The sequence below is a fragment of the Hevea brasiliensis genome, chromosome 7, assembly GCF_030052815.1.
Source record: "Hevea brasiliensis isolate MT/VB/25A 57/8 chromosome 7, ASM3005281v1, whole genome shotgun sequence".
Classification (NCBI taxonomy): Eukaryota; Viridiplantae; Streptophyta; class Magnoliopsida; order Malpighiales; family Euphorbiaceae; genus Hevea; species Hevea brasiliensis.
Window position 1 is genome coordinate 26602113 of NC_079499.1, and position 72089 is coordinate 26674201.

Here is a 72089-nt window from a genome sequence, read left to right on the forward strand (position 1 = left end):
TCATCACTAATTGGCAATGAGACATGATATCAACTCTTAATATCATCAGAACTCTTTCTTACCATAAATGATTTCTCTAAATCATTTTATGAACCTCATAGACCATGGTTAACACCTAGCATAGCATGCCATGGCCACCCAATTAGTAATAAGATTTACCTTAAATGAACCTATAATCATATGTTACCATGCACTAGAATCTCTCAAAATCCCAACTCAAGCCGAGTCATGGTTTATGTCAAACTCCATTTGTTATGAATATTATGTTCTCTTTTAATTCCAGTTCTTGATTAAAAGATTTTTCTCATCGAAACTCTTTTCAATAAATCTATCTGTCTGGCCAGAACTGGAAACAGCACGAACAATTAAATGAACATAGGATTTTATCTCTATTTAATTAGAGGAACAGATTCCATCTTGATCTAAACCTTCCTTCATATATAAGTAGAAGGAGCCAACACATGCCCATATACCCATACATAGTACTAGTATGAAAGCAGTATCAAACTCAAACTACCTATATACAAGATAACCGTGCTATCTCAGGTCTAAAGATTATATGCACTGATATGATTTATGACAAAACATTGACAAGAGTAAACTCCATGTGCTTGTCATAAGTGTCACTGGTTCGGCCTACTTATCATTTATAAGTGCCTATCATGTTTGTTATATGGCATGAGACTCACCATTCCATCTTATTTATATCTCATATAAATAACTTGGGAACAAACATGAATACAATCTTTCTGGATAAGTCATGTCCTTATTATGAAGTATCCTCGATTGTGAACCTATTTATGATACTTTGTGCTAGAAATATTGTCACTCATATTCTTAACAACTTAAGAATAATATTTCTAACAAAATATCAATGGACCTTTTCTATTACACATAAATATATTATGTAAACGGAAAAGTGGAAATGCCTTTTATTATTAAAATATGTACAAGATACATACTAAATGATATGCTCTAGGGCATATTACTAACAATCTCCCACTAGCACTAGAGCCATTCATTACAATACCATAGACCCATCTTCTCAAGATGTCAGTCTAACTGAGCTTGTGATAAAGGCTTAGTGAATGGATCAAATGAATTTTTCTGATGTTATTTTTCTCGCATGGCTATATCGCCTTTGCCCAACTATATGTCCGATAATGTGGTAGTGCCTTTCTATGTGTTTGGATTTTGGTGAGACCTTAGTTCCTTAGCTCAGATGATCGCTCCATTATTGTCACGGTGTAGTGGAACCGACTCAATGGAAGGAACTACACTGTAAGTTCTGTCACGAACTTCTTTATCCAAATAGCCTTCTTTTGCAAAGATCTCGATGCAAAGAATATACTCACTCAGAGTGGAATCTGCAATCGTGCTCGCTTGGAACTCTTCCAACCGATCGCACCTCCATTACAAATGAACACATATCTAGAGGTAGACTTTCTATCATCGATATCTGATTGGAAATCGTAATCGTGATAACCATCCAATTGCAAGTCTCCACCTCCATAAATCAAGAATAAATCCTTAGTTCTTCTTAAGTACTTAAGAATATTCTCGACAGACTATCCAAAGGTTCCAAACTCGATTGGATTGATACCGCTAGTCAAACTAACAAAGATATGCGATATCCGCCTAGTACACAACATTGCATACATTAAACTTCCAATAGCCAAGCATATGGAATCCGCCATCTTATCTCTTTCTTGGTGTCTTTGGAGACATCTCTTTAGAAAGGTGGATACCATGTCTCACTGTAACAATCCTCTCTTGGAATCAAGCATGTTAAACCTCTTTAACACCTTTTCCAAGTATAGACTTTGGGATAAACCAATTATTCTTTTCGCTCTATCTCTATAGATGCGAATCCCAAGAATATAGGTTGCCTCCCCTAAGTCTTTCATGGAGAATGTATTTGACAACCATACCTTTATAGTCGTCAACATACCTGTGTCATTACCCAGCAACAAAGATGTCATCCACATATAAGACAAGGAAAGTGATAACTCTGCCACTAACCTTCTTATATACACATGGCTCATCCTCATTTTTGATAAAACCAAAGGATTTAATGGCTTCATCAAAACGGATGTTCCAACTCCTCGAAGCTTATTTCTACCCATAAATGGATCGCTTTAGCTTGCATACCTTGGAACCATCTTGGGATTCAAATCCCCTAGGTTGTTCCATGAAAATGTTTTCTTCAATGTATCCATTGAGAAAAGTTATTTTGACATCCATATGCCAAATCTCATAATCATAGTATGTAGCTATTGCTAATAAAATCCTAATTTATTTAAGAATGGCAACAGGAGAGAAAGTCTCCTGATAGTCTAATCCTTGCCTTTAGCGAAACCCTTTCGCTACTAGCCTTGCCTTATAGGTCTCTACCTTTCCATCAGAACCAATTTTCTTCTTGAAAACCCATTTGTTCCCTATAGGTACAATACCTTCAGGTGGGTCAACAAGATCCCAAACTTGATTCTTATACATGGAATCAATCTCGGATTTCATAGCATCAATCCATTTTAAAGAGTCTATATCTGATATAGCTTCTTCATAGGTAAGTGGATCATCTCCATGATCTACTTCTTCATGAGTAGACAACTCTTGTTCTTCTTCATGAAGAAAACCATATCTCACTGGTGGGTGAGATACCCTGTTGTTCTACGAGGAACAAATTAGATGTTTCATCAATGGGTATAGGTTGACTAGATGGATCTATATCCATCTGATCTGTTGGTTGGTCAGAATTCTCCAATTCTAACTCTATTTGCCTTCCTTTGCCTCCTTCTTGAACAAACTGTTGTTCAAGAAATGTGGCATCTCTACTTATCACAACCTATTGTGAAGTAGGCAAATAAAAATAATATCAAAACTATCTTTTGGATATCCAACAAATCAACCTCTTTACGATCGGTCTCCAATTTATCGTTGTTCACTTTTTGATATAAGTGGACAACCCCAAATCTTAACATGCTTAAGACTTGGTTTTCTACCATGCCATATCTCATAAGGTGTGGAAGAAACTGATTTTGATGGAATCCTATTCGAATATATAAAGTGATTCTAATGCAAATCCTCAAAAAGGAGATTGGCATATCAAGATAGCTCATCATACTACGCACTATATCCAATAAGGTACGATTTCTCCTTCAGATACACCATTCAAATTGCATGTTCTGAGGAGTCGGTGAGAAACAATGCCATGCTCTCTCAAGTATTCATCAAATTCAAGATCAAATATTCACCTCCACGATCCGATCAAGAGCTTTAATATTTTTTCCTTTTGATTTTCTACTTCAGATTTAAATTCCTTAAACTTTTCAAAGGATTCATGTTTGTATTTCATCAAATACAAATACCCAAACCTTGATTTATCATCAGTAAAGGTAATAAAATAATGAAAACCCCTTCTAGTCATTTCTTTAAACGAACCACATACATCACTATGTATTAGTTCCAAAATATTTTCAGCTCTTAGCCCCTGTCCAACAAAGGGTGATCTAGTCATTTTGCCCTGAAGGCAAGATTCACAAGTTGAGTAGTTTCAGAGCCCAATGAGGATAAAATCCCCATTTTCTCCAGTTTTGCAATCCTATCTTCTGCAACATGACATAACCTTAAGTGCCAAATATATTTTGAACTTGAGTTGATTTTCACCATGGCATTGCATTCATTTAGATTACTATACTCTGGCCAGTGGAAACACTTTCTTACTGGCAATGGAAACACTTTCTTACTGGCAATGGAAACACTTTCTCATGGCGGTGGAAACACTTTCCTTTACCTCCATCGCCTTTGGTCTTCCTTTTCTGCTTGGCTATCTTCTTGAAAGGTCTAGGAACTTGAGATTTCTTTTTCTTACTACCCTTCTTCTTGTTGGACTTTCCAGAAGAAGATGCAATCAAAGCTACCTATTTTCCTTTATTGCCCGTCATATTCTTTTGGGCAATAACCAGCATGTTAAGTAAACCAGCCAAGGTGAATTCCTGCTTAGTCATATGAAAATTTGTCACAAAATTCTCAAATGACTCAGGAAGGGACTGAAGGATCAAATTCGTTTGCAGTTGAAAATCCATGTTAAAGTCAAGATGTTCCAACTTCTATATAAGCCGAATCATCTTGTGGACATGATCTCCAACATTCTGTCCCTTAGACATCCTCATTCAAAATAGCTACCTAGATATCTCATACCTAGCATTCCTACTATGCTCACCATACAACTCTTGTAGATGGAGGAGGATCTCACTTACACTATGTATGTTCTCATGTTGATTATTTTACTCATTAATCATAGAATAAAGCATGTAACACGTGGCTCTCATATCATGCTCCTTCCACTTATCCAAAGTCTCATGTTTCTCTTGAGTGGCCTTGAACGTAAGGGCTAGGAACCTTTGAGTCTAGAACATATCCAATATGTTCTAAGTTCAGGATAAGTTTTAAATTTCTTAGCCAATCAGAAAGATTAGGTTCTGTCAACCTATTGTGATCAAGTATGCTCACAAGGATATTGGATGGTAGTGGTTGTTGTGTACTCATTATTATCGGAAGAATAACTACAGAAAATAACTAGATTAATTAGTAAATGTATCATGTAATTAACCAAAATGATTATGGTCTTTTAATCAAATTGGTCCTCCCACTAACTTAGCGAATCCTACACTTCCAAAGTAGGAAACGAAAATCCTAGTTTGATGGATTTCTAATGGGTGACTGAGTTCTTATAGTCTTATTGATCATCCTCAGGCACATTTATTATTGGAATTACAATAAACTGTAACTGAGCAACTCCTTGCCCATCACATCTCATGTGAGGTTTAATCATTTACCTAACCCCTAATGCTCAAAATCTCAGGCACATCCATTATTAACTTATCTTGCATTAGTTAAGTTGATCCCATTGAGCCAGTAAACATGCAAATAATTTTAATGTCCTCAAGCACATCCATTATTGGCCACCAAACCATTTACATATTTACAATATCTCATGCTTAACAATTATTCTTAAGAAAATCTCTTAAATTAATTGCATCATATGCAAGTATTTAAAATTTCTTAAAATAATTGCCTCAATAGAGGGCCCATGATATAATTATCTTAATTATACCATTTCCAACTTAATCATTTGTTTGGAAGATTTTTTGGTCATTCTAATTACTATTATGGTCTCACTTTGCACATTATCCAATTAGCATGCATATATCATATACTTGCATACATTCCCATACATCTCATGCATACATGGATAAACATATAATATGGTATGATCATGGACTTTCTAAGGGATTCAATTTTGAGCCACCAAGAATTGAATCAGGGCATTCCTAGGTGCATTTCATTCATTCATATTACAAGAGTTGCTGAAGGAGTACATAATCAACACTTGATCTTGAATTCCTCCCACTGGTCCCACCAATGCTCTTGACCTCCTTGATCTTCTTGCAATTCACTTACATTGTAATCCACTTACATTGTAATCCTTGGCATACCAAGGTGAATTTACAAGAACATGGACTTTAAAGTCCTTAAATAAATGAAATTACAATTCAAAATTATTACAACACTTATAATACATGCCACCAAAATAAATTAATTAATTTATAATCCAAAGAAAAATAAAAGAAATAAATCCAATCACATTGGTCTTTTATTATCCATGATCATCCATCATGCATATTAAAATTTAACAACTAAGTAAAATATACATCCTAAGAAATTAAATTGAATATCTTATATTCAACTAAAAAATTCATATTTGAATCTCATTCAAAAAAATTTGAAAATTCAGATTTGTATCTCATTCAAACAATTGAATCAAAATTTAATTGTGTGATCAAAACAACTAATTAAACAATTTAATTAAGCATGGGCCTAATTATGGGCCTTAAATCATATACAACAATTGTATAATGAATCAACAAACCATGAATCACCCATTGAGGTAACCAAACCATGCGCACCCATGGTGCATACACACATGTCGTCACCTTTGTTGGTCTAACCAGCAATTAATCAATCAACTTTTGATAAAATCACAAAATTAAATCTCATATTAAACAATCTAAATGGCAAATATAGTGGCTCTGATACCAATTGAAGGAGCAGAAGCATGTAAATTGTTAGATTAGAGCATTGAATTTCAAAAATTTCTTCTAGGGTTTCATGCATCATGTCACATCAATTATATGCCTAATTAATTTTAATGCCCAATTGCATATTAAAACACTTTGAATATATATTAGGATCTATGTTTGCCATTTAAGATTTTTAAATTAACAAATTAATTCAATTGAACCCTAGTTTGAAAAAAGAAAATGTGCACTAACATTTTGATACACTAGTGATGTAATTGCCACCTTTAGGAAGCACCTAGGACTCCAAATGTTGTCCCTCTAGCTTGTCTACACTAAGATCACCAATGGGCAGCCCCCAATCTTGCTTCCCAAGCCTTGCCAACCAATTATAAATTGGGTTTTGCCTTTTAAGAGGTTGTAGATGTGTATAGGATACTAGAAATAATTTCTAGCAATTTTAATTCAAAGAAAGTTAGGCAATTCTCTTTGAATTGATGAGAAAAGATGAAGAGAAAGAGAGGGCTAAAGGTGGTGGCACCTATGAAAAATAAGAGAGTGTGTTTTATTTTTCTTTCTGTTTCCTTTTATAATTAGGTAATCACTTAAAACCCTTACAACATGTCATCATCATATAGCATCTTAATTTTAATTGACATAATCACATTAATCTAAGTGTCAAAGCTAGACTTAATCTTGACTTAGATCATCTTACATGATTAGAATACAAATGACAAGCTTATATAATACCATATGTTACCATCTCATGGTGCCACATGTCACCACGTGAAATGATCAAATTACCCTTATGTTTTAATTTTGAGTTCTCAATCCAAAATCATTATTTCTCCTCTTCTAATCAATTTATATCAAATATAAATTAATTAATTAATCTCTATTAATTAATTTCTCATAATTAAATTCATATTTAAACACTTTAAATATAAATTTAACTTGTACTATACATCCAATAACCTAGATTTGGTTTCAAGCCATGCTAGGGACTTTGCAATCTTATTGCAAACCAAACCTATTTAATTAATCAATTAAACTCTTTAATTAATCAATTAAAACACATTTAACTTGGAGATTAACTTGTGTATGTGTGTGACTCATTAGGCTCATCACTAATTGGCAATGAGATATGATATCAACTCTTAATATCATCAGAACTCTTTCTTACCATAAATGATTTCTCTAAATCATTTTAGGCACCTCATAGACCATGGTTAACACCTAGCATAGCATGCCATTGCCACCCAATCAGTAATAAGGAATGCCTTAAATGAACCTATAATCATATGTTACCATGCACTAGAATCTCTTTGCTACAAAATCCCAATTTGAGCTGAAATCATGGTTTATGTCAAACCCCATTTGCTATGAATGTTATTTTCTCTTTTAATTCCAGTTTTTGATTAATTAGATTTTCTTGTCAGAAACTCTTTTCTAACTAAATCTATCTATCCTGACTAGGAACTTGAAACATCGAGAACAATTAAATGAACATAGGATTTTATCCCTATTTACTTAGGGTAACAGATTCCATCTTGATCAACACCTACCTCCATATATAACTAGTAGGAGCTAACACATGCCCATATATCCATACACAGTACAAATATGAAAGTAGTATCAAACTCAAACCATCTATATACAAGATAACTGTGTTATCTCAGGTCTAAAGATTATATGCACTGATATGATATATGACAATGCATTAACAAGAGTAAACTCCATGTGCTTGTCATATGCGTCACTGGTTCAGCCTACTTATCATGTATAAGTGCCTATCATGTTTGTTATACGGCATGAGACTCACCATTCCATATTATTTATATCTCATATAAATACCTTGGGAATAAACATGATTACAATCTTTCTAGATAAGTCATGTTCTTATTGTGAAGTATCCTCGATTGTGAACCAATTTATGATACTTTGTGCTAGAAATACCATCACTCATATTCTTAACTTAAGAATATAATTTCTAACAAAATATCAATGGACCTTTTCTATTACACATAAATACATTATGTAAAAGGAAAAGTGAAATTGCCTTTTATTAATAAAATATATAAAAGATACATACTAAATGATATGCTCTAGGGCATACTACTAACACTATTCTCCTTCCTCCTTAAAAGGAAAACCTATTTTCTTTTACTTCTCTCTCTTACTTTTTTGCGTGCAACTTCTTCTTGTTCTCACCTCCTTTTTTTTCCTTTTTGATTATTGACAATTATTTTTAGCAAATCTCTTTTCTTTTCTTAAAATCACCATTATCCTATTTAGTTGCTTTTTTGGTAGAGAAGACACAGGAGGTTGAACAGGAGGATTTGAGTGTGGCATTGGTGGGTGGACTGGTGCATGGGCTAGAGAGTGAAGCAAAGCCACTTTAGCATAAGAGCTTTAGCTAAATCAACTCTTATGAAGATCATGATGCTAAATTATGATTATAACCTACCTAAATTTGCTTGACAAAGTGAGTCCAAAATTCTACCTAGATTCTGAAACTAACCTGAAACCTGAGAATTTATCACTTGAACAATTTTGGTAAAATGACCATAATTCAAGCTACACAAATGCAAATTAAATAATTCTAAAGCCAAAATAAACCTAAGACATAGACCTACAATTTCTAAGTTTTGATCCAGACCTAATTCTTAGGGCAAAGTGGTTGAAATTTTAGAGTAAGTCAAAATTTCAAAACTGAAATTCTTACAACTAAGCAATTTTGCCCAGTGACCTTCGTGTAGTAAATAGGGCATATCTTCCTTTGTACATCTCTAATTAAGGTGATACAAGATGATTTGAAAACTTAATTCAAAGGCCTAAAACTTTACTTTAGAGACCTGGTGCAAATTCTGAATATAAAGTGCTTGGATATTGATTACAATTTCAGGTAAAAATCTAGAAAACCTAAAAATCTCAGGATAAGGCTCCCTAGAATAGTACTTGGTATTTTGGCTATAACTAAAAACCTAAGCCTCCAAATTAAATGATTCAAAATGATAATTAAAGCTAAGATATAGAGGAACAACTTTCGTGAAGACCAATTTGATAAATTATGACTAAATTTAGACTGAAATTGAGTTTTAAGGACATGTTCAAATTTTGCTGTAACACTCTCACATTTAGCAATTTCGTGCATTCTACTGTTCCGATGACTAATGTCTGTTCAGACAGCTAGAATGTTTGGAACCATACATAAATCACATAGAAAAGCCATAAATTGAATTAATAAATATCAAATGAGGTTGGATGAAAATAAGAGAAATGAAGCACAAATAGGTTAAATGAGCCTAGGTCCCAGCAATGAGTGACCTACACGGGAAGCGACTATAGGTTCAGTTGCTACCCTCAATTCGTGTGGGATCCTATGGAGACCTTAATGAAAGAACTATTTAGAAATTATTGGAAATTTGAAAATCATGGAAACAAAAAGGGGACAAGCACAAATAAGTGAATTACAACCTAAAGACTCATCGAGTATTATGGAAAAAGATGAACTATAACCCGATGAGGGGCATTTTAGTCAATTTGCTCTAAGAGTTGATTTTTGACCTAAATGTCCACTAAAAGGAGTAAGAGTAAAACATTAGAATGTAATTATTTTAAGTGATATGTGTATGGAAATTAAGAAAGGGATAAGGAGGGAATTAAGGAAATTATATAAAAAAATAATAATTATAATTATAATTTAAATAAATTGAATTAGATATTTATCTACATATTATAAAAAGACAAAAATTAATTAATGAAGAATTATCATCTTCTTCTTCTCTCCGTCTTGGCCGGCTATACTCCATTGCTCTCTCCCTCCATTTTCTTCATTTCAAGCTTATAAATCTTAAATTTGGTCTTGATAAGAAGCTTTGAAGCAAAGTATTGAAGAAATTTGGAAGATTAGAAGTTGTCAATTAAGGTAAGTGATCTTCCAAGCTTGATTTTCCTTTATATTCATTTAATTAAGTATAGTTATGGAGAAATAACATGAGAAATTGATGAAAACCATACTTGAAATTGAATAGAGAATTTCGGCTAGCCTAAGTAAATTAGGGTTTGTGGTGTTTTATGAGATTATACTTAAATTCTTAGTTAGAGGGATGATATATATGTGATTGTGTATTGACATTTCATGAAATTGCATTAATTACATGAATTGGGAAGATGTGAATTAATGGTTTTGAAGAAATTACGGCTTTTGTGCCATGAAGTGTAATTGATGTTCTTAATATTGAATTATGACCAATTGATGTGAGATTAATGGGAAATGAAGTTGGTTAGTGGAAGTAATTAAGGGAAGTGACCATTGAACTTTGGTGTGGAATCTGGATAGCTTGTGTCCAGGGTACTTAAATGCTCATAAGTTGAGCTACTTAACTCCAATTGGTGTGAAACTAATTGGAGATAAAAGCTAAGACATAATGCTAGAATTTTTATGAAGACACCCTGCCCATAAAATAACCATAGGATACCTCAAATTAGACTTGAATCCAGATTACCAATTCTGGGTCTGGAGAAAATGACTATATGAATAGTACTTAGTAAATTATGCATAACACACTCTAGAAAACTCCAATTTAGGTGATTCTTGAACCAATGGAAACCTGAGACATAGGAGAAAAATTCTTATGAAGACTATAGAGCCAAATTATGACCCTAATCTGATCAAATTACTAGACAAAATTAGTCTAGCAAATCTGCCTTAGTGCTAAACTGAACCTGGAAAATGTGAAGGATTAGGTTTCTGACTAGTTTTGGCAAAATTGGCATAACTTGGGCTAAAAAACTACAAATGTAGTAATTCTAAAGCCAAAATTCTTATAAGACATAGAACTAAAAACTTCATATTTTGACTAGAACCCAGTTCTTAGGGCAAAGTAAAGGAATTGTTAGGGTAAGTTAGGAATGCCAAATCTAGAATTTCTGCACCTTGGCTAATTGGCCTTATGACCTTCGAATGGTTATCAGGCCATAACTTCCTCTACAAAATTCTAATTGGACTGATTCAAAATGATTTGGAAACCTAAGACAAAGATCTAAAATATTATTTCAGGGACTAGGGCCAAATTATGACCTTAAGATGCTCGGATATAGAAAGTAAAGTTAGGATACAAATCTGGAAAACCTGGAAAACCTGAAATTTCAGGATGTGGTACCTGGAATAATGTTTAGTAATTTGGCCATAACTTGAGATTCAGAACTCCAAATTGAGTGATTCAAAAAGGAAAATAAACTAAGAAATAGAGGAATAACTTTTATGGAGATCACCTTCCCAAATTATGATTGGAACAAGGTTAAAATTGGGTTCAAAGGTCAGGGTACAAAATTGTCCAGAACCCAAAACTCATTGAAATTGCAAAGTTAACTTAGGGGTTCATTAAACATTTAATTGATTATTTATTGGCAATAGTTGGGATAAGTATTGAGACATTCTATTTTTGTGTTTTCAGTAGAAAAAGAGGCTTTGAAGAACAAGGAGAAGTAAGTAAAGAAAAAGAAAATTCATTGAAGTTTTGTGCACAATTTACTTTTTCCTATGTTTTTAAATTTGTAATTGATTTGAGTGAGCTTTATATGAATGAGTTATAATTTTCCTTTGCATTCGAGAACTTTAAATTGTGAAATGAATTTATGATTATGGAAAGGTAGATGTTGGCTATCCATTTTATTGTAGCAAGGGGGTGAGCTGGTTTTGAATGATTTTAGAAGTGTTTTGAGAAATTGTGTGTTGCCAACCCCATAAGGGGAATTTGATGAATGAAATGTGATTTATTTGAATTGCAATGTGATTCTTGAATGGAAATATTTGAATTTGTTTTGAAACCATAGTTGGCATGGCAATTTGAATTGTGTCCCTCATTATATGAGGTGAAATTGATATTGTGTTCCTCAATCTCAACTCTCTGGCTTGCCAATTGAGATTGAGTTTGGATGAGTACTCATATTGCTAGTTAGTCACCTCCCTTATTAATTGAGATTAGTGAGGTTGTAGATTGCTTTGTCATGGTGTATAACGTGACATTAATCGTAAAATTTTGTGTCATAGCCTTAACTATGTGAATTGTTGGCAATATAATTATTTGCAATTGCTTGATAAAATGTTATTGAAATAATTGATTTATATGATTGAAAATGTTGATATTGGTTTTATAAATTATGAAAATTTGGATGTTTCAAATTCTTGGTTATACCTTGCATGAACATGTTTTATATTAAGTTTTAAACTCTTAGTTGTGCACCACTGAGTGTCATTACGCAGCGATAACTTTTTATGCTGTCGCAGGTAGGAAAAAGGAGAAGACCACGGAGTGAGCTACTTGGAGCAGTAGTTTGGGGCTATGGTTTGATTTAGCTGTGGGTATATCATAAGTATACCCTTTGTAAATTCTTTTTGATGCATTTTGTAGCTATATGTATGTTTGTACAGACATTGAGCAGTTGTATAAAAAGCATTGTAATAAAATTTTGAGATTGTAATTATTGTAATATTATTTTGAGATTTTATTTACATGTAAATTTTTATAATATTAACTCCTTTATTTCAATAAATGCAAATGTTTAAGATTTCCTTTGGATTGTAAATAAATTTATATCATTTCCTAATGTTGGATGGGAAAGAAAAGACTTCTTGATTATGAGGTGATCTTAAATTTAAAAATAATAATTGTTACAGGTGAATTTTTAACTGGTTTGAAGAACTGTTTTATTGCATTTTTAGCCGTTATCACGCAAAATTTTCACAAAATTTTCAAAATGCTAAATTAATTCTAAATAAATTTTATGGTACATACCTAACTTAAAGGCACTTTAATAACTATTTTATCATTGTTTTAAACTCTAAAATGAATTAGATTTGTTTAAAATCCCTTGTAGTATATTTAATAGATTATCGGTAGACGAAGTTCAGTAATTTATTAGGTATACTATGGGATCATATTATATCTTACAAAAGGATAAGGTGTGACATCTGCCCTGTATTTGGAATAGTTAGAATGTGTAGCATCTTAGGAATATTGCTAGGAATTTAATTGGTTACCTATTAGTAGAAGTTAGAATAAGTATTGAAGCTTTTGAAATTGTGTATTTCAGTAGAGAAGAGGACTTAAAAATAAAGGGAGAATTAAATCAAAGAAAGGAGACTAAAATAATGTTTGTGTACAACTCAAATTTTCTCACATTTTAAATTTGTAAATGACAAGGAAAGATTTTTTACTAGCCAAATGTGAATTTCCTTTATATTTGAGAATTGTTTATATTGTTTTGAGAATATTTTTAATGTTGAAAGGAATTTGTAATTGTGTTAAAAAGGTGGACATTTGGCCATTGATTTTATTGTAGTAAGGGGGTGACCAGATGTATGTGATTTAGAAGTGTTTGTGAAATTGATGTGTTGCCAATCACATATGATGATTTGTAATGATTTGAAATATCTGTTGTCTAATTAGAAATTGTTTTAACATTGTTTTAAAACTATAGTTGGTGTGACAGACTTTGATTGCTTCTCCCATTTTATGAGGTTGAGATTGGATATGTTCCCCCACCACTTGTGGGGTTGAGGTTGATTATGTTACCTTCCCTCTCTGGTTTACCAGTTAAGGTTGAGATAGGATGGGTGCACTCATTTTTGCTAGCTAGCTTTGATCCTCTCATTACTAACGGCTAGTGGGGTTGAGATAGCTTTGTCATGGTGTACAACATGGTATTGATCGGAAATTTTGTGTCATTGCTTAAACTATGAGATGTTGGCAACACTAATGAATTTAAATGTTATAATCAATGTGTTATTGAAAATAAATGATTTGTTGATGATTGAGAATATTAATGTTGTTTTCATGTTTCATGGAAATTGAACATATTAAATACTTTGTTATGATTTAACAATTTTTGTTTTGTGATAGTTTTATAAATTGACAGTTGTGCACCACTTAGTCTTTGTACTCAGCGATAACTATTTTTATGCTGTCGCAGGTAGAGGAAAAGAAAAGATAGCCAAGTGAAAGAAATAGAAGTAGTATTCATTTTGCAAGTAGGGGTAAAATTCTAGGTTTACCCCTTTGTATTTCATTTTAAATGTAAATAATGACTATATGTATGTGAGAATTAATTGAGCAGTTATAACAAAGTGATGTAATATTATTTTATTGATATCAAATGAATATAAATTTGTAAGAATTTATTTTTTTTTTATTGTGAATGAGAAAAACAATTGTGGAAATGTTGATTTGATGAGTTTATGATATCCCTTTATTTCTATAGGTTTTATTTAACAGGTTTTAAATTTTTGGATACGCAGATTTTTGGCTGTTACCACGCCAAAATTTCATCAAAATTCTTTAAGTTTTGAAAACACTTATTTCTTTCTTAATTAATTTTCATGGAATTTTTCTTAAACCATTGAAATACTATTAAACCTTTTATCTTTAAATTTTTAATTTGGAAATGAATTTGAAATCGTTAAATCCCTTGTAATATGTTTAATGGATTATCGGTAGAGGATTTTCGGCAATTTATTAGACATATTATGGGAGCATGTCATATCTTATGAAAGGATAAGGTGTGACATTTTATATCAATAATGATGTTGTTCTTGGATTTTTTCTACGCGTATGGACCTATAAGTCAAGAGAGAACACTGAGTGGGTTGGCTTGGGTAATCTTTCTGATGCTTAAGTTAGTATGGGTACTGTGTAAAATATATAATTGACTGAAGAGAATAACATACTTAATTGTGGATGCTTGAGCTCCTTATATAGGCATCGAGAAGACTCCTATTTAGAATAGGATTTAGTATATGAGATCGGATTCCTATTTTGGAGGAATTCTAATTAGAGGGGGATTCATAATCCCTAATAAGGTGGGATACTTGTCCTTAGTAGATAATGTTTATATTGTATTAGTACTCAGGTATTTTAGAGTGGTATTGTATCAAACAATATTTTCAAAATAATTTTAATCTTTTTGAAGACTTTCTCAATGGAAAAATCCATCCTAGAAGCTTTGTTTAAGCCCTGAGTGCATTTGGTTGCCTTAAGCTAAAATAGCACATCATTTTAACAAAAAGATGTTAAAGAGAGGAACAACTGAGCTAGGTGCTAGGCTAGGCCTGGCCTAGGTACACTATGTGCTAGGCTAGGCCTAACTATATGTTGTGTGCTATGCCAAGCCTAGCTGTGCTATGCACTAAGCCAGGTCCAATTATCCCGGTTACCTAAACGTCCCTTGCACATGTGGGTGTGTTCATGTGTCATTCTACCGTTGTCATTTGGACTCTAGACTTTTTCATTGGGGGGTTTTGGGCACCTATAAGGCTACTAGTGCAGCCAATTTACAAAAGGAAGGCTTATTTGGTGGTGTTTCAGCTCACCCTCACCAAGACATGAATGGATAGATTTCCAGAGGTCATCTTTAATCTTTGAAGTTAGAGTTTCCAACCTGATTTTCATGATTATTTTTCCCAACTTTGACGCTAGTTATCTCACTCAATACTTATAAAAAAAATGCAAATAAAATACAATTAGAATGTGACACCCCTTACCCGACTACAGTGTAGCCGAGCAAGTTATGCCACTCAGTGTGCCGGAGCACTCTATTTTATCTGATTTCATTACAGTCCTTGATTTATTTATTCAAAAACTTTATTGAAGATTTAGGCTATTTTTACTTTTATCGAAATCTAACTAAGTTGGAAATTTCAAAAATTTTAACGATAATCCGACAAAGTGTCGGCTGTAATTTGGACTAACAGTTCTTCTGAACCTGCCAAAGACAATTTCAATATATACTCAATTTCTCAAACTTAATAGTCTCAAAAATTTTCAAACATAATGTATCTCAATGCGATCAGATTTCTCAGAAATCTCATTAGATTTTCAATATCTCAATATTCACAAGTATAATCTCATTATAACTCAAATTCAATTCACATACTAAAATACTTACTTTGAATAGCTTCCATAATTCATAGGTTAATTACATGAGTTTATTTTGTACAAGATATACAAATAATTTACAATGTGCTAGGAATGAACAATATACATAACATGTATAAAATGAGCCCTATCTACATGCATTGCTGAGGAGGTGACAATCTTGAACTCTTCTGACACTTCTGCAGATCCGACTCCAAAAATCTCGATCGACCATCTTGATTTTACCTTCAGTACCTGCGTGAGGAAGCAATTCCATCGCGCTAAGCATTTCTGCTTAGTGGTGCAATAATATAACCAGAAATAATATATACAAGTAAAGAAAGAAATAAATGATAATTCAGATACTCAAGAATCAATTTAATTTGGTATGGTATTTCTATTATCAACGATCTTACATACTAGTTTGTTCCTTTTTGGAAGTCCTTAGTTTATAACTTTTCAGTAATACTAGCAGGTATATAATTTATTCTATCTGTATTGTATTTCAAGTCCATGCATTTACGCAATTTATATTTTTGTTATGTTTCTTTTGCTAATCTCTTTTGCTTATTCATTCAATACTTAATTTAATTGTACTGGATTTTCATTATACTTAACTTAACTTAGCTGCCTGAATTGAATAATACTTTAATTGACTGCCCAAGTAACTTATACTAGACGACTGGACTGGATAACGGGTCGTTGGCACTGGACACCGCGTTGCCTCGGGCCGTCATACCATGGGACTCAGAACGTCAACCATGTATGCAGTCAGTATGGCTAAAAAGCCATGATATCACATAATCGGGCATAAAAGCCATGCATACGGGCATAAAAGCCATGAATACGGGCATAAAGCCATGAATACAGGCATAAAGCCTTTCGCAGTACTACTAAAACAATACCCTATTGGCATGCCAAACTATCCAAACCAATCTTGTTAGGTATACTAGGGCATTTGATACTTTAAAATATTAATATATTGTGCTTTATGACTTCATTATTTCATGATAAATTTCGATCATAATTCATACATTCATTTGATCATTTATATAATCACAATTCACATCAATTATCCTTTTATACCATTGTACTCAAAATACTTCTCCTCTTTATAATAATGAGAACTAATGTCTCATTCATACATTAATATGGTTTATTTATCCATTCATTATGTTATTCATATTGATCCCAATTCTAAACAATGGTTCACATGTACCATTGTATTCAAAACATTTTTCCTTTCTCATTTATACATTCAAGAGTCTACTTATGTAATTACAAATTTTATATTTCAAGTTGAGTTACTAATATTTTATGAATTCCATTTGTGATGGGCATATATGCCCTAACTATCTATTCACATCAATTAGGTGACTTATTTTTCATGTTTCAAGTAATCCATGAATATTTCATGGATTTCAAATTTATGGCCTAAATTTCTTTTTAACAATTTTGACTAGGATGCATAGTCCATATTTGTCATACAATTCTAAGCATTTAAGCTTAGAATTGGTTCTAGGTCTTCATCTTAATTCACTAATCATTTTGATTACTATTCACCATACTAGTCAACCAAAATATTGACCTTTTTATACTTAATGGATATATTAATTCTAATTACACTAAGATCCCACATTTTGAGTTTTACATTTACTAGTATTAATTGCCAATTGCAATTTAAAGTCCCCTAGATGCATTTCTAATTTCAAATTTTGAATTTCTAATTTTGAATTTCAAGTTTTGGTGTCACCATTCACCTCATTGGTCAACAAAAATGTTGACTTTTGCTTAGACAATAGGTACATTGGTTTTAACACTTCCGATGTACCACATTTTGCATTTAAAACTTGTTGGAATCAATTACCAAATCCATTTCCAAGCTTATTTCAAGTTTTCATGTCACTATTCACTTCATTAGTCAACTAAAATGTTGACTTTTGCATAGAAAATATGTACATTGACTTTGGCACTTCAAACATGCTACATTTTTCATTTAAAACTTGTTGGTTTTGGTCACTTTCTCAAAGCTTAGGTCATTTTGGCAAAATTGCCAATTTTCGGTTTTGGTGCTCCGAAGTTGCACTGTTTCATTGGTCGATTTACTGTTAGAATTTGACAAAACTTCCTTCATAGAAAATGTTCCTTATTTTGTCTAGTTGAATTTCTTTTTTTGAATCACTCCATTTGGAGTTTTTTAGCTCAAGTTATGGCCAAAATAAGTTTACTGTTCACGTGCACTGTTCATGCTGCTATCATGGGTTCTGGCAGATTTTGATCCAACTTTGGTCAATAATTTGATCAAGTTAAGTTCCTAATTTGGTCTAACTTTCTTCATATGAAATGTTCTACTATACCTTAGGTTTCTATCGATTCAAGAATCGCCTAAATCCGAGTTTTCTAGAGAGAGTTATAGTCCTCCAAACATTGCTGCTCAAATGAAAATTCTGGAAATCTCAGTACAGTAAACTTCACTTTGCTCAAAGATTTGATTAGGTTCTGGTCATAATTTGGGGTAGTTTTCTTCATGAAAGTTGTTTGTATATGTCTTAACTTATTTCTGTAAATATTTCAGGTCAATTGACCAAATCTACAGTGAGTTATAGCCAAATGAACATTTACTGTTCATTTGGTCATTTCTGCAGGTGCTGTTGCAGGGTGTCCGGATTGGGGCCAACTTTTGGTCCTCTTGCTTTGGTCTTTTGGGCATAGTTTCTTCAGCAAAAATGTGCCATTATAAGCCTAGTTTCATGTCCAATTGGCCAAACACCAATTGGACCAACACAACCAAAGATATGGCAGTCCAAGTGGACTGAAATTTCAGTCACCCTGCTGCACTCATTGGGCAGCCTTCCATTTCAGTTTTGCCATGCATTAACTCACTTCAAATTATGATTAACTTGCCTTAAATGGTCACTAATTGACCACTAGAATTTCCATTAATCATTTCATAAGCCAAGTCAAATTTTCACTCCCAAAACCCTAGCTTCCAATCCATGAATCATGCAACACATCCCAATTAAGGTCATCAATCATTCATATGTCGTTATCTAAGCTTGTATTTAGGTTTTAGCCCAATAAAACTCATCAATTCCTCATCATATAAGTGCTGGGCAAAATTTGCTTCTCAATTTCACACATGATTTTCTTCAATTTCTTAATTATTTATTCATATTCAAACTAAATTTCAATAAGTAAACAAGATTAGGAAGTTAATATGCACTAACCTTATTTGATAAAATTCCCAACTTGTTAAACCTTCACTTTCTTTCCTATTCTTGGCTGCCAAAAGCTTCCTTAGGGTGTGTGGATTAATTTTAGTGAAGATAACTTAGGGTTTTGAGGTGAGAAAAGGTGTGGATTCAAGCTTTGTAAGCATGAAAATGGAGAAGGGAAAAGAGAAGCATGAAACGTTTTATTGGGGAAGAAGAGTAGCTGCAGAAAATTCTCTAAAATGGTCTTCTTTTTCTGCCCATTTAGGTATTATAAATGTCTTCCTTTAATTTGATTGGCTAAGGGGTTCTAATTACATCAAGCTTATGTCATTAATGCCTTTTTATTTGATTTTTCTTTCTTCTTTCTTTAACTCATTTCTAATTAAATTTTTACTAATATTTATTCATATTTTAGATCATAATAATTATTTACTCAACTGGACAAGTCGGCCAAAAATCGTCTCTGAAGGCGAAATGACCAAAATGCCCTCCGTTTGGCTTAACGGGTCAAAATTGTCTGTACCGATTGAAAAATTTTTCTAAATATTTTCTTGGCATTCTAATGCCATAGGAACCTCAGTGACCCTTCTCTGGAGTCCCAAAAATTATTTTATGAATTTTTCCCCGGGTCTAGGGCTCCTCATTGTGAGGATCGCAACTTCCCTCTGGTTACCCATTGCTTGGGCACCGGCTCGTTTAACTTGGTTGTATTTTATTTCAAAAATTTTTCCTAAATTTTTCTTATTAATATTTGAGTTAATTATGATTCCTGACTTTAGTTTAAATATTTTTTCGGACGTTCTAGCTGTCCGGACCGACACCGATCACCGGAACAGTAGAATGTACGGAGTTGCTACCGAGAGGGTGTTACATAGAAAGTATAACATGTCTACTTTCATTTTGAAGTAAAATTATAAACTTCCAACACATGGATTTAAATATATATGGGTTCTAACCTACATTCATGCAACTCTATGATCTCTACCATATTTGTTTCACTAGTATATCATATAATCACATGAATAACATGAACCTTATATAGATTAATCACAACCTAGATGTAATACCCCACTTGAGAGAGTCTAGTACATTATACTATTCTGGTGACTAACGTCTGTCCGAAAGGCTGGGATGTTTGAAACTACCCTAAAATTTAGGTAAGGAGTCATAATTTAAATTAATAAAGATTAGGTAAGGTTGAAGAAAAAATAAAAGAAGTGGAGTATAAATCAGTTAAATTTGCACAAGTCACGGTGATGGGTGACTCCAGTGGGAAGTGACTATGGATCTAGTTCCTACTCTAATTCATGTAAAACCTTGTAAGATTTTTAATTAAGGCATAATTGAAGCATTATTATGAATTAATAAGTTAAAGAAATGAAACGAAATAAGTTTAAATAAGCAGAGTAAAAACCAAAGTGAAAAACAAAGTTAGGGACTTATCGGGCATTAGGGAAAATATGAGCAGAAACTCAGTAAGAGAAAAATTTGATCAATTAAATTGAAAAGTCAAATATTGACAAAAAATGAGACTAATTAAGTTAATGAAGTTGGATTAGCTTAATTAATTATGATTAAGATAGTTAAACATAATCAAATTAATTAGTCAAACTTAATGATTATAAATTTCCAAATAATTACAAGTTTGCTATTATGGATTAAAATAACATAAATACCAATTGAAAGATGACAAACATCATTTTCATCTTCTTCTTCCATCTCTGCCATCCACTCTCTCTCATCTCCTCCATTGAAGCTTCATCTTCCAAGCTTCAAACCCATAAATTCCTCCATAATTTTTATAGCAAATTGATAGAAACCTTGTATCAAGCCCTAATTTGAAGAAAGCAAGCAAGGAGTATAAGAAATTTGGAAGATTAGTTAAGCAGAGTCAAGGTTCTTGATGAATTAAAGTTGATTGAGGTAGATTAGGCTTTGTAATCAAGGTTAGTGCTAAGAAATCCCTTGAATTTTCAAAGTTTTTGCTATCATGTTAGGGTCTTAGACAAGTAGGTTTTTTATTATATGAAGCCTATTTAATGCTATTATACTTGTATTATGACTATTTGATGTATATTTATTAAGAAACATTAATGATATGGTGAAGAAAATTAAAAGAATTAATGTTGTGCATTAAGTGAGAATTCTAGACAGCTTGAGTCCAGTGGAGTTAAATTCCTATAACTTGAGCTATATAACTCTAATTGATGTAAAACCAATGGAAAATTAAAGATAAGACAATATACTAAAATTTTCATGAAGACAAGTTGCCCTAATTCTGTGTGTAAATACTTGAAATAATTGCTAGAAATTGAGTTACAACACTTAGAACCTAGGAGCAAGACACCTTGAACAGTCCAGATTAAAATGAGTATAACTCACTCTAGAAAACTTCAAATTAGGTAATTCTTGATTTGTTGGAAAGCTAAGATATAAAGAAATAACTTTCCTGAAGAACCAAATGATAAATTCTAATTGCAACTTGTACAAATTCAGACTCCAAAACTGCCTAGAACCTATCTTGCGATTAGTAAAGAATGTATTTGAACATGTCCTGCTTGTTTGGATATAACTCACTATGTAAAATTCCAAATGATGTGAATCTTACTTTGTTGGAAAGCTAAGACATAGAGGAACAACTTTCATGAGGGTTAATTTGATAAATTACGACTGAAACTTGACTAAAATTGAGTTTTAAAAACATTTCCAAATTCTGCTCTGTAATCTAGAATAGTTAGAACGTGTAGTTATCTTAGAAATTTCACTAGGAATTTAATTGGTTAGCTACTAGTGAAAGTTAGAATAAGTATTGAAACTTTTGAAATTGTGTGTTTCAGTGGAGAAGAGAACTTGGAAGTAAAGAGAGCAATAGGTTAAAGAAAGAAGACTAAGATAAGGTTTGTGCACAACTCTAATCTTCTTGTATTCTAGATTGGCAAATGCAAAGAATAAATTTTCTGCAAGTGCAAATGTGAATTTTTTTTTTGTTTAAACAAAATGTATGATTGATTGAGAATTTATTATTGTGATGAAAAGGTGGACATTTAGCCATTTATTATATTGTAGCACGGAGGTAGCCGGATGTATGTGATTTAGAAGTGTTTATGAAATTTATGTGTTGCCATCCATATATGATGATTTGTGACGATTTGAAATATTTGTTTATTTAAATGGAAATTGTTTTAAAACCACAATTGGCATGACAGACTTTGATTTCCTCCCTTACTTTATGAGGTTGAGATTGTATATGTTCCTCCTCAACTTGTGGGGTTGAAATTGGATATATTATCCTCCCTCTCTGGCTTACCAGTTGAGGTTGAGATTGGATGGGTGCACTCATATTTGCTAGCTAGTTTTGCCTCCCTAATTAGTTTCGGTTAGTTAGGGTTGAGATAGCTTTATCGTAGTGTACAACATGGCATTGATAAGAAATTTTGTGTCATTGCTTAAACTGTGAGATGTTGACTGCCACACCCTACTCCCCTGTAAGATGTAACATGATCCCGTAGTACACCTAATGAATTATCGTACTTCGCCTACCGATAATCCATTAAATATACTACAAGGAAATTTAAAACAATTTTCATGAAATTTAAATGATCGATTAAAATCTGGTGTTATAAAATTTTTTCAAAATTTCGGCAAAGTGCCGATTGTATTTTGAGAAAACAGTTCTTTAAAACCTGCAAAGAACACACTCCCAATATGTTTTCTCAAATACAACTTCAATAACTTCATTTGAACCCATAATTCAAATCTCAATAATCAAATCAATCTCCTCATAAAAGAAACATTTCATTGATTATAAGACTCAAAATTAATATTACAAAACTATTCAGAAAAATGAAATCCCAAATTTACATTTACAATAATTTACATTTAATTACATACCAAAATATTTTACAAGATTTTTTATACAACTGGTCAAATAATTTACATACATATTATTACATGCATACATCAAAACTTATGTACATGGGTATACCTATGATATACCTGGAGCTGATTTGAATGTGTCTTCAAAGAAACTTACTCACTGCTCTATGCTCTTCTTACCTGCGACAGCATACAAAGCTATCGCTGAGTGGCGAACTCAGTGGTGCACAACTATAATTTAAAACATAGTACAATATACATTGACAAAATTTACAGCAAATAATTTGGAAATCTGAATACTCATCAAATTCCAAAACTCAAAATATTGATTGCCAATAATGTAAATCATTTGTATGAAATGACTTTGATCACGAAATTCAATTTATCAAATCATGACTAACCATTTAAGGTAGTTCCAATAAAATCAATTATACATAAATCATAACTGAAATCACAATTCTTTACTATTCAAAAACATTCTCTGTCTCAAAAACCATGTTGTATCTCAAAAATCATGCTGTATCTCAAAAATCATTCTTTATCTCAAAAATCATGATGCATCTAAAAAATCATGCTGTATCTCAAAAATCATTCTTTATCTCACTAACAATGCAAGATTAATCCGAAAGGGCCATATTCGAAGTGATTCTAACTCCCTATGGTCGGGGAGATCGAATCAGATTCTAACTCCCTATGGTCGGGGAGGTCGAATCATCGTGCACAGTACACATCACAATAATGAATCTTCCGTAAGGGCCATAACGATAAAAAAAAAAAAAACTTAGATCTAACCTCAAATCAGAGGAAAATCTAAGCCTGTGCACGTACCATGGTAATCAAAACACAACTAACTCCATTGTCTTCTCAACAAATGAGAGAGACGGGTAATAACCTAGTCAAGCATCTATAGTGAGATATAAAACAATATCACAATCCTTTTAGTGAGCATAAATCACAATATAATTTGATTCAAATTCAATTCCAATATCCAATAATTTTTATGCTCATCACAATTCAAATCATAAATTTGCATTTTTCTATAAAAATTACCATCACAATTCAAAACATGTTCTATCACAATTTTCCAAAACATAATTTATTCAATCCATAACAATGCTTAATACTTGTGGAAATACCATTTCTCAAAGCTAAATTCATACATACTATAAAAATTTCAATAATAATTGAATCAAATCCAATGCTTGTTAAACATAATACATAAGAAAAATATGTCATTTAATCATATGAAATATTCAAAACAAAATCAGTTAAAAACTAGCTGTGCACAAACCTCTGATAATTGTCTCTTGGCTCTGACTCAGTGTTTCCTTCCCCTTCCCTGAGTCTTTGCTAACTGAAACACACAATTTGAAGTGTTTCAGTACTCATTTAAACTGTCTCTGAGAATAAAGCTTAATAATTAACCTATTGAATTCTATTATTTTCTTGGTCAACCTAAGATGTCAACCCTCGATGCAGTCTAGGTGAATTAGATTTTAATGTTACTACTATGTCACATTTGTAGCCTTTTAGGGTTGGTACATGTTATCCAATTCATTTCCATGTATTTTGCATTTTATTGCAATTTGCTGGATTCCGGGATACTAGTTTGACCTAGCCGGATGACCTAGTTCGCTCCGTTTTCGGGTTTCAGTCAAAACTACAAACTTGTAGATCTATGTATTATTGCATGCGGGGAAAAATTTCAGGTCATTCTGAGTTATGTAGACCATGTTATGGTCATTTTACTATTTCTGGTCAGAATAAACCAAAATTGGTCACTTTAGGTCATTTCAGGTCATTTTAGGTTCGATCAGTTTTTGGACCCAAACTTGTGCAAGCTGTTTGACTTGCTTATGGTCATTTCTGGGCTTTGGTGTCTTCATAAGACTTGTAGATATATGTCTTAACCATTCATGGTCAAAATTTCAGGTCAATTGGACCTGTTTTGAGTGAGTTATGGCCAAAAAACTAACTCCTGCCCAAATGGTCAATTTTCAGGCCTTAAATGCACAAATCCGGATTTGGTCACTTTTCAAGTTACCTTACAAGTCGAATTTTGGTAAGCTTTCTTCATGAAAGTTGGCACATTTTGTGTCTAGTTTCACCTCCAATTGGTCTCATACCAATTGGAGCCACACACTTAAGGTTCTAGGCCCATAACATAAACTGCCCTATTGCATTTTATTCATTACTCATCAAAGGACACTTTTAACATTTCCCAAACTAAACATTCATGCCAATTCTGGTTTGTACCATAACCTAAACACAATTCACAACATATTGTTGGTCATTTTGGCAGCTTACAATCACCTTCAATATGCACCATTTAGTACAGAATTTTTCAAGCTCAAATTACAACAATTCAATCACCTAACCTAGCTCATTTACATGTCCAACCTCACACCATCATACATATACCCAAGCTGCCATAACAACTATCACAATTCAACATTAATATTCCATAAACCAAACATGAAATAATATCTTTATGGTTCACCAAACCAAGCTGCCGATTCTTACAATACAGTCCATTAGTTTCCAAGCTTCCAAATTCAAGTACACATTCACATAGACTAAGTATACATCATCCAAATTAATTCCTACACACATAAACATTTAATCAACCCTTTAATATACCATTTACAAGCAAGAATAAACTGCCCTCAAGGAGTTTCCATGGCTGCCAAAAATACACATCCCCCTTTAAACATCAAACCTCAAAAATCTCTCCATAATTCAAGTACCCATAACATCCTTACAAACTTTAATGAAACAATAATAAAAAACACAAACTTATCACTTTGGAAACTCTTCAAAATCTCTCCAAAACTTGGTCTTCTTGCTGCCTATCTACTGCCCAAGTGGTGTAGAATAGTTTTTGTGAAGGAAGCTAGTGAAAAATATGGCTAAATCATGGTTGCATGGAGCTTGGCCATGGATGGCCATGGAGGTTCTTCAATGGAGCAATTCGGCTGGTTCTTGGAGAAGTGAGGAAGAAGATGATCTGCTATGCAAATGAAGTGGTAGTGGTCCACTTAAATGAGTTAGTGGAGAACTATGTCAAAATTAACTATTAGTTTAATATAAGATTTCATTTTCCCACATTAAGCTTCCCATTTTTGCTATTTACATTAGGTACTACTAATTTATTTTTTCATGACATTTTCCAAGTGTAATATCATTTATTTTTAATGGACATTTAGGTCAAAAGACAACTCGGAATGTCAAATGACCACAATGCCCCTGTCCGGGTTGCATTCCCGATTTTTCAATAACACCGGGTTTTGTCCATTTTTCGTTTTCTCACTTTTTTTTGTACTAATTAATTAATTTTTCTTTGATATTTCTAATGGTATTTATACTTCAATAGGTGTCTATTTAAGTCCTTAAAATATTTTCGTGGTTCTCATGGTCAGGGCTAGTCAACGATCCATCTTTGTGACTTCCGGTCTGATCACCCATCGCTAGGGTTTTCGGCTCGCTTAACTTGGTTACATTTCTTTGCTATTATTTTTCCTTTGTTTTTCTTGTATTTTCTTTTTTTGTATTTCATTATTTTATGTCTCCTCACTCATATCGAAGTGTAGTTCTAGGCATCCTAGCTATCTGGGCAACACTGGTAACTGGAACAGTAGAACGCGCTACCGAACTTAGGGGTGTTACAATTCTCCCCCCCTTAAAATAAATTTCGTCTCGAAGTTTTACCTGGCATTAGTCTCTGAACAGCTGTGGGTGCTGTCTCCTCATATCCTCTTCACGTTCCCAAGTAGCTTTCTGGCCTGAATGATGGTTCCACAGCACTTTAACTAGGTGTATCTGTTTGTTTCTCAGCTGCTTCACCTCATAAGTCAGAATTTCTATGGGTTCTTCATTATATGAGAGGTCTGGATTTATCTCAATCTCTTCAACTGATAGTACATGAAATGGGTCAGATCTGTACCTCCTTAACATGGACACATGAAAGACACTGTGTATCCTTGCTAACTCCAGAGTTAATGCAAACCGATATGCCAATGGACCCACTCTTTCCAGAACCTCGTATGGTCTGATGAAATGAGGACTCAGTTTCCCCTTTCTGCCAAATCTTATAATCCTCTTCCAAGGAGAAACTTTGAGGAATACCTTATCACCCACTGCATATTCAATATCTCTTCTCTTCAGACCAACATAGGACTTCGGATGGTCTAATGCAGCCTTGAGTTTATCTCTGATCAATCTGATCTTTTCCTCTGTCTGCTGAACAATTTCTGGCCCAATCATCTTCCTTTCACCTACTTCATCCCAACATAGGGGAGTTCTATACTGCCTGCCATACAAAGCTTCATATGGAGGCATTCCAATGCTTGATTGGTAGCTGTTGTTATAAGCAAACTCAATCAAAGGCAATTGTGTATCCCAACTACCTTCAAACTCAATCACACAAGCCCATAGCATATTCTCCAATAACTGAATTACCCTCTCAGACTGGCCATCTATCTGTGGGTGAAATGCCGTGCTGAAGTTCAATCTAGTTTCTAGGGCTCTATCAAGACTACCCCAGAATCTAGAAGTGAACCTAGGATCTCTGCCTAATACAATCAATGCTGGCACTCCATGCAGTTTTACAATCTCATTTATGTACAATCTGGCTAATCTTCCCAAGCTATAGTCCATCCGGACTGGCAAAAAGTGAGCAGACTTGGTTAGTCTATCAACTATAACCCATACTACATCATGACTATTCTGTGTCCTCGGAAGTCTCATCACAAAATCTATAGTTATCTATTCCCTTACAATGTTTCATAGGGTGCCACTTGTATGCTAGCTTGATACTTATTAATGTATACAAATTCTGTTAGTGGGATGTATCTGTCCCATCTCTTCTCGGATTCAATGACACAAGTTCTCAGTATATTCTTGAGGGCTTATCACATTTTACAAGTTATTATTATCATTTAATTTCATTATTTATAGAAACTCAATGAGTTTCAAAATTTACCTGAATCACTTGTTTCGACTGTCCATCCGTCTAAGGATGACAAGTCGTACTGATATCTCTAAGCCTATAGCAATTACTATGGTACAGGTAATTCACATTAATGTAACCGAGTCACTGACTTTAGCTACCTTACAAGTGTAGTCGTTTGATAGGCTAGTTCTAAAGTTTTAAATTTCTGATTAAATTTTCACATTTATTTCCAGTAAGAGTACTTTATTCGGACGTAACTATATCAATTTATAGATTATTTACAAATATTCTTAATTTATTATATCACGAGAAAGCACGTAGCTCTACACAATAATCTCTTGTCGATACTATAATCTGCAGCTTACAATACAATACAAACATCGAGAACATTACATAGTCACTACGTTATAACCTCATGGACTAGGTTTTCTAACATCTTATCTTTCTTAAATCCACTAATATCCTAAACCGATTATGATTACAATATCCATTAATAATTACTAATAGTAACATCTTTGCCCTCGTCTAGAGCAATTCTATTACTGTAAGTTACTTTTAGGTCCTCTTGCCTTACATTAAGTAGGCTCGCCAATTAGCTTTATAATTTATGGTATGTTAGAAAATATTTTTAGCTAACAATTCTTCCAAAATTAATGTCAATCATACTTGTTATTGTAGTTTTGATCCTAAAAGACTAGTCACTAACGCATCCAAATTTATTCCCCTGTAAAGGAATAGCAACAAAACATAGAATTCTAACACTAACATATAAATAAGTATTGCTGGGATCAAATAATAACTCATTGTTTCTTTTAAAAATTAAAGACTTACCAGTAGCTACATCCAAAGTTTATGCTCTTTCTCCTTGGCGCTTAGTGGACTCTCTAACTGGTGCGCTACTATATTCGGATTGATTCACTGTGTTATAGTGGTGAGGAGTACCAACTCTATTTCTGTCTTAACTCTGACTGACGGTCTGTGGACTCCGGAGAGCAGATCGAGGTGCTCTAGTACAATCTTTAGCAAAGTGTCCAAGTTTTCCACAATTGTAGCAGGCTGCAGAGGCCTTACGACAAATACCTCCATGTAGCTTATCACAAACATGGCAGAAACGGGCAGAATAGGAACTTCTGGTTGTTCGACGATTAGATCTTGGTGTTCTCTGCCCTAATGATCCGCCTCTGTCATATCTCTAAGCTCGGGTTCCTCAAATTCTTTTCTCTTCCCCAAATTACTGCTCGAGTTCTGACCCGTAGATTTCCCCCTCTTTTCTATTTCACACTGCCCTTGTGGGGGTTGGGTCTATACTTGGGCTTGGGCTGACAGATTATCAGCCATTTGTTGGAAGCAAGTGGCCATTTGCTGGGCCATTTGTGCAGTAATTTGTACTGGTAAAGCGAGTGATCGGGCCTTCGACACTTTGTGGAGTTGGGGCCTCAACTTGTACTTCTGCCATCACGGACTGTTCTATTGTCTCATTCTTCTCTTCCATATCTTTTCACAAGATTTTCTATTCCTGCACAACCAACATAAGGAGATTTCTCTCCATTAGTTCATATTTATGATGTAAATATACTATATGTATCAAACATTTGAGCAGTTGTAGTTACCGACAAAAAGATTTCAAATTCACAGTTCAAAATTTACTTTAAAACCATTGCTCTGATACCACAAAACATGTCACACCCTACTCCCCTGTAAGATGTAACATGATCCCGTAGTACACCTAATGAATTATCGTACTTCGCCTACTGATAATCCATTAAATATACTACAAGGGATTTTAAAACAATTTTTATGAAATTTAAATCATCGATTAAAATCTGATGTTATAAAATTTTTTCAAAATTTCGGCAAAGTGCCGGTTGTATTTTGAGAAAACAGTTCTTCAAAACCTGAAAAGAACACACTCCCAATATGTTTTCTCAAATACAACTTCAATAACTTCATTTTAACCCATAATTCAAATCTCAATAATCAAATCAATCTCCTCATAAAAGAAACATTTCATTGATTACAAGACTCAAAATTAATATTACAAAACTATTCAGATAAATGAAATCCCAAATTTACATTTACAATAATTTATATTTAATTACATACCAAACTATTTTACAAGAGTTTTTATACAGGTGCTCAAATAATTTACATATATATTATTACATGCATACATCAAAACTTATTTACATGGGTATACCTATGATATACCTGGAGCTGATTTGAATGTGTCTTCAAAGAAACTTACTCACTGCTCTATGCTCTTCTTACCTACGACAGCATACAAAGCTATCACTGAGTGGTGAACTCAGTGGTATACAACTATAATTTAAAACATAGTACAATATACATTGACAAAATTTACAGCAAATAATTTGGAAATCTGAATACTCATCAAATTCCAAAACTCAAAATATTCACTGCCAATAATGTAAATCATTTGTATGAAATGACTTTGATCACGAAATTCAATTTATCAAATCATGACTAACCATTTAAGGTAGTTCCAACAAAATCAATTATACATAAATTATAACTGAAATCACAATTCTTTACTATTCAAAAACATTATGTGTCTCAAAAATCATGTTGTATCTCAAAAATCATGCTGTATATCAAAAATCATTCTTTATCTCAAAAATCATGATGTATCTCAAAAATCATGCTGTATCTCAAAAATCATTCTTTATCTCACTAACAATGCAAGACTAATACGAAAGGGCCATATTCGAAGTGATTCTAACTCCTTATGGTCAGGGAGGTCGAATCAGATTCTAACTCCCTTTGGTCGGGGAGGTCGAATCATCGTGCACAGTATACACCACAATAATGAATCTTCCACAAGGGCCATAACGATAAAAAAAAACTTAGATATAACCTCAAATCAGAGGAAAATCTAAGCTTGTGCACGTACCATGGTAATCAAAACACAACTAACTCCATTGTCTTCTCAACAAATGAGAGAGATGGGTAATAACCTTGTCAAGCATCTATAGTGAGATATAAAACAATATCACAATCCTTTTAGTGAGCATAAATCACAATATAATTCGATTCAAATTCAATTCCAATGTCCAATAATTTTTATGCTCATCACAATTCAAATCATAAATTTGCATTTTTCTATGAAAATTACCATCACAATACAAAACATGTTCTATCACAATTTTCCAAAACATAATTTATTCAATCCATAACAATGCTTAATACTTGTGGAAATACCATTTCTCAAAGCTAAATTCATACATACTATAACAATTTCAATTATCATTGAATTAAATCCAATGCTTGTTAAACATAATACATAAGAAAAATATGTCATTTAATCATATGAAATATTCAAAACAAAATCAGTTAAAAACTAGCTGTGCACAAACCTCTGATAACTGTCTCTTGGCTCTGACTCAGTGTTTCCTTCCCCTTCCCTGAGTCTTTGCTAACTGAAACACACAATTTGAAGTGTTTCAGTACTCATTTAAACTGTCTCTGAGAATAAAGCTTAATAATTAACTTATTGAATTCTATTATTTCCTTGGTCAACCTAAGATGTCAACCCTCGATGCAGTCTAGGTGAATTAGATATTAATATTACTACTATGTCACATTTGTAGCCTTTTAGGGTTGGTACATGTTATCCAATTCAGTTCCATGTATTTTGCATTTTATTGCAATTTGCTGGATTCCGGGATACTAGTTTGACCTAGCCGGATGACCTAGTTCCCTCGGTTTTTGGGTTTCGGTCAAAACTACAAACTTGTAGATCTATGTCTTATTGCACGTGGGGAAAAATTTCAAGTCATTCTGAGTTATGTAGACCATGTTATGGTCATTTTACTATTTCTGGTCAGAATATACCAAAATTGGTCACTTTAGGTCATTTTAGGTCATTTTAGGTTCAGCCAGTTTTTGGACCCAAACTTGTACAAGCTGTTTGACTTGCTTATGGTCATATCTGGGCTTTGGTGTCTTCATAAGACTTGTAGATATATGTCTTAACTATTCATGGTCAAAATTTCAAGTCAATTGGACTTGTTTTGAGTGAGTTATGGCGAAAATACTAACTCCTGCCCAAATGGTCAATTTTCTGGCCTTAAATGCACTAATCCGGACTTGGTCACTTTTCAAGTTACCTTACAAGCAGAATTTTGGTAAGCTTTCTTCATGAAAGTTGGCAAATTTTGTGCCTAGTTTCACTTCCAATTGGTCTCATACCAATTGGAGCCACACACTTAAGGTTCTAGGCCCATAACATAAACTGCCCTATTGCATTTTATTCATTACTCATCAAAGAACACTTTTAACATTTGCCAAACTAAACATTCATGCCAATTCTAGTTTGTACCATAACCTAAACACAATTCACAACATATTTTTGGTCATTTTGGTAGCTTACAATCACCCTCAATATGCACCATTTAGTACAGAATTTTTCAAGCTTAAATTATAACAATTCAATCACCTAACCTAGCTCATTTACATGTCCAACCTCACACCATCATACATATACCCAAGCTGCCATAACAACTATCACAATTCAACATTAATATTCCATAAACCAAACATGAAATAACATCTTTATGTTTCACCAAACTAAGCTGCCGATTCTTACATTACAGTCCATTAATTTCCAAGCTTCCAAATTCAAGTACACATTCACATATACTAAGTATACATCACCCAAATTAATTCCTACACACATAAACATTTAATCAACCCTTTAATCTACCATTTACAAGCAAGAATAAACTGCCCTCAAGGAGTTTCCATGGCTGCCAAAAATACACATCCCCCTTTAAACATCAAACCTCAAAAATCTCTCTATAATTCAAGTACCCATAACATCCTTACAAACTTTAATGAAACAATAATAAAAAACACAAAATTACCACTTTGGAAACTCTTTAAAATCTCTCCAAAACTTGGTCTTCTTGCTGCCTATCTACTGCCCAAGTGGTGTAGAACAATTTTTGTGAAGGAAGCTAGTGAAAAATATGGCTAAATCATGGTTGCATGGAGCTTGGCCATGGATGGCCATGGAGGTTCTTCAATGGAGCAATTCGGCTGGTTCTTGGAGAAGTGAGGAAGAAGATGATCTGGTGTCCAAATGAAGTGGTAGTGGTCCACTTAAATGAGTTAGTGGAGCACTATGTCAAAATTAACTATTAGTTTAATATAAGATTTCATTTTCCCACATTAAGCTTCCCATTTTTGCTATTTACATTAGGTACCACTAATTTATTTTTTCATGACATTTTCCACGTGTAATATCATTTATTTTTAATGGACATTTAGGTCAAAAGACAACTCGGAATGTCAAATGACCACAATGCCCCTGTTCGGGTTACATTCCCGATTTTTCAGTAACACCGGGTTTTGGCCATTTTTCAATTTCTCACTTTTCTTTGTACTAATTAATTAATTTTTCTTTGATATTTCTAATGGTATTTATACTTCAATAGGTGTCTATTTAAGTCCTAAAAATATTTTTCAGGGTTCCCTGCGGTCCAGGGCTAGTCAACGGTCCACGCTATGATTTTCCGTTGCGGTCACCCATCGCTAGAGTTCTCGGCTCGCTTAACTTGGTTACATTTCTTTGCTATTATTTTTCCTTTGTTTTTCTTGTATTTTCTTTTCTTGTATTTCATTATTTTATGTCTCCTCACTCATATCGAAGTGTAGTTCTAGGCATCCTAGCTGTCTGGACAATACTGGTCGCTGGAATAGTAGAACGCACTACCGAACTTAGGGGTGTTACATTGACAACACTAATTATTTTTAAATGTTACAATAAATGTGTTGTTGGAAATAAATGATTTGTTGATGATTGAGAATATTATTATTATTTTCATGTTTCATGGAAATCTGAACATAGTAAATGCTTTGTTATGGTCTAACATCTTATGTTTTATGTTGGTTTTATAAATTGATAGTTGTGCACCACTGAGTCCTTGTACTCAGCGATGACTATTTTATGCTGTCGCAGGTAGGAAATGAAAAGATAGCTGAGTGAGCATTAGAGGACCTTACATTATTTTTGGGGAGCAGGGTATAGTTCTAAATTTTTTTTCTTTTTTAGATTTTAATGTGCATAATGACTATATGTATATAAAGAATATTTGAGCAGTTATATGAAAGTCATGTAATATTATTTTGTTGATGTATTTATGAAATAAAGTATGTTACATGTACATGATAATTGAAATCTAGTATACAATTCAGATCTAGAAATGGGAATGTGGACATGATTCCACCATGTAAATGAATGTGTGATTTGTAAGGAAAATTATTTTTGGTTGTGAATGATGGAAGAAATTATTTGGAAGTGTTGATTTGATGGATTTTTGTTCTGTAAACATATTGTTACAGGTTTTTAACAGGTTTTAAAATTTTTGGATAGTTGAATTTTTAGCCGTCGCCATGTCGGATTTTTATTTAAATTTTTTAAGCTTAAAAGTACTTATTTAGAACAATTAAATTCATGGCGACTATAATTTATTTTAAATGATATTTTTCTTAAATCTTAAAATAATCATTAAAATTTTTATTGACAAGTTGGTTTACAAATTAATTTGAAATCGTTTAAATTCCCTTGTAATATGTTTAATGGATTATCGGTGGAGGGTGTTTCGGTAATTCATTAAACATATCATGGGAGCATGTCATATCTTATGAAGGGGTAATGTGTGACACAAGATATGCACCTCATTTGCAGAATAACCATTGCTCCACGAATGAATCAAGTGAGAGTCATTTAAAGATGCCAAGAACAAACACACTGCACACTTTCGTTTTTCTTTTTTTTTCTTCTTCTTCTCATACTAATGAAGACAAAAACTTGGCTATTTATAAGTTATGGTACCTTTTTGCTAATAATTGTATCGCTTTATGTATACAACTATTAAGAAGAGTTGCATCTCTTCATGTAATTACATCTTTTGACCAATGTACATGACTTTTGAATTTTGTCACTTTCTGACAATATACATAACTTTTAGATTTTGACACATTTTTGCAATGTACATGACTTTTCATGCAATTGTTCTTCATTCTGATTTTAAGTCTAATAGATCTGGATTAATCTATATGGATAACCCATATCATATTTGAACACATTTGGTACTAGCATCCTAAACTATCACTACGGATGAAAGTATAACGCACAAAGTAGGCATCGTGATCATATTTCAAAGTTCTAGCTAGTTAGAAATTGAAATCTTTCATGGCAGAGGCTATATTAGTTATTTCAGCACGTTGTAAACATCATATAAACTAGGAAAACAAGCATGAAAACTATCATATCAATGTTGAGTGTAAATTGTGGATCAAATGCTCTAACGTGAAAAAACCCTAGCACCATATCTTGTATCACTAGCCTCTAGTCATGATCAATGTAGAATGAAACAAGCCATTGTCTAATCATAGTGTAAATGTCACCTTTTTCATAGTGTTCCTCCGAGAAATATTGAAAGAGAGAATATGCACAAAATGCACCACCCTTTGCATCACCAAGGATATGAACTTGCTTGCTAGGGGAAATGAGATTCCGCCAAAAGAGGAAAGACCATGATAAAACCGTTTTCTCTTTCAAAAAGATGGCCATATTCTTCATTTGGCACTCTTAATACAAATCCCCCCAAATCCTCATCATTTAATGGTGTGATGAACTCCTCCATTATGTGCCATTAACATGCAACTAAAGCCTCTACTGCTATAGAGGGAATTCAAAAGTTCGCTCGATCTTGCTTCTACCATGGAAGCTTGCAAGACAAAGCATGGACTATCACGGATGGACCTGGACCTTGGCCCATCATGGATGGACCCAGGCCCCCAATCCTTGAAGGCAAAGTCAAATGCCTCCATTAATGACAAAAAAGTACTGGTTTGCAGCTGATGTTGATTATTATGTCCTCCATAATGAGGTGTGTCGCTGTCTAAGGGATTGGAGGCGAATATATTTTGAAGAAATTAGAGGGATTCGCGTGAATTGTGAAGAATTGAAATTGATAAGTGAATAGATTTTGTGGAACATCAAATTATTAGGGAAAGGAGGAGAATGAAAAGGAAAAAGATTCTATGCTAAACATCGAATAATATTATATAGGTTGAGGTAGTAGATGAGCAGGAGAGATTCATGTAGCAACAGATTATTTAGGATAACATGTATGAGTTCGTGCCCCAAATGGGTGAGATAAAAAATGGATTTGAGAGATGAAGAGGAAGATGCAGAAGGAAATCCACAAACGGCTCCATTCACTATCGTCTCCCAACATATAGGGGCTAAAATGAGCTGAAATTAGGACTTAAGGGGCTTAATTGACCCAACTTAAATATGATAAGCCTAAATAGCTTTTGGCCCAAATATGAGGGGCACTTTTTGACCCTCATCCCCCTTATCATATGATGCCAGTAAATATGATTTTGAAAGAAATTAGTACTCACTTGAACTTCTAAAGAGAGAAAAGAAATGACAAAACTAAGTCCTTCTAAATATTGAACAACTTTAACAAAGAAACTAAAGAAATGGGTTAATCGATGGGTGCACATGAGACATTTGGTAGTCTTCGAAGAAAACCTCCCATCCCATGCAAGTTCTTTCTTGATTAGTAATTCTCATGGCTGCACCATTGCTTATGTCTAGGAACCCACTTGGGACATTTCGGGCTGAAGTAATTTGACACGACACTGGAGCTGAGAAGCTCGATAATGGGTGCATATTTCACACACCTTGGAGTCTTGTACTGGTTAATTGATGCTCCCTGGCTTAAAGCATAGTCCATGAGCTTGTCAAATGTACCAGTCTCCACTATTCTTATCTCCAGAGGGCCAATGGACTTATCTGAGACTCTTCCTTGACGATATACACTGTTGAGTGATTCTTCAACAGCCAGGCAACAGTCCTCGAAAATTGCAGGAGGAATCAAAGTTTCTCCACAATGGCTAATCTCCCAGAATAGCACATAGTGGCCAGGTATGTTTGATGTATCAGCATAACTCGTATGTTCTATGAGAGACGCACCAAATTGCAGAAGATGGTTCGCTGCATTCTTCACCGCATTTTGCAGCTCAACTTCGTCAGTTTTATCAGAGTCAATGCTTAGAACAACATTCTTTCTGCATACGAAGTTGAATTGAGGAGCCTTATTCTTGAATCCCGCCACCCGAAGTACATCTCCAACTCGATAGCGATAGAGACCTGTTTACAGAAAAAATGATGAAGTATTGAAGAAGAAGAAGAAGAAGAAGAAGAAGAAGAAAGAAGCTATGAACTCTTCATTTCTTTGTCGTTTTGAGCTAGCCTTACCTGCATAAGTGGTGACGAAAAGCTCATATTCATGTCCCAGTTTGACATCAGCAAGATCAACTAATTCTTGATCACTAAGAAAGGTTGGTGATGAAGAGAGGGCCTGGGTGCCCAATCGATTCTCTTGGTTCACAGGCAAGAATTCGAAATAGGCCATGGTGGGGATGAGGGTGTAGGAAACTTCACTTGGCTTACATAAAGGACTCAGGTTGATGCCGAAGTAACATTCTGAAGAAGCATACATGGTGCAAACAAGGGGAAGACCATTGCTATAATAGTCTAGAGTAGGAATGTACTGGGACATAGTCCCTGTGACAATAACATCAACATACTTGGTCTTAGGCCATAACCTAGTTATGATTCCTTTCCACGACATTTTGCTACACTCATCCTCAATGAAATCAGCTAATTTGGGGTCTGGTTTGAGAATTTTCAAGACAGCTTCTCTTACTGAAAGATCTGTTATTTTGGTGTCTATGCTTCCATTTCTAATATCCTCGCAAAGAAGAACCCAGTGGTTCTCGAGGAACTTGATGGCTCTTATGAAGCCAGAAGCAAACACTGCACCCACCCGAACAACTTCATTGTTCTGGCAGAGACCACAAAGCAATTGGGAGTACATGCTTTGATAAGAATCAGGGCAGAGAATGGTTTCGTTTGGGCTGGTGTAGTTGGTGTATGGATCATGAGTCCTGTCCTTGAAGTGTGAACTTTTGTAAAAGCTGGTTAGAACTGGACGAGCAACCAGTCCACCAGGAGTCTTAGCTTCTGATTTTACGAAGAGGAAATACATTCCTTTTCCTTTATCCAAACCTGGAACAAATTCGTTCATCACTGGCATTAACAGGCTATATAGCAATGATCTCCTCTCAAGCTCTTCCTCAATTGTGGGCATCAGTTTCCTCTCTCCACCAGAGGTTCCAGAGCTGCACACAAATCAAATAGTCAATTTCAAGAAAATAATGTAACAAAAAAATCCTTCTATCCTCTGCCACAATTTTTCACTTAGCGTGTTGCACCTAGGTTGGGCTATACAGGGAAGCCTACTAGCTGGGGCGTAGTATTCTGTACCATTCTGCTTATAAAAAATAAAAATAAATAATACATCAGTTCAAGAAACCCAGAAAAGATAACTTGATAGGATTTATATACCTAGTCAAGAACTCTGATATGGGTTGCGAACATAGAATTTGACGAGTATCACCATTAGCAATACGGTCAATATCTGGCTTTAGATCCTCATAAGTGACAACAGGGATAATCTTCTTGAAAGTTTCTTTGTCAGTTTTTCCATTAAGGCCATGTCTTTGCAAGTACTCAGAATTTGCACTTCGAGAGAGGATTTCAGCGAGAACCCGTTTCTGCATATCATCGGCATTCTCTGTAACATCTTCAATATATTTCAATGCCTTCCTGTTCTTATCGCTAATGAAACTGTCATCAGCATAGCCCAACTCCTCAGATAAGATTTTGGGAGCTTCTGGCATGGTTTTGAAATGAAGAATAAAGTGCAAGTGTGAAGCTACGGGAAACAAAGAGGCGTAGCAAGTAGCTAGATCTAATTGTGCAAGGAGATGAAGGGAAGACTATGGATATTTATAGATCCATCTGGTGGAAAAATTTTAAAATACAACTATGTAAAAATGGTTGTATCATGACCATTCATAGGATCTTATGTCAGGTCATCATAATCAATCATCAAAATGTATCCGATTTATGTACGATGATTGCACTAAATAAATTTTCTGATTGTGGGATATTATAATTTACTATACCTACAAAATGTGTTAAACTATTTCTATAAGTAGTTAATTTGTATCAATTTTAGTCTCGGAATTTTAGATATTATTATTGTATTGCAAACACTATGCCCTATTTCCCTGTGAAAAATAATTTTTTTATTTTTTATTTTTTATTTTCTAAAAAATATATTTTAATTTTTGTAAAAAATAAAGAAAAATATAAAAAGCATATTCACCTATAATAATAAAAAATAAATTATTAATTCAAAAATTAAAAAAATCGTATCTTTTATAATTAAAAAAATTATTATAAACTATATTAAAAAAAACTTATTTTACTTTTATAATTTTTAATATGTGTTAATAATTTTTTTATCATTGTAAATAAATATTTTGTTAAATAATTATTCAATTTTAATTGTGAAAAAGTTATAATATAAATTTAATTATATATCACTGTTGTCAAATCAAATAGTTGAAAACAGTATCTTAGTTATTTTTTAAAATTAAAGAAAAGTTTAGTTTTTTAGTTCTTTATTTGAATAATTAACATATATAAATATAAAATTTTATTTTCTAATTTTATTTTATTTTTTTTCAAAAAATTGACTCAGTTTTCCACAAGAATAAACACTACTTTAGCTTAGCTTTTATAATGGTGTTAATTGTAATATTATTTTTCATTTTTTTATGATAATAAATTATTGTGTAGAATTAGTTCTCTAAACAATTAATGAATCTTTACATGTAAGTTCCGTAAAATTTGATTAATTATAATGATATAACTTAACATATTAATCAACATGTTCTAGGACTCTCGTATTAGGCATGTTAAATTATTATAAAACCACACTAGCATTTGGCTTTAATTATTCTCATTTCTATAATTTAATATTATGCGTAATTTAAAATTTTTTGAATATGTCAACCAAAATATATTCTATTTAGATCAATATAACCCCAACTGAAGTTTATAGTTATAAACAAGTAACCTTTTGGGGCTAATTATAAAAATAATTTAAATATTTTTTTATGTTTTGGTGATTGGTTAAATTTTCAAAATTTATGAGATTATATCCAAATTCTTCGAAATTGCAAAAGATTATTATAATTTTTTAACTGATTTTTTTTTTCCTTCAGTTTTGGTTGATCCAACCTTATTACTACCATCGATTACTTTCAAACTTCATTTTTGATATTAGAAGTATATCAAAATTCTTAATTATTTGATCAAATTGGATAATTCTAGTCATGTACTCTCTCATTATTATTATGGTCAAACCTATCAAAATAAAATTATGAAAGTGTTGATGATTATGGCAAAGTTAAATTTTCAATGGTAGCTAAAGACAATTTGAAAAAAAAAAAAAGAAAAAAAGAGTTTAGGATTTAATTAATAAAAATTGAATAAAATCTTAACAATTTTTAAAAATCTGATCAGTTATGTAAAGATTTTAACGCTAGAATTAAATTGTCAAAACACAAAATCATTTTTAGAATTACACTATTTTTTCTTTTAAAAAATGCAAATTTAGAAAATAGAGGAAAAACTAATAACCATCATTGTGCAACATTTTGGGATTAAGATGTTAATCAAATATCTCTCTAGCGGACAAAATGAAAAATCATGCTTGTCTCAGCTTATAAGTTGATACTTTTTTTTTTAGAATTATAAGCCAAAAAAAAAAAAATTGAGAAAAATTAGTTCTTCATTTTTGACGCTTATAAGTCATGTGTTTATAAACTAGTTTGACTAAATATTTTTATTACATTATCTTCATTTAATTTTTTTAAATTTATCATAAATCTTTTTTAATATTTTTTTTAGTCATTTTAATAATAAATGTACTTATAAGTTATTTTTTATTAAATATATTAACTATATATTAATCTTTTATAAATATTTTAACTAAACACGTAATTTTTTAAAATTTTAAATATTTATAAATTTAAATTAATTTATAAATATTAAATATTTATAAATTAATTTTTATAAGTTAAATAAAATATCTCAAGCGTAAAAAAACAAACGCTGTCAACAACTTAAAATTGAGATAATTAACCACTGAAAGATGAGATTAAAATCGACGCAATAAGACATTAACTTCTCGTATTTTTGTGTCTATTTATATATATACAATTGATAAAATCAAAGGCCATTTCCGTTGACTAATAAATAATTAATCGTGCGATCATTGACTTTTCTACTAGACTTAGCAACAAAAAAAACCCATTTTAATTTTTTTTTTTTTTTTTTTTAATGCACGATGGTCTTCGTCTCCAAAAAGGGAAGTACGATAATCTTGCATGGTGTGCTTGGCTTGCCAGGAAAACCCGGAAACCATTTGGAACGGTTCACATGAAAGATGATTTCAATAGGAAGAGCAAGTGCGTTGATGGATACCACAGTTGGGAGCTGTGGGAAAGTGCGAGCATGTACCTCGATGTGTCGTTGAGAAAACCGGCAGCGGCTTCCGTAATCTATTTAAAGCTTTTACGTATTTTTTGGAGACCAATTGCAAGAAATGGCTCTCAACTTAATATTTTTTCTCTCCTATATGCAGAAAATAGGGAGATTTTGAATTGAAATATCCTATAAATTTATTATAGAATTATTTACATTTATAATAAAAAAAAATATATTTTACTATATAATTCATCAGTTATACATAGCTTATAATATCTCTATTGAATTAAGAAAAAATTGCATAAATAGACTATTTGTAGACAAGATAAGAAATATTACGTAATTTACATTTGCAAAAATTGCACTTTTATCAGGTCAATACTTAAAATATTTTTGTGAATACAATTAATTGAATGTAAATATATACCATCACAATGAAAAACTGATGACAAAATTTCAATTTGAGAACTCTCATAATATGCCATCAAACTGAATGAGCTATATTTTTTTGAGTTAATTGTAAGAAAAAATATCTTAAACTTAGGTTTTTCTTTTTCTATTCTTATATGAAGTTTTAATTTTAAAAATTAAGTATTTTATTTTATTATTTTTTAATAATATCACATTGAGATATCCTGATTTTATTAATAAAAATTAATTCGATTGTTTAGTTTCAATCAATTGATCATAGTACTAAAAGCTTATATATATATATATATATATATATATATATATATATATATATATATATATATATATATATATATGTTTTTGTTAATTGCAAGAAAAAAAAATCTTGAACTTAGGTTTATTTTTTTTCCAGAAATTTTAATTTTATCAATAATTAAGTATTTTAACTATATATATATTTTTTAATTCTATCACCGAGAGATATCTTTGCTATATTGCTAAAAGTTAATTTAATTTTCTATACAAATAAAAGTATATTATTGTCAAAAGTTTATTAGCGATAATCACAAACTCAACCAAATTGCCATTTGAATTAAGAAAAATTATTCTTACATAGACTCAAATCCATGAAAAATTAAATTTAAATAAAATTTTGACTCTTTCCCATCAGTCTCCTTTGTTCAACAATTATAATGGTCACCGTCAGTTAAAAAAAACTGCTATTGTGATGAATTTAAAAGTACCTCCCATTATTTTCACCGTTGTCATAAATGAAAAACTTTTACTCAAAATCAAAATTTCTTTTAATCAACCCAAAATCAAATTCAAAACTAATTCGGTAATAAACTATAAATCAAGTGATTTTATATTATGAATTGAATGTATGTCAGATTCGAGTATTCAATTTTTCAATCTTTTTATCGAAAAAGTAAAATATTATATTAGAGTTGAAAATTAATTAAAGAGAGTTAAAAAGTGGAATGTAAATAGTGATTAATCTATTAAGTTATTTTAGAATATAAATAAAAGTTGATAAAGATTAAATATTTATATCTATTAACTTCTGAATACTAATTTTCTTATTTCTGAAATTGGAGTTAATGTGCAAAATATAAAAATTTTACATTTATTAACTTTTTATTAAAAAAAAAAAAATTAATTTACCTCCTTTTTTGCATTTAATTTTATGATCTCTTATTAACTCTTCATTGAATCCTTTTAAAACTCCTAAATAGTGCATTAGGAAACAAATATGGGATGGTATTGGACGAGAAAATAAGGGAAGGTGTCGGTGGGCGAGAGACAAAGAAAACTTTTAGCCATATGATCTGACAAAGAGCTCTAATGTTATATTATATCAACACCGTTGACCTGTGGTCCCATTCCCGGACTCTTCTCCGGCTGTCTCCCTCGGCGGTGCACAGTCACTTTCACCGGCCATGTGTTTCACAATCAATTGGTTGTGTGTTTCTATCATTTCTCTGTTCATCAGCATGAAAAATGACCCATTGCTTTGGCAGGAGAAACGCAAGCGAAATTAAAATGCCCCCCCACCAAGACAGGGAGGGCTGCCTCGTGCTTGATGAGACTCTTATGATATACTTGTAGATTTTGAAGAATGTTTATTTGGGATTATTGTCTCTTTGAGAGTTTTGTTAAAAAAAAAAGTTGGGGGTGGGTTTATATGTGGTCGTATTTTATAGAAAGATGGAATAAAAATGCGAGTGAAAAATTAAATATGTAGTATATAATAAAGAATAAAGATAGATAATTATGATTTTTTTTTTCTTTTGACTATGTTCTAGTTAAATATTAATTTTAGTGTAAAATTATAGAAAATTTTTTTGAATATGCTAGAAACTTATAATTTTAAGTTTTATCACTTAATAATTTAATTTAATTTTTTTGGAATAATTAAGTGTTTTTAATTTAATAATATTTGAGTCAACTCTTTATTTAAATATTTTGAGACTTTCCATATGCCATATACTATTTTCATAAATTCTACAATATTTTTTTTATTTAAATAAGAGGTTGGGAGAGTAAGAATTTAAATCTGACTCTACTAGATGAATAATATACATTTAGCTATTGATATTAAGCCAGACTAAGCATATATACTTTTCTTATATTTAAAATATGAAAGTTAATTAAATAAATTATGTTTAGTTTATATTAATTTCTGTATAATAAGGGAAGGAGAGAAAAATTAACAGAAAAAGGGAGGTGTGTTTACTCGCCTTTGACTAGCCCATTTTTTCTGTTTCACTACCTCCCTTTGCTTGTTTTGAGCACAGATCTAATCACTTGTGTACCCTAATGCCATGGCAACATTAACTATCTTGGAATTTGAGTTTTAGCAGCTAGAAAATTATGTTTTCATCAATATGTTCACTCAAATATCAATGGGATATGGGATCTCGTGTACGGTCAACAATAACTAAATAAAAGTTCTTGATAATATATATATATATGTATATATCTCGGTACATTATATTATCAATTCAATCTTCACAATCCCTATTGCATTCAAATGCTAAAGCTTCATATAATAATAATAATAATGTACCGAGTGACATATATATATATATATATGAAAAGGACTAATTTAATTTTTTGAACAGTGAAGACAAAACTTTTGAAAAGTGAATACAAGAAAAAAAAATTAAATGCAATGTAACACCCCTGTTCGCATAGTCTGGTATATTTCATTGTTCCGATGACTGGTGTCGATCCTGATAATTAAGGGGATTAGAACCACACTTAAGACAACTAGATAAGTTATGAACACAAATAATTAGTAATGTCCAATTAGTTAAGTATAAATAAGAAAAACAGAACATAAGAAGTTAAACGAGCCGAGAGTCACAGCAATGGGTGACTGTCTTGGGAACGATTGCGAAGCCATTTTAAACTCAAATTTCGAATCGTAAAATGTGACGCTGCGGTCCTTAGGACCATTACGAACACAGTGGAAAAGAGAAAATCACGAAAAAGAACTGTTAAGCCAGTCAAATAATTAGGTCAGGGAGCCGGAGGAAATATTGAATTATTTGCAAATCGGGTTGAACCGGCGAGGGCAATTTGGTCAATTGACCCCATGAGCTGACTCCTGACCTAGCTGTCAAATAAAATCGGAGAAAAGAAAACTTTGGAGTCGGGAATTAAATTAAAGAACTAATAGATAAATGAAAGAAAAGAAAAGAAAAGAAAAGAAAAAGCAAATTACATCACTTTATGACATCAAAATGATGTCACTATTGATTTTTTAAATTCCTACCAAATTTGACTAAGTTAAATATCTATTGAGTAAGACAAAAATAAAACAAAGAAAAAAAAAATTCCCTCATCTTCTCTCCCAACCCAAGCCGGCCGAAACCCTTCCCTTACTTCTCCATGGATATCCTCCATTAAAGCTTGTACTCAAGCTTACAATTCTTCATTAAACCTCAATAGCTTCCATAGAAACCTCATTAGAACTTGTTTTAGTCACTTGAGAAGAAGATTGAAAGAGGAAAGAAATACAAAAGATAGAGATTTGAAGGAACTGAAGTTCTAAGAAAGGTTAGTATGCTAACTTTCAATTTTCTACTTTAAATGTATGTTTAGTTACTTAAATGAACTTAGAAATTAATGAAATGGAAAAAAAAAATGTGTGGAGAACCAAATTGATTTTCGGCCAGCATGTGTATGGGAGTATATTTGTATGGTTTGATGGATTTGAATGAGTTTATGGACCTCCATTAGTTGAATGATTATAGTTAAAAATATTGAATTGGTTAAATGCAACAATTAGTGTGAATTAGGGTTTTGGACATTAGGGTTTAGAGACAAAAATTTAAGAAATTTATAAATGATGTCTTTGACCTAATGTGAAGTGAGAAATGGTCAATGGTGACCAAATAAAGTGTGTTGGAATGGTTGGAATTAAGGCAAAATTCGGATTGAGTATGGTCATGCTGTCAGCAGCATGACCAAGTTACCTTTGAGGGATCAAAAATGAAATTTTACAAGTCCAATTGGTATGAGACCAATTGGGAATGAAAATAGACACTAAATGACACAATTTTCATTTAGAAAGTATGCCCAAAAAGTGACCAAAACCTAGTGAAAAAATTGACTAAACTTAGAAAATCACAGTCTGCCCTGTACAAACTGACCAAATGATTTGTTCATTTGGCCATAACTTGAGCTAGGCAGGTCAAAATGATCTGAAATTTTACCAGTGGACATTTAGACATAGACCTAAAACTTTCATAAAGAACACAAATCCAAATTATGCCATTAACCAAGTCATTTGGCCACCCAAAGTTGGTGACTAAAATTGCCAGAATCAAAAATTGCCTAGAATTCTAGGTTGTGTCCAATCCGGCAGCCATGGTTCAAATAGCTATAACTTGAGCTACAAAACTCCAATTGGAGTGATTCAAAAAGGAGAATAAACTTAAGACAATAGGAAACATTTTCTATGAAGAAAGTTTTGCTAAATTCTAACAGAAAAGTGACCAATGGAACAGTGTAACCTTAGACTCCAAAACTGAAAATTATCAAATTTGCTTAAAAGACTTAAAATTTGAATAAATAACCAAAACCAACAAATTTAGTGACCAAAATGTGGTATGTGGGTGAAGTTGAAATTCCCATACCTATTAAGCCTTAGAAAGTCAATAATTTGACTTGAATAGTATAGTGAATAGTAACTCGAAACACAAAAATTTTAAGAACGTCGAGTTTAGCAGATATAAGCTAGGTAAAAGTGAAGTTAAATTTATTTTTGGATTTATTGTAAGTTATGGTACTGGAACACGGTAAAATTGTGTATTTCAGTTGAAAAGAATACCGGAAAAGAACCCGAGGAACTGAGTCAAGGCCAAGAGGCGACTCGCTTGAGGTTTGTGCGCAGCATCACTATGCTTTAAAATTCATTAATAAAGTGAATGAAATATGCATTTCACTTTTGCTTTGAAATGTTGAAAGTTTATTGTGACCTTATTTATGATATTTTGATTTAAATTGTGAAAGTTATTGTGTATATTTGAAATGACAATGTTTAGCAATTTGTTAAGATAAGTTTTGAAACCACAGTGTCATGACCATATATTTGAACACCTCACTAGCACGACTAGTGGGGGTAATTAGTTTCGAATTTTGATTCCTTCTCTGGAGAAGTGTTGAGGTGTGCCAGTAGAAGAGGATGTGAATGGATATCCATATATTTGAGCTAGCTAGCCTTGTGATGTGATTTCTCTTTAGCCTCTGGCTATTGAGATTCTATTTGTTTCGAATGGCATAAACTAACTGTGGGTTTTATGAAATGTGATTTGATACTTTAAAATGAAATTGTTTGGGATTTAAATCTCATAATGCATGATCTGTATTTAATTCTTATGTTCAGTCAAATTTTCAAATAAATGTGATTTAAGTTCTGCATAAAGATTATTTTAGTATGTTGTGTACCACTGAGTTCTAGTACTCAGCGATAGCTTTTATTGCTATTGTAGATATAGAGACTAGAGGAGTAGCAGACTGAGCTGCTGAGGATTGAGGATCTATCAGCTTGAAGTTATCGGGTATAATTTATACCCTGACTGTAAATATTTATTTTGATGTATGTATTGCACATATATGTATGGACATGTAAATCGGTCTTGAGCAGTTTGTATAAAGTTTTAATAAAATATAGTTTGAATTTTCATACTGTAGATTTTGGTATGATGTATTTATATAGTTTGTTGTCTTTAATGAATGGAAATGTTTTATTTTAAATTGAATGAGATTGATAGATATTATTTTACTGATGATTGAACTTTGGAAATTGAGAAATGTTGACTGTTGAATTTTGAGATTTGAGAAATTGTTGAGATTGATTGTGAAATTGAAGTAGTGGTTGAGAAAATTATTGGAAGTACCTTTTTTACAGGTATTTGAAGAACTATTTTCTCAAAATACAGACGGAACTCTGGCAAAATTTTTATAAAATTTGCGAAAAAATAAAATGGGCAAAAAATTTTAACTAGTTTTCAACTTGAAATAAATGATTAATACCTATTAGAAAATGCTCATCACTTATCAAAAGTAAGAAAATTATTTTAAAATCCCTTATAGGGTACTTAATGAGTTATTGGTAGATGAAGTGCGGTAGTTCATTAGGTATTCTACGGGATCATATTATGCCTTACAGAGGGGTAAGGTGTGACATGCAATAATTGAAAAATTAAATGTTGATAAAAATAAAGAATAAATTGATTGTTAGAGCCTTATTTGATTGATTGATTGATTGAATGCGCCTCTTCACATTGCTCCTCATATGATATTTATAGCTTTTCTTGTAGGTACTGAAAGAGTCTGAAAGATCCATATTCACTTTCAGCAGTTGATGGAAGTTATTTGCCTATTATCTATAGCCCATTTTAATTTCTCATAAACTCTTTTAACTGCTTTCCTAGCTAACCACCAATACATGTTAACTTCTTCTAATATTTATCTCCACCAATATTTAACCACTAATTGTTTACTGGTTTATAGCCCCGCAGGTGCACTGATCGGGAAAAAGTAATGCATGAGTGAGTAGAGTATCGTTCTTGCAAGGAATTTATAGGCATACTAGATAGTAACTTTGAATGTTTAAACTATCAAATTTGTTGAGAAGTTAAATCTAAACTAACTATAGATGCTGTGAATTAAAAAAAGACAAATTAATGAACTTAAGTTTAAAAGACAATTAACTAAAACAATTTGAAAAATTAAGATTTCGCATGTCAAACTATGGACTTAACCTCACCTATTTAATAGATTCAGAATTGTTATGTTTATGGAAATTAATCTTAAGATATCTCAAGTCCTCTCTCAAGGCACCTAAGGTGTATTTTAATTAACTTGAACCCTACTTTCATAGCGATCAATCTTAATTGAAATCCTTTAAAATCTTTGATTAATTTTGAGATTCCACAAAGGATTTCAGCCTATCTCTAGGTCAAATTTCCTAGGTTCAAAATCCTAATTTCCAATACTAACTTTCACCTTTCAGTTCTTTAATTAGTATCTTATATCATGACTAAGTGGATACCAATACATAGAATGCATTAAGAACGCAAAATATTGAATCAAAAAATAAAACTCAAATCCATTAAATAACCTTAGTATATATCCATAATAGAAATCAAAAGTGTTTTCTCCTAATCCTAGAATTAAATAAACTACTCACTCATTTTGAGTTTAATAGAAACAATGAAATTAAAGTAAAAGAACATAAAATAATATGAAAGAATGTAACAAAAGAACCCAAAATAATGATCTTCAGCCTTGAACCTTTAGAACTTTAGCTGAGAGTCCTTATCCTTGAGCTTGACGTAGATTTTCTCAAAATTGCTTAGAAAATTAGGGTTCATATGTGAGGTGAACTCTTCGAACTTAAAACTAACTCTCTTGCCTGTTTTGATTTTCTAGTATTTATATCAGGTGCCTCAGAGTCATATTTCAAAGTCCTAAAATCCTTAGAAGTCTGTTTGGAATGAGTGCAGGAGAATTTAGGTTAAAACAAAAGTCTTTCTGTGTTAAGGGACACAACCCATGTGGCACTACACAGCCCTGGGCTATGTAAGTCCTTGGACTACTTCAGGTTTCATATTTGAGGGAAGGCAACAAGTTACACGAGGGTAGGAAGGTTTACACGAGACAATTCACATGGCTCGTCTACTGTCATCTCTCCACGGTTCTTTAGGATTTGACTTCCACATGGTTACACGGGGTATGGCTAGGTTGCATGGCCCGTGTATTGTGATTTCTCTATGCCTTCTTTAGATTCTCTTGTCCAGGGAGTTACATAGATAAAGCTTCATGCTTACATAACTTGTGTAATCTTATGCAACAAGCCTTCCTACTTCTCTTGTCTCCCAAACTTGTTCGATCGACTTTCATGCCTTAGATCTTCCTTAAAACACTTGAAATGATATAGAAAATACAAAATTAAGTAGAGATTAGCAAAATTAACAAAAACTAATGGAACTAAGTAAAATGCATGCAATTGACAGCCTAAATGCTATGAAATGTAATGCAATAGTTCCTTAAAATACCTATACGATACAAGCGTATCACTAATTTACAATGTATCATTAATTTATCTCAGGTCTTAAATAAATTAAATTAATAAAATAAAATTAATTAAATTAATTTTACTGAAAAAATTAATTTAATTAATTATGGGCCTCAACACAAAAAATTATTTTCTTTGTATAAACAGTGCCCTTACCCGTGGATTGGTTGCATAGGCTATTTCAAGTGAAATTTTAATTTTCCAGATTTTCCTCACACTCCTATGCACCTGGTCAAATCGCAGGTACTAGCTCAACTCCCTTGCACCTTCTTAACTTTTCTACTGCATTTTACATGTCCAGATTATTACCAGTAGGTTCCTCACCTTATCTTTATATTTAAATTTCAAATGAAGATTCTTTCTTATAAAAGTTTCTTAATTCCAAGGTAATTAAACCTTATCACATCACATCAACTTACTATTTTACTCCATTCAACACCTTTTTTATATCCCCAATAGTCTTCACTCGATCCATTCCCTATTTGTGGCCTAAAGGGTGGCCTAAAAACTGCTTAAGAATTCCATAGTAATATCCCTGTATGTCGGATAGTGCAGTTGGGCAAACCTTATCCACCCAATATTGTTCATGAATTTATCCGCATCCTCCTTAATGCCCAGTTGCTGTAGCAACTCCGTATCCACATATTTCGTGTATATTATCCTTCTATTGTTCAGCCTGGTGTAAATATCTTTATGTGTAGCATTCTTGAAATGCAAAGCCAAAGCAAATTTTGGTTGGGGTTGTGGTTGTTGTTAGGGTTGGGATTGGGATGCTTCGTATCTTGCCTGCCTTATTCTTGGCCTTTGGGGTGGTGATGCTGAGTCATTCCTTCCCCTTGAGGAAGAGGAAATCCTTCTTGTAGTTCTTTTGGTGGGAGCCATGGAGGGAGAGAATCAAGAAATGGTTAGGGCTTGGTGTTAAAGATTAAGAGATAGGGAGAGTTTTTTGAGAGATTCTTGAAGAAGAAAGGGTTTTATGTTTATGGAATGGGTACATTTAAATAGGAGTTGAAGGAGAGGGCATGTCTTTTTATGGAAAGTTTTATGTCTTTTTAGCATGCATTTTGTGAAGATTTACATAGGGCCATGTGTCACTACATGGGTTGCCCCATGTAATCTTTTGCCTTATTTTTTTTTTTTTAAAGTTAGGTAAGTTACAAGGGCCATGTAACATTACATCGGGGATACTCGTGTAACTTTCTACCCCTTTTTTCTCCTCTGTTTAGCCCAATAACTTGTACGGTCCATGTAGCTTTGCATGAGGCACCCCGTGAAAGTTTCTATTTCTCGAAACTCTCATTTTTTTTTCTCCTTACTTGGTTACACAGGTTGTATGTCCTTACACAGGTCATCCCGTGTAACTTTTTGGAGTGCATTGGTGTGTGTGTGTCTTATGCTTAGTAGGTTACATAAGGCGTGCTTCAAAGCACAGGGTACCCCTTGTAACTTCTCAGACCGAAATTCTGTACACTTTGAATGCCTATTTTTCCTATCTCTTCAAGTTTCAATACTAACTTATTATTAAATGTATGAATGAAATGCATAACAAAGGTTAACAACAGAAATACTTCCTGATTTTGAAATTTTCTCTCTTGCGTGATTTTGACTTTTTGTTTCCATCCATTCCTTCCTCCTTGCTCCTTGCTTTTACCTTCAATGTCCAAGGTTAGATTTTAGGATTCCTACAAACTTTAAAGAAGAAAAAAAAATCTAAAGTCTTGGGTTGCATCACAAGGAGCTCTTATTTATAGTTATTAGCTTGACTGTTCCTCTTAGCTCATTTCTGTGCAAGTGGGTTGCTAAAGGTGTGTAACACCCTCACTATAACCATTCCATACATCCTACTATTCCGGTGACCGATGTCGATCCGGACAGCTAGAACGTCTGGAAAAATATTTAAACTAAATTGAGAAACCATAATTAACTCAAATATTAATAAGAAAAATTTAGGAAAAATTTTTGAAATAAAATACAATCAAGTTAAATGAGCCGGTGCCCTTGCGATGGGTAACCCAGTGGGAAATTGCGGTCCTCGCAACTAGGAGCCCTAAACCCGAGAGAAAATTCATAAAATAATTTTTGAGACTCTAGAGAAGAGTCATTGAGGTTTCTATGGCATTAGAATGCCAAGAAAATATTTAGAAAAATTTTTCAATCGGTACAGACGATTTTGGCTCAATAAGCCAAATGGAGGGCATTTTGGTCATTTCGTCTTCAGAGATGATTTTTGGCCGACTTGTCCAGTTAAGCAAATAATTATTATGACATAAAATGTGAATAAATATTACTAGAAGTGTAATTAAAAATGAGAAATGAAAATAAGAAAACAAAGTAAAAAGAAAATGGAATTGAATTGGATTTATGACATAGGATGAAATCATTAAAAAGCTTTCCACTAATTAGAAATTGACAAACCAATTAAAATAAGATAAATATAACTAAAATGAAGTAAAAACAAACACAAAATCTACTACATCTTCTTCATTTTCAGCCGGCTCCCTTCCTCTCTCTCTTCTCACCATTGTTGATCAATATTTCTCACTAAAATTCCTTGATAAACCACCATAAGATTTTAATCTTGCTTCACAAAACCTCTTCCTCACACCTTAAGCAACATCTAACCAGCAAAAAGAAAGGGAAAAAGAGAAGATTTGGAGCTCTTGAAAACTATTACAAGAGGTAAGTGCTCTTAACTACAAGATTTAGTGTTTAAATTGTGTGGATTAGTTGAATTGAGTTGTAAATATGAAGAAGAATTGAAGAAATCATGGGTAATGGCTAAAAGAAAATTTGGCCAGCTTGGAAGCAAGGGAAATTTCTATGTTTTATTCAGTTTAAACTTACCTCCATCCTATTTAACATGTATATGCATGAATTTTTAATGGGAGTAGCATGTGTTGCATGATTAAGAGAATTGGAGAGTTAGGGTTTAGGGGTAATTAGAGTTTTGTTCAACTGATGGTGAATTAGTGTTCTAAGGGTCAATTAGTGACCATTTGAATGTGTGTGAGGAGGAAATGAAGTGAGTTGAGGCTTGGCATTTGAGTGTGAGTGAGCTGCCTTGGCTGACCTGCATGACTGAGCATGAGTCCAACAGGTTTAGGCAGCTATAAATGGAGTTATAGAGGTTCAATTGGTGCAAGGCCAATTGGACATGAAACTAGACACATAATAGCACCATTTTGGTGAAGAAACACTGCCCAGAAAACCAAACCAAGTTAACCTAAAAATTACCCTAATCCGGGTGACTTGCATTCTGCCTGGGCAAAATGACTAAATGAACAGTATTTATTCATTTAGTCATAACTCAGTGTAGAAAGGTCCAATTGACCTGAAATTTTACCAACATAAAGCTGAGATATAGAACTTTTATGAAGAACACAAATTCAAATTCTGACCATAACCTAGTCAAATTCCCAACCAAACTTAGGTTACCAAATCTGGCAGAACCAGTTTTGCCCAGAATTTTGGATTCTGTCTAATCCGGCTAGTTATGGTGTTTAGGCCATAACTTGAGCTACAAAACTCTAAATAGAATGATTCAAAAAAATAAATGTAACTAGATACAATAAGAAACAACTTCCATGAAGACAATTTTGCCAAATTCCTACTGTATAAATGATGAATGGAATAGTAAACTTAGTGCTTAAAATCTGAAAATTATGAATAACTAACACTAAGATTTGAAATGGTATTGGCAGCCAATACCAAAAACTTTACAATGCAAAATGTGGTATGTTGGGAGTATTAAAACCAATGTACCTATTGCTTATGCAAAAGTCAATATTTTAGTTGACTAATGAAATAAATAGTAACCTTACATATAAAATACAAATATTTAAGAAATGATTTTGTAATATGCCATAGTAGGCCTAATTTGATTGGGTTGGATAGGTTGGCATGCCAATAGAGTTCTGATAGCAGTACTGCGTATGATGTATGGCTTCATTGCTATTCTGTGACGATAGCCTATGGCTATACTGATTATGATGTTATACTTGGCTTTATGCCTTATTGCTTTTATGGCTTATTAGCCATTCTGTTTGCACACCGGAAGACACATTGTGACCGATGGTGTGACGGCCCGAGGTACCTAGTACCCAGTGCTAGTTTACCCGTTTATCCAGTCCGGACAATTTGTATAGGTTACTTGGACATGGAAAAGTATAATTGTAATTGAATTGAATATTAAAAAAAATAAGGAAATGAAATATCAAGATAAAGATCAAGAATGATTACAATAAAATAAAGAAGCTCAAAATCATCAAGAAAACAATTAACAAAATGCATGAAGAAGTTAACGTCATAAAATGCAGTTAGCCTTCGACTAAACAATAAGTTAGTAATTATTCATTTCTTATAAACACAATAACTAGGAAATTATTATGTTTATTTGCATATTATTTTTTCTTGTATTATTGGCACTATTAAGCTTTATGCTTAGCGCGTCGCTTTTGCAACGCGTAGGTACTGAAGATTTGGACAGAGGGCCTAGTAGACCATAGATTGGGTAAGGTCGTTCACAGTTCTGCATAGTATCCGTGTTACCTCACAGACTGCAGTGCATTGGTAGGACACTAGGTCTAATTTTGTATTTTGTGATTTTTATAAGTTTTGTAATTAAACTTTTATTTTATCATGCATATTTGAAACAAATGTAATATAATTTTGTAATAATGTAAGTATTTGTAGCTGTGTGTTTATAAATAACATATGAGAATTTATTTATGATTTTAGCATGATGATGATGTAAAATGAATGAATGACAAATGGATGAATTGTTTAAAAATTGTTGTAAATTGATGTGATACAAATGGAGTTTGAGAATGATTGGAAATTATTGGAAGTATTTTTCACAGGTTCCGAAGAACTGTTTTATCCATTTTTAGCCGGTACTCTGCCGAATTTTCTATAAAATTTTCGGAGCCACAAATTAATTTATAATTTCAATAAATGATCTAAATGAGATCAATTTCATAAATTTCACTTAATAACTATAATAAATAAATTAAGAACTGATATATATCAATGAGATAAGTTATGGTGTTCCGGTACACTGTGTGGCATATCTTGCTCGGCTACACTGTAGACGGGTAAGGGGTGTCACATTTAGTGGTATCAGAGCAGAGTTTAGGCGTTTCTGGGTCTAGATCGAGTCCATACCATGCATTGCATTTATAAGAGTCGAGGTGACACTAATGCAGATCTGTTTGTCTCTTTTATTTTGATTAGGATATGGACCCCACGTCATAGAGAGCACTAGATGAGGAAGTGGAGAGTCGTGCTCCACCTGCAGCTGAGATTGGGGACCAGGAAGAACCTGCTCCACGGGCACCAGCAGTGCCTGCACAGCCTCCACAGGCCATGTTTCGACAAATGGCCGAGTTCTTCAGATAGATGGCTGGGGTTATGCCACCACCACCACCTCCACAGCAGAAATCCTATCTGGAAAAACTGAGAAAATTTGGGGCTGTGGACTTCATTGGTAAGAAAGAAGATGACTTAGTGGTGACTGAGAATTGGCTAGATCGTACCACAAGGATATTGAAGCAACTGCATTGCACCCCAGAGTAGAACTTGGAGGGTGCTGTGTCCATACTTCAAGATGATGCCTATCAGTGGTGGAACACTATATCTAGTGAGGTCCAGCCAGAGTTGATAACTTGGGATTTCTTCCTTGCTGAATTTAAGAAGAAGTATGTGGGAAGTGTGTATCTAGAAGACATGAGGAGAGAATTCATTAACCTGAGGCAGAGATAGCTATCAGTAGCGGAGTATGAGAAGGAGTTTGTCAGATTAAGCCACTACGGAAGAGAGATAGTCCCCACAGAAGCAGAGAGGTGCAGAAGGTTTGAAAAGGGGCTAAATGACAATATTAAAATAATGATCACTGCCTTAGGGATTACAAACTTCACGAAATTAGTTGAAGTTGCACTGAAAGTGGAAATGGTCAGAGTAAGTGAACAGAATAAGAAAGATAGGTAGTGTAAGAGGGAATTTAGACCAGGGCAGTCAAGTATATCAACTGATAGTAAGATGCTTAAGGGTTCTGGTTCACAAGATCAGACACAGGGTCAGAGAGGCTAGATTGGTATATCTATAGCTAGCCCCCCAGGTACAGTAACAAGGGGATTAGCCCCAGTGCCTGAATGTATGCACTGTGGTAGGAGACATAGAGAGGAGTGTCGACTGTTAACTGGAGAGTGTTTCAAGTGTGGGGCTATGGATCATTTCATATTATAATTCAAGTTATTGCTGCCCAAACCTGCTGGACTCATGTCCAATTCTGCAGGTCACCAAGGGCAGCCACACTAATCTCAATTCCCACTACACAAACCACTTCATTTCTTGTTTTCACATCACTAAATGGTCATTAATTGACCATTAAAATTCACTTTCACCATTGCATGTTCAAAGTCTTCATTTTATACTCAAACCCTAACCCTATCATCTCCAATCTTGCATTTAACTAGCATTTCATCATTTTACTTGAGAGACTATTGTTAAGGCAGCCCTATTATCATTTTAGCTCCATGAAAATCATCAAAACCTTACCACATCCATGGCTGCCAAAATTATAGGATGGCCATACACATGATATTTATTAAATTTCCTTGCACTTTTACACTCAATCATGCTCCTTCAACATGAATTTAAAGAGAAAATCTAATTTAAGTCACTAACCTCTAATGGAGTGAATTTCCCACTTGCTCAAATTCTTGTTTTCCTTTTCTTTTTGCTTCCACAAGAATCACCAAGATGATAGAACAAATTTTTGTGTTGACAATTATGGTTTTTAGTGAAAGAAAGCTAGGGAAATGGAGGTTGAAAGGTTTGTTAATGGTGGAGTAAGGAGAGGTGTATGGGGCGGCTTGAAGAAGAAGAGAGGGCTGCTGTTTGGGTTTCTAGAATTCTGCCTCCTTTCTCTATTTTTATTGTATTTTAATTGTCTTGCTTTAATATGATTGGCCATAGCATTTTTAATTACCTCATGCTTACATAAGCATGAGGTAATAAATCCCATTATTTTCATTTTCTTTTCTTTCATTGCCTATTCATTTTAAAATAAATTTTCATTAATATTTATTCATATTTTATGTCATATAATTCACTTGCATAAATGGACAAGTTGGTCAAAAATCATCTCTGAAGACGAAATGACCAAAATGCCCTCCATTTGGCTTATCGAGCAAAAATTGTGTATACCAGTAGAAAAATTTTTCTACGTATTTTCTTGGTATTCTAATGCCATAAGAACCTCAATAACCCTTTTCTAGAGTCCCAATAATTATTTTAAAATTTTTCCCCCTGGTCTAGGTTTGCTAACGGCCTTCACTGTCACTTCCCTTTTAGGTTACCCATCCCTGGGGTTTCGGCTCGTTTAACCTTGGTGTATTTGGTTTCTAAAAAATTTTCCTTGATTTTTATGAGCATTATTTAGTTTCTTAATAACTCCTCACTCTAGTCTATTTATAATTTCAAACATTCTAGCTTCCCGGACCGACCTTGATCACCGGAACAGTAGACTGTACGGACTCGCTAAAGTGAGGATGTTACAACTCTTCTCTTCCAATAAAAAATTTCATCCTCGAAATTTAGCTGATGCAGACAGTTGAGGGAACTGTTGCCTCATCATCTCTTCACTTTCCCAAGTTGCCTCTTCAGTGTTGTGGTGCCTCCAAAGCACTTTCACCCGTGAAATTTGTTTATTTCTCAGTTCCTTCACTTCTCGAGCTAGGATCCGTATAGGTTCTTCTGTATATGTCAAGTCCGGTTGGATTTCAATCTCTTCCATGGAAATGACATGTGAAGGGTCTGAGCGATATCTTCTCAGCATAGAAACATGGAATACATTATGGATTTTATTCAATTCTGGTGGTAAAGCTAGCCGATAGGCCACTGGTCCCACACGTTCAATGACTTCATATGGGCCAATGAATCTAGGGCTTAGCTTACCCTTTCTTCCAAACCTTAGTACTTTCTTTCACGGTGAGACTTTGAGAAATACTTTATCACCAACTGCATACTCTATTCCTTTTCTCTTCAAGTCGGCATATGATTTCTGTCTATCTGAGGCAACCTTCAGGTTAGCTTTGATTATCTTCACTTTCTCCTCAGTCTGTTTCACCAGGTCTGGTCTTACTAGCTTATCTTCGCCCAATTCAGTCCAACACACTGGAGTTCTACATTTTCTCCCATATAGTGCTTCATACGGGGCCATTTGGATGCTAGCTTGGTAGCTAGTGTTGTATGCGAATTCTGCCAGTGGGAGATATCTATCCCAGCTCCCCTCAAACTCAATGACACAACTCCTTAGCATATCCTCCAGGATCTATCACATAATTCACATTGTTACTATCATTTCAATTTATTAATTATGAAAATTCAATTAGTTCTTAGGTTTACCTGGATTACTCATTCTGACTGTCCATCCGTCTGAGGATGAAAAGCCGTGCTAAAACAGAGTTGTGTGCCCAAGGCTTCTTGCAAATTTTTACAAAATCTCAATGTAAACCTTGGGTCTCGGTCAGATATGATGGAAAATGGGATTCCATGCAGTCTAACTATCTCACTAATATACAATTCTGCTAGCTTCTCTAGTGAGTAGTTAGTCCTAACTGGCAGAAAATGTGCTTACTTCGTCAATCTATCCACTATCACCCAAACTGCTTCATGCTTCCTTTGGGTGAGGGGTAGACCACTAACAAAATCCATAGTGACCCGGTCCCATTTCCATTCACTATGCTTATAGGCTGCAACAATCCTAATGGAACTTGATGTTCTGCTTTAACTTGCTGACATGTCAAACACTTAGTCACATAGTCAGCTATATCCCTCTTCATACCAGGCCACCAATAATGAGGCTTCAAATCATTATACATTTTTGTGCTCCCCGGGTGCATAGCATAAACACTAGTATGTGCTTCTTTCAGAATATTAGTCTTTAGTTCCCTATCATCTGGTAGACACACTCTTCCTCTGTAGTATAAACACCCATCTTCTTTCACCTCATATTCAATTTCCTTCCCCTCAGGAATTTTTCGCACAATGGCCATTAGTTTTCATCTGCCTTCTGCCCATCTTGTATTTGCTGTAGTAGGGTTGGCCTCACTTGCAACTCAGCCAAAATAGCTCCATCTTGAGCTAAGGACAGACAGGCATTTAGTGATCTTAAAGCTGTGATGGACTTCCTACTCAAAGCATCAGCCACTACATTTGCCTTCCCAGGATGATAATCTATCACACAATCATAGTCCTTCAGGAACTCAATCCATCGCCTTTGTCTAAGGTTGAGCTCCTTCTGAGTTGGCAAATATTTTAGACTTTTGTGGTCTGTGTAAATGTAGCACTTTTCACCATATAAGTAGTGCCTCCATATTTTCAGCGCGAAGATAATTGCTGCAAGCTCTAGATCATGGGTAGGGTAATTCTGTTCATGTGGCCTTAGCTGCCTGGAAGCATAAGCGACCACCTTCCCCTCTTGCATCAATACACACCCTAACCCATTATGAGAGGCATCACTGTAGACCACAAAGTCCTTTCCCGACACTGGCTGTGTTAACACTGGTGCCTCTGTCAACATAGCCTTTAACTTCTCAAAACTAGCCTGACACTTGTCATTCCAGTTAAATCTGACATTCTTGTGTAACAACTTGGTCATTGGAGCAGCTATTAAGGAAATTCCCTTCACAAATCTTCTGTAATACCCAGCTAGCCCTAAGAAACTTTTGACCTTAGTTGTATTTCTGGGAGGCTTCCATTCCATCACCGCTTCTATCTTTTTGGGATCTACTCTAATCCCCTCAGCTGATACTATGTGTCCAAGGAAGGAGATTTCACTCATCCAGAAGTCACATTTGGATAGCTTAGCATACAGCTTCTTTTCTCGCAGGGTTTGCAGAATAATCCTTAAATGTTCATCATGTTCTTCCCTGGTCTTGGAATACACCAGAATATCATCAATAAAGACCACTAAAAACCGATCTAAGTGTGGATGGAAGAAACGGTTCATAAGGTCCATAAATGCTGCTGGTGCATTTGTTAACCCAAACGGTATCACTAAAATTCATAATGCCTATACCGGGTTCTGAATGCAGTTTTTGACACATCTGCATCCTTTACCCTTAACTGATGATACCTTGATCTGAGATCAATTTTTGAAAATACACCGGCTCCCTTTAACTGATCAAACAGATCGTCAATTCTGGGCAATGGATATTTATTCTTCACAGTTACTTTGTTCAACTACTGGTAATCAATACACAATCTCAAGGTTCCATCCTTCTTCTTCAGAATTAGCACCGGAGCTCCCCATGGTGACACACTGGGGCGTATGAACCCCTTATCAAGAAACTCTTGCAACTGAGTTTTCAACTCCCTCAATTCAGTGGGTGCCATCCTGTAAGGAGCAATGGAAATGGGTGCTGTACCCGGCATTACCTCAATAGCAAACTCGACTTCCCTTTCTGGTGGTAAACCAGGCAACTCTTCTGGAAATACATCTGGGAAGTCTTTTACTATGGGTATATCACTCAGGTTTGGCTTAGCTTGCTTAGTATCAACCACGTGTGCTAGGTAAGCTTCACAGCCTTTTCTCATCATTCTTCTTGCAATTGTGGCTGAGATAACATTGGACAGGAAATTTATCCTTTCACCCACAACAATGATCTCATTACCCTCAGAAGTTTTCAGAGAAATTCTCTTCAATTTACAATCAACTATTTCCTGATGACATGACAACCAGTCCATTCCCAAATTCATGTCAAATTCGTGGAAGGGCAACTCAATTAGATCTGCCGAGAATTCATACCCCTGAATTCTCAACGGGCAATCTTTATACACCTTATTCACTACCACACTGTGGCCTAGTGGATTTGTGACCAGAATGTCTTGATCACTCTCCTCTACTGGAACTCCCCTCTCTATGGGTAGTTTGATGCAAATGTAGAAATGAGTGGATCCTGGATCCACCAATGCATGTACAGAAGTGTTGTAGAGGGAAAATGTACCCCTGATGACATCCGGGGCATCTTGCTCCTCCTGAGCTCTGATGGCATAAGCCCTGGCTGGTATTCTAGTGTCTGGCCTCTTAGCTGACTCGGATGCAGGCCTCAGTGATGGACCAGCTGCCTCAGGTTTACCAGGCTTCCTACCTCTTTATGGTGCAGGAGCAGGTCTGTCAGTTTGTGTTGGAGCAACTGTAGTAGTCCTCTTCGTATAATTCTTGATCTGATGTTCTATTGATCCACACCGTAAGCATGCACTAGTCACTCGCCAACATTCCCCCTTATGCCACTTCTGATAGTACTGACAAGCAGAAGATGCAGGGGCTAGTCCCCTAAACACCGTCCCTGGAGAGCTGCCCATTGATGTGTGGACTGGCCTCTCCTAGGTGTTTACTATGGTCTGGGCCCTTGAGACTGGCCCTGACCCTGTGGTGGTCCTAAACTCTGAGTAGGAGGACCCTTACTCTTCTTACTGGGAGCAGAAAATGCACTGGATTGACCCGGAGCCCTCTTCTGCTGTCTTTCCCTTCTATTTTGTTCATTGATTCTGACCCTTTCCACTTTTGATGCAGCATCCACTAGTTTAGAAAAATCCGTTATCTCCAGTGCTGTGATCATGACTTTGATGTTGTCATTAAGCCCTTCCTCAAACAGCACCTCTCTGCCTTGGTAGGGACAATCTCCCTCCCATATCGGCTTAGTCTGACAAACTCACGCTCATACTCAGCCACTGACAACTGTCTCTGTCTCAAACTGATAAATTCCCTTCTTCGCTCTTCTAAATACACTTTGTTAATATATTTCTTCCTGAACTCTGTAAGGAAGAATTCCCAGATGATCCGTTCAGGTTGCACCTCACTGGTTACTGTGTCCCACCATTGATATGCGTCATCCTAAAGTAGGGACACAGTAGCCACTAGGTTCTGCTCGGGGGTGCAATTTAGCTGTTTCAGCACTTTGATAGTTCTATCCAACCAGTTTTCTGCGGCCATGGGATCATCCTCCCTCTTCCCAAAGAAGTCCACAGCCCCATGCTTTCTCAATTTCTCTAGATGAGATTTCTGTGGTGCTGGTGGAGGTTGTGGCTGTGGTTGTGGTGGTGGAATTGCCCCCATCATTTGCCGATAGAATTCGATCATTTGCTGGAATAGAGCAAACTGAGGTTGAGCAGGTGCCTCAGCTGCTGGTGGAGTAGGTTCTCCCCTGCCCCTAGACTCAGCCCTTGGTGGAGCATGACTCTCCACCTCTTCATCAACTGCTCTTTGCGAAGCAGGATCCATGTCCTATTCAAAATAAGAAAACAAACAGATCTGCATCAGTGTCACCTCAACACTTACAAATGCAATGCAATGGTATGTACTCTATCTAGACCCAGAAACGCCTAAACCGATGCTCTGATACCACTAAATGTGACACCCCTTACCCGTCTACAGTGTAACCGAGCAAGTTATGCCACTTAGAGTGTCGGAACACCAATGCATGTTTCAATTTCAATTAATCCCTTTTTATTCATTTGTTTATAATTTTTGATAAATCTAATTTTTTCCGTAAATTTTATAGAAAATCTGGCAGAGTGCCGGCTATAAATTGGAAAACAGTTCTTCTGAACCTATTTAAAAACACTTCCAATATAATTATAATCTCAATCTCAGTCAACCACCAATATTTTTCAACAATTTTTCAAATCAATTTAGTATCTCAAAATTCACATTCATCACATATCACACCCAATTCAATGAGAAATACTCATATTTATTTTTGAACACAGCTCATGGGTAATTACAGCAAAAATATGATTACATGAGTTTATAATATACATAACAAAAGTTTACAAATACAAAAGACTTAGGTAGCCCAATGTCCTACCAATGCACTGCAATTGTGAGGTGACTTTGTACTCTGAGTGCAGATATGAAAACTCACCTTGTATGAGGTCTGCTGGACTCCCCAGCTATGTCTCCAGTACCTGCGAATGGCAAAAGCGACACGCTAAGCAATTCTGCTTAATGGTGACAATATAAAATAAAATAAAATAAAATAAAAACATGTATGCAGAATGTATGTTTACATTTTTAGGGAGACTTAATTTCAAATATTTATTGCAATATTATTTGATTAAAGTTTGGTAAGATTTATTAACATTGCCCGAGTAACCTATACTAGTTGACTGGACTGGATAAATGGGTAAACTGGTTCTAGGTACTAAGTACCTCGGACCATCACACCATCGGTCACATTGTGTCTCCCGGTGTGCAATGGAACAGCTAATAAGCTGTAATAATTATCGGGGATTAAACCCGAGTATAACAACTCAATATCATAGCCAAAGGCTATTATGTCACAGAATGGCATGGAAAGCCATGAAATACAAAATGGCATGAAGCCATATGCAGTACTGCTAACAGAGCCCTATTGGCATGCCAACCTATCCAAACCAATCACATTAGGCCTACTAGGGCATTTAACACTTTTCATTTATGTAATTTTTTGAAATTGAATTTTTATGATTACTATTCATTTCATTTGTCAACCAAAATGTTGACTTTTGCATTGGCAATAGGTAAATTAGTTTAAATATCATTAACATACCACATTTTGCATTTTAAACGTGTTGGTATTGGTTGCCAATACCATCTCTAAGCTTAATGTGAATTGGACAGAATTTTCAGTTTTCAAGCTTTGGGTTTACTATTCCATTAGTCACTTTTGCAGTGGGAATTTGGAAAAATGATCAACATGAAAGTTGTTCCTTATTTTGTCTAGTTGAATTTATTTTTTCGAATCACTCAATTTGGAGTTTTGTAGCTCAAGTTATGGCCTAAACACCATAACTGGCCGGATTGGACAGATTCCAAAATTCTAGGCAAAATTGGTTCTGCCAAATTTGGTAACCTAAGTTTGGTTGGCAATTTGAATAGGTTATGATCATAATTTGGGTCAGGTTTCTTCATAAAAGTTGTTGGTCTATATCTCAGCTTGTTGCTGGTAAAATTTCAGGTCAATTGGACCTTTCTACATTGAGTTATGGCCAAATGACCAAACACTGTTCATTTAGTCATTTTGCCCAGGCAGATTGCAGGTCACCCGGATTAGGGTAAACTTTTGGTTAACTTGGTTTTGTTTTCTGGGCATGGTTTCTTCACCAAAGTTGTGCCATTATGTGTCTAGTTTCATGTCCAATTGGCCTTGCACCAATTGGACCTCTATAAATCAAGTTATTGCTGCCCAAACCTGCTGGACTCTTGTCCAATTCTGCAGGTCACCAAGGGCAGCCACACTAATCTCAATTCCCACTGCACAAACCACTTCATTTCTTGTTTACACATCACTAAATCGTCACTAATTGACCATTAAAATTCGCTTTCACCATTGCATGTTCAAAGTCTTCATTTTATATTCAAACCCTAACCCTATCATCTCCAATCTTGCATTTAAGTAGCATTTCATCATTTTACTTGAGAGACTATTGTTACGGTAGCCCTATTACCATTTTAGCTCCATGAAAATCATCAAAACCTTACCTCCATGGCTGCCAAAATTATAGGATGGGCATACACATGATATTTATTAAATTTCTTTGCACTTTTACACTCAATCATGGTTCTTCAACATGAATTTAAAGAGAAAATCTAATTTAAGTCACTAACCTCTAATGGAGTGAATCTCCCACTTGCTCAAATTCTTGTTTTCCTTTTCTTTTTGCTTCCACAAGAATCACCAAGATGATAGAACAAATTTTTGTGTTAACAATTAGGGTTTTTAGTGAATGAAAGCTAGGGAAATGGAGGTTGAAAGGTTTGTTAATGGTGGAGTAAGGAGAGGTGTATGGGGCGGCTTGAAGAAGAAGAAGAGAGGGCTGCTGTTTGGGTTTCTAGAATTCTGCCTTCTTTCTCTATTTTTATTGTATTTTAATTGTCTTGCTTTAATTTGATTGGCCATAGCATTTTTAATTACCTCATGCTTACATAAGCATGAGGTAATAAATCCCATTATTTTCATTTTCTTTTCTTTCATTGCCTATTCATTTTAAAATAAATTTTCATTAATATTTGTTCATATTTTATGTCATATAATTCACTTGCATAAATGGACAAGTTGGTAAAAAATCATCTCTGAAGACGAAATGACCAAAATGCCCTCCATTTAGCTTACTGAGCAAAAATTGTGTATACCGATAGAAAAATTTTTCTATGTATTTTCTTGGCATTCTAATGCCATAAGAACCTCAATGACCCTTCTCTAGAGTTCCAATAATTATTTAAAAATTTTTCCCCCTGGTCTAGGGTTGCTAACGGCCTTCACCGTCACTTCCCTTTCGGGTTACCCATCCCTGGTGTTTCGGCTCGTTTAACCTTGGTGTATTTGGTTTCTAAAAAATTTTCCTTGATTTTTATGAGCATTATTTAGTTTCTTAATAACTCCTCACTCTAGTCTATTTATAATTTCAAACATTCTAGCTGCCCGGGCCGACCTTGGTCACCGGAACAGTAGATTGTACGGACTCGCTAAAGTGATGATGTTACAATTTAGTTAATCAGTACAGATGAAAATAAAATTAAAGGAACTGTCGGATTAGGGATTTAATTGGTGTTACCGAAAAAGTTAGACGATAACCCGAAGAGGGGCGTTTTGGTCATTTGGCACCTAGAGTTGACTTTTGACCTAAATGTCCATTAAAACGAGTGATATTAAAAATTTTGAAAATCCCATGAAAATATGAAACTATATGTGTAATGTGATTAAAGGAAATATGGGGAGGCGGGAGGGGGAGGGGAGGAATTATTAAAACTTGAATTATTATAATTAATAAATCAAGGTTAATGGGGTATAAAAAGGGCATAAGATGACAAAGCATTGATGGGTGTCGAATCCACTAGAAATTAAATTAACTAAAATAACCAATTATGAAATATTTTATGCAGTAAGTGGTAAATTCAGGTCGAACCCTAGAGACTGAACTACTAAAATTTCGTGCACTTGTGTATTGGAAAAATAAACAAAGGTTGGGGGGGGGGGGAGGGGTAATTCGCAATCCAAAGAAGAAATCAAAAATCAGAAATTAAGAACTAAAATTAAATATGAAACTCTCAAATTAAACAAACTTCAGTCCAAGATAATTCGCATTCCAATGCATTGATTTCATCATAGACAAAAGAAATACAATTATCTCTTATTGAATACTTAACATAGATTTACCAAACAGAGGGGTAAAATCCCTAACTTCCCTATACTCATCAATTCAAGCCCAGTACTCTTGTTGACTCTAATTATTAACTGAATTGGTATTAAGCAATCCTTATCAAATCAATAACTGCTTTAAGAATAAGAAATAGTTAAGCTGAATAACAATTTATGAAGCATAAATCATTTAATTCATCCTATTGTTTCCTTAGGTTATTATCGAAAACTGAGATTATAATCAATAAAACCTAATTGCTACTCATGTTCAATCTTACACAACAATTACGGATTATGAAGATGAACTAGCAATTGATCACATCAAACAATTAACTAATAGGCCTTTTTAGCGAATCATTCAATAGATCAAAGACAATGAAATCAGAAAATAATAGATATTCAAAAAGACATAAATTAAATTAAGAACTTGGTCTCGCAAATCACGCAAAAAGAACTTGAATCCCTTGAACTGAATTAAAAACTTAGCCACTCATATTCATGGCTTACAGAAAAATAAAGAAAAATAAAGAAGAAATTTAAAAAGAGAATGGAAAATAAAGGTCTTCTATGGAGAATGAAGGTCTGAATTGGATGTTTTTTAGCTATTGCCCAAAGACATATTTATAATCAAAAACCTAATCCCAAAGATAGGAACCAAACTAGGAAAAGTTTTAAAATTCAAAAGATAGATTTTCAGTCTGCATTCACGTCTCTGAAATCAAGGCCAATTTTCAGTGACTTCCTTTCTAAATCTGACTCTGCCCTCTTCAGGAAAGTTGTAGCCCTATTTGTTAGCTTTCCAACAGGTACTCATTTGCCTAAATCCAAGGTCTACAGCCTATGTTATGGCCTAAAAATTAGGACTGGTTCAGACAGATGGTTTAGCCCATAGTGACGACTTCATTGCCATTTTTCACAATTAAAATGACCTCATCTCGCATCCAGCCCTTCATAGAAGTTGTAGAGGTAGCTCTTAAGGTTCAATTGGGCCTGGGATTGCTTTATTTGGATGTCTGGAACTCTAGATACAAAATAAATACTAAAACTGATCGTGATACATCTAGTCTGGGCTTTTGCAATAGATCTATAGCTCATTTTGTCAACCTTGGAGACTGATTTGGGCTTTGGTCCCTCTTTATCATTTGAAGTGCTCTATCTTAGCTTTCAATGGATTAAACATCACTCAATTTGGAGGCCCACAACTTTAGAAACACCTGAAAAATACAGCAAAGGTCAAATGCTAAAAATTTCTCCATTTAACACAATTATTCCAATAACTATATAAAAATATGCCTAAATGATAAATATACTTTAATCAACTGAATTATACATAAAAACACACTAGAAACACTAAATGTAATGGGAGTAAAATTAATAAATTATGCACTTATCAAGCATCTACTAACTTCACCTTCATCTTCTTCACTCCAATTCCCATGGCTGAATTCCTCTTCATTCCTTTCCTCCATGGATGTTCTTCATGCAAGCTTAAATCCTCTTCATTTTCAACATAAAATCACAAGTTCACTTCATAAGAATTAGTCCTCACACATTGGGAAGGAGAAATTTTGAAGTTTTAACAAGCTCAAGAAAATGAATAAAGAGTTTAGTGCTTATACCCTTTTCCTTTCTTCATTAAAAATTGATTTGAAGTTAAGATGAAGTGAATTATGCTTGAAATCAAAAGAAATGATAAGTTAAGAGAAGTGTTAAGTTTTGGAAGCTTTGAGAAGTATGAGAATTTGATTAATTCTTACATGTAAATGATAATTAGTGATGTTGATTAAGGTAATTACATGTACTAGAATTTAATTACATGTGTATGTTTGAGGTTGACAGTTTCAATTAGGGTTTGAACAAATTATTGAAGACTTTGTGTGAATTTCTTAATTCGATAGTTTTGAGGAACTTAGGAGATTGATAATTTCATGTATGTAAATGTTGATTAATGGTGTTGATGAATAAGTAAATGAGGGCTATATGTTGATTGATGAAGTTATTTGTGATAGAAATTTTATTTCATGTGCATATTGTAACACCCCTATTGGCATAGCCTAGTACATTTTACTATTCTGGTGACCGGTATCGATCCAGAAAAGTAAGAGAATTAGAACCACATCTAAGACATCTAGATAAGCTCTAAGCACAAATAATTAGTAATTGCCAAATAGTTAAGTATAAATAAGAAAAACAGAACACCAAAAGTTAAATGAGCCGAGAGTCACAGCGATTGGTGACCTTCTCAGGAATGACTGCGAGGTCAGTCTAAACTCAAATTTCGAACCATAAAATGTGACACCGCGGTCCTTAGGACCATTGCGAACACAGTGGAAAAGAGAAAATCATAGAAAAGAATTGTTAAACAGGTCAAATAATTAGGTCAGAGATCCAGAGGAAATATTGAATTACTTGTAAACCGGATCGAACCGGCGAGGGGCAATCTGGTCAATCCACCCCTAGAGCTGACTCCTGACCTAACTGTCTAATAAAATTAGGGAAAAGAAAATTTCAGAATCGGGAATTAAATTAAAGAACTAATGGAAAAATAAATGCAAAAGAAAAAGAAAAAGAAAAAAAAGTTTATTTACATCATGCATGACATAAGCATAATGTAATAAATCTAATATTTAAAAAAATTGAAATTTTGGGGGATAAATCCTAATACTTAAAAGACAAAAAAAAAAAAAGAAAAAAGAGAAAAAAAAAACTCATTTCATCTTCTTCATTCAGCCACCCTATCTCTCTCTCACTTCTCTCTCACAAGCCTCCATTGAAACCCAAATTCAAGCTTTAGTGAACTAAAAAATTAGCCATAAAAATTATAGATTTCTTAAGTAAATCTTATCCTTTAACCTTGATCCATCTATTAACAATAAAAAGAAGAGGAAAGAAGTGGAATTTAGGAAAAGGGAAAAGCTCTAATTGAGGTAAGTAATTGAATTTGGAAATCTTAGTTTATTTGTTGTGTTTGTATCTTAATTAAACTAGAAATCAACTTAAAAATCAAAACAAAACAATTATTGGGGGAGTAATATGGAATTCGGCCAGCTAGGGTTAAGGTTTGAATTGAATGAATTTTTGTGTGTTTGAATGGTTATTTGAGGCGCATTAGGTGTATAGATCATGAATGTGCACTTTGAATGCATTAGATTAAACTTTATGTGTAACTAGGGTTTTGAGCTTGTGAAATGTAACACCCTCTCGGTAGCAACTCCGTACATTCTACTGTTCCGGTGACCGGTGTCGGTCCGGACAGCTAGAACGTCCGGAAAAATATTTAAACTAAAGTCAGGAACCATAATTAACTCAAATATTAATAAGAAAAATTTAGGAAAAATTTTTGAAATAAAATACAACCAAGTTAAACGAGCCGGTGCCCAAGCGATGGGTAACCAGAGTGAAGTTGCGGTTCTCGCAACGAGGAGCCCTAGACCGGGGGAAAAATTCATAAAATAATTTTTAGGACTCCAGAGAAGGGTCATTGAGGTTCCTATGGCATTAGAATGCCAAGAAAAATATTTAAAAAATTTTTTCAATCGGTACAGACAATTTTGACCCGTTAAGCCAAACGGAGGGCATTTTGGTCATTTCGCCTTCAGAGGTGATTTTTGGCCTACTTTTCTAGTTAAGTAAATAATTATTATGATTCAAAATATGAATAAATATTACTAAAAATTAAATTGAAAATAAGTAGAGAAGAAAAGAATAGAAAATGAGAAAAATGCCCATTTATGACATATGATGATGTCATTTACTTTCTCCCAACCAATCACCATTCAACAAGCTTTCTTAAATCACTTAAAAGAGACAAAGAAAGACCAAAAATTCTCATCATCTTCTTCTTCTTCTTCCTCAAAACGTGACCCTCTCTTCTTCCTCCCTCCATGAAAATTTTCTTTCATTTCCTCCATTTCCCATGAATTTCCACTATAAAGCCCTAGACACCTTTCATTAAAACTTGTCCATACAACTTGGGGAAGTGTTTGGCAGCCTAGAAAAGCAAAGAAAGTGGAGTTGAAGCTTAGAAAATTCTGCCCTACAAGAGGTTAGTGCTTACTTATGCAAAGATTTCTTTATTTCCATGTTAGAGACTTGAATTTAGTAGGAATTTATAAACTAAATGGACTAAATTCATGTGTATACATACCATGGATTTTGGCTGCCCTAAGGAAGGAACAAGATTAAGTGTTTTTGATGGACTTAAAGTGGACTAGAGATCATGTTTGAAGTACATAATTATGTGGATAATGACTTAGCTAGTTAACTAGGGTAACTAGTGTGAAATGGAGATGGGAATTAGGGTTTTGAGAAGTGAAAATTTGACTTGGCTTAGGAAATTGTTAGAGAACATTTTAAGGGTCAATTAGTGACCATTTTAGGTAAGTTGACCATAATTTGGACTGAAATGTAGCATGGCAAAGTGAATGAGTATGCTGCCTAGGGACAGCAGCAGGGTGACTGAAATTTTAGTCCACTTAGACAGCCATAACTTTGGCTGTGTAGGTCCAATTGGTGTTTGGCCAATTGTACATGAAACTAGGCTTATAATGGCACATTTTTTCTGAAGAAACCATGCCCAAAAGACCAAAGCAAGAGGACCAAAAGTTGGCCCTAATCCGGATACCCTGCAACAGCACCTGCAGAAATGACCAAATGAACAGTAACTGTTCATTTGGCCATAACTCACTGTAGAAATGGTCAATTGACCTGAAATTTTTACAGAAACAAGTTAAGACATAGATAAACAACTTTCATGAAGAAACCTACCCCAAATTATGGCCAGAATCTAACCCAAATGGCAGTCACAGTCACTGTTCATGTTACTGTAGATTTGGTAATTCTGCAGTTTTGGCAATCCGGCCAGCTATGGTTTTTGGACCATATCTGGAGCTACAAAACTCCAAATGGAGTGATTCAAAAAAGGAAATTCAACTAGACAAAATAAGGAACAACTTTCATGTTTACCATTTCCTCAAATTCCCACTGCAACAGGGCTTAATGGAACAGTAAAATTAGGCTTCAAAAACTGAAAATTCTGTCCTTTTGGTTTTAAGCATAGAAATGGTAATGGCAATCAATTCCAACAAGTTTTAAATACAAAATGTGGTATGTTTGGGGTGTTAAAACCAATACACCTATTTTCTATCCAAAAGTCAACATTTTTGTTGATCAATGAGGTGAATAGTGACACAAAAACTTGAAATTCAAAATTTGAAATTAGAAATGCATCTAGGGGACTTTAAATTGCAATTGGCAATTAATACTAGCAAATGTAAAACTCAAAATGTGGGATCTTGGTGTAATTAGAATTAACATATCCCTTAAGTATGAAAAAGTCAACATTTTGGTTGACTAGTAAGGTGAATAGTAATCAAAATGAGTAACAAACTAAGATGAAGACCTAGAACCAATTCTAAGCTTAAATGCTTAGAATTGTATGACAAATGTGGACTATGCATCTTAGTCAAAACTGTTAAAAGGAAATTAAGAGTATAAATTTGAAATCCATGAAATTTTCATGGATTACTTGAAACATGATAAATAAGTCACCTAATTGATGTGAATAGATAGTTAGGGCTTATATGCCCATCACAAGTGGAATTCATAAAATATTAGTAACTCAACTTGAAATATAAAATTTGTAATTACATAAGTAGATTCTTAAATGTATAAATGAGAAAGGAAAATGTTTTGAATACAATGGTACAGGTGAACCATTGTTTAGAATTGTGATCAATATGAATAACATAATGAATGAATAAATGAACTATATTAATGTATGAATGAGACATTAGTTCTCATTATTATAGAAAGGAGAAGTATTTTAAGTACAATGGTATAAAAGGATAATTGATGTGAATTGTGATCATATAAATGATCAAATGAATGTATGAATTATAATTGAAATTTCTCATA

At 33.7% G+C, this 72089-nt stretch overlaps 1 protein-coding gene across 1 annotated transcript; it reads right to left on the minus strand.

Annotated features, from left to right (window-relative positions):
* Positions 1-36480: 36480 nt before the first annotated feature.
* Positions 36481-38881, minus strand: LOC110659875 (indole-3-acetic acid-amido synthetase GH3.6-like). The gene is made up of 3 exons (XM_021817945.2): positions 38490-38881; positions 37338-38263; positions 36481-37229 (listed from the first exon to the last, which is right to left on the minus strand). Exons 1-3 carry the CDS (start codon positions 38822-38824, stop codon positions 36637-36639), a joined length of 1854 nt encoding a protein of 617 aa, XP_021673637.2. The 5' UTR covers positions 38825-38881; the 3' UTR covers positions 36481-36636.
* Positions 38882-72089: the final 33208 nt, after the last annotated feature.

What these genes read in the sequence shown, in the direction of transcription:
- LOC110659875 (XM_021817945.2), bottom strand. Translation starts at nt 38,824, where the DNA reads ATGCCAGAAGCTCCCAAAATCTTATCTGAGGAGTTGGGCTATGCTGAT. An exon ending in ATATCAGAGTTCTTGACTAG is followed by an intron (nt 38,264 to 38,489) that starts GTATATAAATCC and finishes ATTTGTGTGCAG; the next exon opens with CTCTGGAACCTCTGGTGGAG. An exon ending in TTTCGTCACCACTTATGCAG is followed by an intron (nt 37,230 to 37,337) that starts GTAAGGCTAGCT and finishes TTCTGTAAACAG; the next exon opens with GTCTCTATCGCTATCGAGTT.